The sequence below is a fragment of the Molossus molossus genome, unplaced genomic scaffold (genome assembly GCF_014108415.1).
Source record: "Molossus molossus isolate mMolMol1 unplaced genomic scaffold, mMolMol1.p scaffold_m16_p_2, whole genome shotgun sequence".
In the NCBI taxonomy this organism is placed as follows: Eukaryota; Metazoa; Chordata; class Mammalia; order Chiroptera; family Molossidae; genus Molossus; species Molossus molossus.
The window spans coordinates 104853964-104924408 of record NW_023425355.1 but is presented as its reverse complement, the minus strand read 5'-3'; the positions used below and the strand labels follow the sequence as shown (position 1 = coordinate 104924408).

General features: G+C 45.6%; 3 protein-coding genes across 13 annotated transcripts; 2 read left to right on the top strand and 1 right to left on the bottom strand.

Annotated features, from left to right (window-relative positions):
* The first annotated feature begins 10614 nt into the window (after positions 1–10614).
* Positions 10615–14460, top strand: LOC118635444 (putative protein SSX10). The gene is made up of 4 exons (XM_036270125.1): positions 10615–10650; positions 11096–11210; positions 14013–14084; positions 14450–14460. Exons 1-4 carry the CDS (start codon positions 10615–10617, stop codon positions 14458–14460), a joined length of 234 nt encoding a protein of 77 aa, XP_036126018.1.
* A 22654-nt stretch (positions 14461–37114) lies between these two features.
* On the bottom strand, positions 37115–47833 carry SLC38A5 (solute carrier family 38 member 5). 7 transcript variants are annotated; one of them, XM_036271593.1, is made up of 16 exons: positions 47622–47833; positions 45078–45131; positions 44923–45017; positions 44333–44448; positions 44169–44242; positions 43347–43439; positions 43129–43207; positions 41162–41244; positions 40795–40853; positions 40554–40691; positions 40269–40348; positions 39524–39624; positions 39162–39277; positions 38218–38362; positions 38031–38134; positions 37115–37563 (listed from the first exon to the last, which is right to left on the bottom strand). In XM_036271593.1, the coding sequence occupies exons 2-16, from the start codon at positions 45103–45105 to the stop codon at positions 37462–37464; spliced, it is 1413 nt and encodes a 470-aa protein (XP_036127486.1). In that variant the 5' UTR covers positions 45106–45131; positions 47622–47833; the 3' UTR covers positions 37115–37461. The 7 variants fall into 7 exon arrangements, with proteins under 7 accessions (XP_036127486.1, XP_036127483.1, XP_036127484.1 ...); XM_036271590.1 differs by having other exon boundaries at positions 44923–44992; XM_036271591.1 differs by lacking the exon at positions 47622–47833 and adding an exon at positions 46657–46723 and having other exon boundaries at positions 44923–44992.
* A 6929-nt stretch (positions 47834–54762) lies between these two features.
* On the top strand, positions 54763–62783 carry FTSJ1 (FtsJ RNA 2'-O-methyltransferase 1). Of its 5 annotated transcripts, none has more exons than XM_036271651.1 (13): positions 54763–55239; positions 56691–56835; positions 57111–57180; positions 57278–57368; positions 57709–57787; positions 59245–59297; positions 59383–59436; positions 59523–59625; positions 59729–59812; positions 60509–60606; positions 60701–60898; positions 61111–61152; positions 62299–62783. In XM_036271651.1, the coding sequence occupies exons 2-12, from the start codon at positions 56715–56717 to the stop codon at positions 61141–61143; spliced, it is 984 nt and encodes a 327-aa protein (XP_036127544.1). In that variant the 5' UTR covers positions 54763–55239; positions 56691–56714; the 3' UTR covers positions 61144–61152; positions 62299–62783. The 5 variants fall into 5 exon arrangements, with proteins under 5 accessions (XP_036127544.1, XP_036127543.1, XP_036127546.1 ...); XM_036271650.1 differs by having other exon boundaries at positions 60503–60606; XM_036271653.1 differs by lacking the exons at positions 54763–55239; positions 57111–57180 and having other exon boundaries at positions 56745–56835; positions 60503–60606.
* Positions 62784–70445: the final 7662 nt, after the last annotated feature.

Sequence of the window (70445 nt, the reverse complement as noted above, 5' to 3'; positions counted from 1 at the left end):
TCAAGAACATGGACAAGGATGTGAACTGCCCATCAGGTGTACAGCACATGACTACGAGTTTACAACGGTGAAAAGTTCAGCGTTATTTTTCCCCAAATGTGCCAATAATTCTGTTAGATGTTAGAGTCCCTTGGTGAGCAACACCTATACCTAATACAAGTTTCTGTCTATGTTTTCATGCACTTCGGTCAGGGAACAAGCATTGTCAGCTATCTCTGCACAGAAGAGCACTACCCTCCCCTGACCAGATGTAACCACAAAGGGAATTCCGAGGGGTTGATTCTGGATGTTTTTTTTCTATTTGTGTACACACACACACTAGGAGTGTGACGATGGGCATCTCCCACCAGCTCTCTGCACTAACAGAGTGTCGTGGGCATGTTCCTTTTATTCTCTTTCTTGTTCAGCCGCTGTTCTGTGTTGCAAACCCCCATTATTCATTTGCCCTGCGTTTATCACTGCCAGTTAATAAACACTGAAAGTTGTTTCCTAGTTGTTTGTTCCTCTCCTTCTTCTGCACATACCCTGTGCACCGGTTTGAGTGGTTCATTTACACACATACTTAGAAGTGAAACTGCTACATCAAAGGTTTCGTTCAGCCCTGGCCGGTTTGGCTCAGTGGTTAGAGTGTCACCCTGCGGACCAGAGAGTCCCAGTTTTGGTTTCTGCTAAGGTCACGTACCTCATTTGCGGTTTGTCTCCAGTCCTGCTTGCGGTTGTGTGGGTGGCAGCCACTCGATGTGTCCCTTTCACATCGATATTTCACTCTCTGTCTTCCTCCTTCTGTACATTTTGCTCTATCTGAAGATAAATGGAAAAATGTCCTTGGATGAGGACTTTAAAAAAAAAAGGTTTCATTCACTCAACAAACACCTAATGGGCCTGTGCTGGGTACTGAACGCTGCCCTGGTGCTGAGAAGACCTGAGGGAAAAAACAACAACAACAAATATCTTTGCCTTCGTGGTGTTGGCATTCTACTGGGGGATATATCTAAATTTTACTTCGTGGACTCTATAGACAACAATGCAGAGACTGGTTTCTGCTTTAGTTGGACACTTTGCCTTTAATCTCTGTCAGATCTTGAGGGTCAGGGGCTGGCATAGTGCAATGTGGAGTATGTGCCAGGAGACGAAGGTGCTCTGGATTCTTCTATAGATCTCAGAGTAGAAGATGTAGAATCACTTTCCAAGACTGGCAATCCCCAGAGAAGGAATTTTCAGGGATGGAGAGACAGTGTCCTGGTGATAGTGCGGGCGGGCGAGGGCACTGATGCACTGGATGTGTGGAAGAGGGGCTGGCATAGAGGCACGGGAGACCCAGGGCCCATTGTGGACTATCAAGCCACCAAAGGGAGAGGGGTCGTGAAGGAAAGTGTCAAGGGGCAACTCCTGCAAGGGTGGAGTTCACCCAGAAATAGGGGCACACTCTGTCTGGCACATTAGTGAAACGGAAATGAAGGATCTGTTCTATCTGTGCCTCAGCAGAAACAAATTCACTTTTACCCCAATATACTTCTGCGTTCCTCAAATTTAGTATTCTAATAATAGTCATCGTGTGCATCATCCTCCGTGCAAATCTAGCAGAGTATGCCCAAAACTGACCCTGAGAGTTTAAAATTTTCTTCCTCTCTTGGAAGATGGGACCCACTGACTGGATACCCAGCAAGGGAGACAGGTGCAGGAAAGGACAACTTGAAAACACTTTGCAGTCATGACAGGGAACGTTTTTCTTTAGGCTCCGTGGGTAGATCAGCTTCCCTACTCCCACTCCTCTGTGACAGATAGGATTTTCAGATGCAGAGCTACAGAAGTTTTTCCCAGCTCCAGAAATCAACCTGTAACTGGCAGTGAGCACACCCGTAATTACCCCTCTAAGCTCACTAAGCCTGGGGCCCCGTGTGGATGCCTGTGCCCTTCTAATGAGGGTCCTAAATGACTATTTAAATATTCCTGTCTGTTTTGTTTGCCTTTTAGACTGGATCAGTACCTAATCACCATTCCTAGTGGAGAATTGGGAAATGCAGGAATGTGTGAGAAACAACAATAAATGCATCACAAGAGGAGACTTCTAAGCATTATTCAGCAAGACCCACAATAAACACATATTTTTATTTATTCATTTTTATTCCTCACCCTAGGATATTTTTCCATTTATCATCACACAGAGTGGAAGGGAGAGAGAGAGAGAAAGACAGAGAGAAACATCTATGTGATAGAGCTCCATCAACTGGTTGCTTTTCACAAGACCTGACAAGGGCCAAGGATGAACTGCAACAGAGGTACGTGCCCTTGATCAGAATAGCACCTGCGGCTCACTGGTGCACAAGCTGACTCTCTATCCACTGCACCAAATCGGCCAGGGCTAAACAACATATTTTATTTTTATTTATTTTTATTTTTTTAATTAATTAATTTGTTTTTGTTACCGATGTTTCTCCTTTTCCCCCCACTGATTTCGCCCTCTCCCCCCTCCCCATCCTGTCCCCACCTTTGTTGTCCATGTCCATTGTTCATACATACATGCATATAAGTTCTGTGGTTTATCTCTCTCCCGCACCCCCTCTTCTGGGGATTGTCTGTCTGTACCCCACTTCCACGTCTCTGGGACCACCTCGTTCCTCAGACTGTTATGTTCATTCTATGCCACAAATAAGTGAGATCATGTGATATTTGTCGTTCTCTGCTTGGCTTGTTTCACGTAGGATAATACTTTAAAGGTCCCTCCATGTAGTCTCAAAGGATAAGAGATCTTTCTTTCTTACAGCTGCATAGTACTCCATTGTGTATATATATCACAGCTTTTTTATCCATTCGTCTACTGATGAACATTTGGGCTATTTCCAGATCTTAGCTATTGTAAATAGTGCTGCTATGAACATGAGGGTACACATAATCTTTCTGATTGGTGTTTCAGGATTCTTAGGGTATATTCCTAGAAGTGGGATCACTGGGTCAAATGGAAGTTCAATTTTTAATTTATTGAAGTAACACCATATAAGCAAAACATTTTAGAGTAACTTTAATTGAAATGCTTTCGGAAATCATGCTGATACACACGATACATGTGATACACACTGATATGTTCTATTCTGTTGAATGATGTGTTCTGTTCTTCCACTGTAATTCATTAGAGACATGAAGTTCTGCTCAGGTTAAATAAAACATTTTCTTGGCCTGTTCATTAATCAAAACCTGCAGCTTGGAAAGCCCTTCTTCATGGTCTCAGTGTGTGTCCCGCAGGTGAACCCCTGCTCTGAGTCCTGTAGAGAAGGTTCAAGGAATCCTCAGGATGCATTCCGGGGCCTGGGTCTCCTGGAAGGTAATGATTTTCTGTAAACTCAGGGGCATGCACGCTGGACAACCCGGTGTACAGGTATCACAGAAAACTACTGTTCCCGCTGGAGGGAGCTCCCAGTCTGGCTGGCCATTGTGGGTGCCTGCAAGGGCACCTTGTCATTTCAAATGTCTGTATTTGGAGCAGGCTCTGGGGGCAGGGTAGGCTGCACATGAATTATTTGGCAACACACTTATCCTGCCAGAGTGATCTGCAGCAGGGCGCCTGGAGGCAGTGCAGCAGAACTACAGGTGAGTCTGAGCAGCTGGCCAGAGCTCCCTCCAGCACTATCCAGTTGAGGGGGTCATAACCAATGGTCCTTCCAAGTTTTTTTGGTCCCAGAGGGCTCCATCAAAAACCCAGAGAGCTCTTGAGGTTTCACAAACTTCTCTATGCCATCTCTCACTTGCTTGTTTTACAGAAGCCATTCAAGTGGCACAAAGTTATCTTTCAGCGGAACTGCCCTAAATCGAGGGATATATTTACTTTCTTTGTGAGAGGCAACAAGGTCAGCATCCTGCTATACCTCCTTTACCTCCTTGCTGGACCACCAGGAACACAATCCCATTTTTAATAATGTTATATCATCAGAAACATTACAACATTAATCTGAAAGTAACAGAGCCAGGATACAAAGCAGGAAGGTTTTCAGCTTCCCAAAATGGAACAGGTGTGGAGAAGACTGAGAAAACTAAATTGCAAACATGTGACACCCTTCAAGAGCAAGGAAGCATGACCTTGAGGGCAGAGCTGTAGACCCACAGAACAGAGATCATGGAGACGCAGACTATTCCCAGTCCTTGAAAGGAAATAAAATTTGCCCACCTAGATTTTAGCAATGTATGTAAGCAATGACCCTTCCTTCTATGTTATCTTATTTAAAACGAGAATGTATATAACTGCTGTCCCATGAATGTCCCTCCAACATATTGTGGGGTCAAATAACTTGTTTTCCTGTGACCCAGTGCCAAGAGGAATTGTGCCCAGGGTGGACACAATTATCTGAGTCCCACCATTATCTGTTTTATATGATGGGAGTAGGTACTATTCGGCTGATGATATTTCGATGAGATTCTGGAATTGAGATGATACTGCAAAGGATTCAGAAATTTGGGGAAATTGAGGTTGAACTGCATACATTTTACATGTGGCTTGGAGGTCAACCTCTGTGGAGCAGAGGGGAGATAGTGCGGAGGTTAATCAAGGCCTCCCAAATGATAGCTCCATCCCAAATTTGGAAACTTATCACTGTTAATTTAAAATGACCACAAAAAAAGGAATGATAGAAGTGGGCAAACGAGGTAGAACGGGGACTCCTGAAATAATGTTAGCATTAAATTTGTATAATGAAATAAAATAAAACAACAAAAATACACCTTTTAGATATGATTAGGTTAAGGATCTTGAGATAGGAAGATCACACTGGATTAACTAGGTGGCCCCTACATCTATTACAAATGTACTTAACCGAAGGAGTGAGAAAGAGATTTCCCAAGACAGAGGGATACAAGGCAATGGGACCATGGAGGCAGAGGTTGCAATGATGCAACCACAAGGCAAGGAATCCTGGCAGACGCCAGAGATGAAAAAGGCAAAGATCAGTTTGTCTCCTGGAGCCACTGGAAAGTGTAGCCCTCATCATACCGTGATGTCAGCCTAACAAAACTAATTTCAGTCTTCTTGCTTCCAGAACTGGGAGAGGATAAATTTCTGTTATTTTGTGCTTCAAAATTTCTTTAAGTATATTACAGCAGCCACAATAGATTATGGGTAATTACAGGGGATTATGAAGATTATATTCAAGGTCCTTTGTTTTAAGGTGCATGCATTCATACCTTCAACCAACTAATGAATATTGGAGGTGATATAGAACAGTTGTTGACAGCACAGACTTTGGACTTGTTCGACTAGGGGATGAATTCCAGTTCTGCTACCTGCTGGTGGTGTGACCTTGATCAGGTTGGTAAACTCTCTGAGCCTCAGTCTCCACACCTAAAAAACAAGGATGATACCAATATTTAACTCAATTGGTGATTGGGTTGCAGCCAAAGTCTCCAACTCCCTCCTCCCTTGATATATGCCAAGGTCTCCAATTCCTTCCTTCCTTGATATATGAAAAGAATTTTGAGAAACAGGATGTTCCAGAACACTACCCCAGGTGTCCAGGTTGAATCTCCCTGGGAGTGGAGACCCCCCTTGGTCTCCTTACGGTTATACCTATGCAAGTGGCCAAATCACATTGTCCTCTTCCTCTAAGGGCTTTCAGCCCCTCACCCATACATCACCTATATAACTCTGCCTGTTAGAGATACCATCGCTGACCCTGCCTTAGGAGTCAGCACGGCAGGTGACTCCCCAATAAAGTTCTCTTGCCTGAACCCTCGTATGTTCCTCCTTCTGCTGACCTTCCAGTTGGTAGCTGTGAAAATTAAATGGCATAATGCCTATAAAACGTTGTTTGCTGTGAACAAGGGTCATAACTGTGTCCCTGTCCTCAGGGAGCTCTCTGTCATTCTGAGGGTAATATAGACAGATGAGGGTTGTACATGAAAAAATGTCCACGAGTAATGAGGAGGTTGGAGGCGCTGAGAATCAGAATGTTCCAGAAAACTAGAGATTTCCCAGAAAGGTGCCTGCTGAGCCTGCTAAGAAACACAGCAAACGCTATTCATATACATACTCAATTTAATAGTAGTGTTATATATATAAAATGTTTCTGGTTTCTGAGTCTTTTAGAAAAATAACACATATAAAATGCTGATTTTTAAAACACACAGTATAAACTTTTCGCTTACTATAGGAGTCCTAGGAGGATGTAGGAAAGGTTCCCTTTTTGAGGAAGTTGGAGATTGATGTGGGTTCTGCAGACAGTCAGGGATCTCCAGGGAGTCTCCCCTATTGGTCAAGATGGGGCAGTGGTTGGCTTTTTCCTAAGCATGAAAGCCAGAAAGGTGAATGGACAGAACCCCGGTTTGCTGAAAGCTGGAAAAGTGAATGAACAGGTCCCAAAGGAAACAACTCTCACGATAATTGGATAGAGAGGGGGAAAGGCCTACCTTCCCTGTCCTTGTAAGAGGCACTGGGTTCAGCAGGAAAGAGAACTGGTCTGTGAGAGGGGAGCCCAGCATTCTCCCAGGACTCACAGCACCTGAATAAAATCTCTTTCTGTTTGTAACACAACCTGTCTTTGACTTTTACTTTCATTGCGGCAGGCAGCCGAACCCTCTTGTTCAGTTACAATGGGAAGCAGTTGAGAAGGTAGCCGGCCTCCTACCCGCCATTTATTACAACTAAACAACAGCCCTAGCTGGGGTGCTCAGTAGGTTGGAGCAGTGTCCCGTACACCAAAGAGTTTGCAGGTTCACATCCCGGTCAGCAAGCAGACCTGGGTTGCGGCGTGATTCCTGCTCTGGGCTCGTTAGGAAGGACACCGATCGAGGACTCCCCGTCACATTGAAGTTTCTCTCTCTCCCTCCCTCTCTCTCTAAAGTTCAATAAGCATAACCTCGGGTGAGGATTAAAAAGAAACCCTAACAACAGACATTTACATTTTTTAATTAATAAAACAAAATAAGGAACACAAAGCCCGAAACAGCATGCGCAGAGCAGAGGGATGGAGGGCGCAGGCGGAATGCGAGGGAACCTCTGCGCATGCGTGCTGGTGACCCCGCGGACCCGAAGTGGCCAATCGCGGCAGCGGAAGGCGGCCTGGCTCCAAGGGGGAAATCCCAGTCTCCACCATTTTGAAACTGCGGTCCAGGCTCTGGAGCCCGGACTGATCGGCCCCTCTCCGCCTGGGTTCCCACTCTGGTGTCCTGACCTCCAATAGCCTGAGCAGATCCCTGACTCCAGGTTAGTCGGGGGCCTCGGGGCACTGAATCGCGCGATTTTTCCTCGGCGGCGATCGAGCCCTCACAGCCGCTTCACTTCTGAGGTGGCTTCTCTCTGAGGCTCAGAGCTGGACAGATCAGGGGGGTCCCGGAGAAACGCGGGGAGCTCTGCACATTGCTCAGGCGGTCGGGTCTTTGCCGTGCCCCCAGTAATCCGCAAGACCCTGGGACTGAGGGACAATTGAAAGTCTTTCGGGAGATCCTTTTGGGGCAGTTGAAACTAAGACTGTCGTCGTCTGTGAGACCCCCTAATTGCTCGTAGGGAACCCAAACCTCCTGGGCCAGAGAAACCCCCAAATTAGTCGATCGCTCCCAGATTTCCTCAACCAGAAACAATGGCCTCAGTCTAAGGGACTCCCTTTTTTTATCTCCTCTGGGATAAAGCATCAATATTCCCGTTTTTTAAATAATTTCATAATCCTTTCAGTTACAGTCTTTTTCTTTTTTTAATCCTCACCCGAGGATAATTTTTCCCTTTATCTTAAGATAGAGTGGGAGGGGGAGAGTGAGAGAGAGAATCATTGACATGAGAGACACATCCACCGGACACCTCACCCAGGACCCCATCCAGGGCCGGGACTAGCTGCAACCAAGGTATGTGCCCTTGGCCGAATGAAACCCAGGACTCTTTGGTCCCGGGGCTGACGCTCTAACCACTGAGTCAAACCAGGCAGGGCTCAATTACAGTCTTTATTTACTATTATTTTGTATTAGTTTCAAGTGCACAGGATAGTGATTCATCAGATACTTTACAAAGTGTTTCTCCCAGGATTGTCTATACCCAACTGGCACCCTACATAGTTATTGACTACACTCCCTATGCTGTACTTTACATCCCCGTGACTGTATTGTAACTACCAATTTGTACTTCTTTTTTTTTTCATTTGTTTTACTTTATTGTTTTTGTTTTTGTTTTTTTATCCTCACCCGAGGACATTTTTCCATTTTTTGTTGAGATAGAGTGGGAGGAAAAGAGAGAGAGAAACATTGATGTGAAAGGGACACATCGAGTGGTTGCCACCCACTCGACCCAGCCAGGGCCGGGAACAAACTGCAGCCGAGGTACGTGCCCTTAGCAGGAACCAAACCTGGGTCTCTCTGGACCGCAGGCCCATGCCCTAACCGCTGAGCCAAACCGGCCAGGGCTCCTTTATTGCTTTTAGAGAGAGGAAGGGAGAGGGAGAGAGAGAGATGGAAACATTGATGAGAGAGAACATTGATTGGCCGGCCACCTCCTGCATACCCCTGACCGGGAATTTGGCCCGCAACCTGGGCATGTGCCCTGACCTGGAATTGAACCGGAGACCTCTTGGTGCATGGGTCGACGCTCAGCCACTGAGCCACACCAGCTGGGCCCAATTTGTACTTCTTAATCCCTTCAGCATTTTCACCCAGTTCCCCAATCCCTCAATCCCCCCACCTCTGGCAACCATCAGTTTGTGCTCTGTGTCTATTGGTATGTTTCTATTTTATTTGTTCATTTATATTGTTCTTCAGATTTCACATATCAGTGAAATTGCATGGTACTTGTCTTTCTCTGACTTATTTCACTTAGCATGATACCTTCTAAGTCCATCTATGCTGTCTCAAATGGTAAAATTAATTTTATGCTATGGCCAAGTAATATTCCATAGCATATAGGTACCACTGCTTTTTTATCCACTCATCTGTTGATGGGTACTTGGCTTAAGGCAACCATATTCATGGCCTAGGAAACCCAGAAATATCTCTCTTTGAGACTTTCCTAATGCCCTCATTTTGGGGAGCAGAGGATTGATGCATTGAAGCCCCCTGCATATCTCAGCCTGGGTAATGACTGGTCCCATAGTCTTGGAGATTCCAGATCTCTTTACACTAAAAATATCCAAAAGACCTAGAATTAGCCTCCAAATCCACACAAATTAGCAATCTTCATTTATTATCAACAACAACAACAAAAAAAAACCCACATCCCTCTGTCTTGATATGCAAACCATGTGATTTATGGAACTTATCCACCCTCCACCTTTTTGATTCAAAACACCCCCTCAATGACAGCACCCTCATTTTACTACTTCCCTGACAAAGATCTTTATACCATTCCTTCATGATAAGCCAAACTCCAGGCAAACTACTAACAACAGTAACCAAACCCCCTCAAAGGCTCAAAGCTCCTTTGACCATGCCTACAGAAAACCAGTCTCCCTAATCAATACCTCTTTCAGAGACCTCCAGCCCCTTTCCTCTTCTGACTACCCCCATGTCCTCTCTCAGGGACAAATAAGCTAAGGATGGAGAAAAGCAGAATATTTCTTTGATTATTAGCACTATTATAGATGTCCCTCATTTCCATTCCCTTATGGCCCCGCCATCAAGCTCCTATGCCCCCATGCCTTTACCGCATTGTTTTTATGTCCATGTGCTATGCATATATGTTTTTTGACTAATCTCTTTCAGTCCCCCCATCTCCATCCTCTCTGATTTCTGTCAGTGTGATTTTTAAAATTTATTTTATTGTTGAGAGTAATACAGATAATCCCCATTTTCCCCAATTTGCCCCCTTCCACCTATCTCGCACCCTCTCAGGCCTTCATCTGTCTATTGTCTGGGTCTATGGGCTATACTTATATGTATATAAGTTCTTTGGTTACCCTCTTCCCACCCTCCTTCTCACCATCCTTCTGACATCTGTCAGTCTGTTCCATGTCTGTGGATCTATTTTTTTTTTTGTCACTTTATTTGGTCCTTAGATTCCACATATAAGTGACATCAGGTGATATTTATCTTTCCCTGACTGGCTTATTTCACTTAGCATAATAATCTCCAGGTCCATTCATGCTGTTACAAAGGGTAAGAGTTCCTTTTTATTTACAGCTGCATAGTATTACATTGCATAAATGTACCACAGCTTTTTTATCTACTCATCTACCGATGGACACTTGGGCTGTTTCCACATCTTGGCTATTGTAAATAACGCTGCTATGAACATAGGGGTGCATATATTATTTTTGATTGTTGTTTGGAGATTCTTAGGCTATATTCCCAGAAGTAGGATCGCTGGGTGAAATGGAAGATTCATATTTTGTTTTTTCAGGAAAATCCATACTGCTTTCCACAGTGGCTGCACCAGTGTGCATTCCCACCAGCTGTGCACTAGGGTTCCATCACTTCACATCCTCTCCAACACTTGTTCTTTGTTGATTTATTGATGGTAAATCAGCAGGTGTCAGGTGATACCTCATTGTAGCAAAAGCAGAATCTTAATTGAGGTGACACTGAGTTTTACCTTGTCTCAGGGCTTCTTCCGCACAGGACCTTTAACTTTGCAACCTGAGAGACACAGTTTGTGTCCGTTCACGATCACACCACTCCAAGAGCCGTTACAGAGGCAGCTCCTTGGAAAACAACCCCATGGAGGAGTTCCAGAGTTCAGGGGAGAAGTACAAGGTGAGGAGATTGGGAGAGGGAGTGAGAAGTGACCAGGGCACAGGGTAAGTTGACTACATTTCTGGTCAGAGGTAGTGAGGACAGACAGCACAGTATCAGTGGAGAGATCCACAACCTTGGGAGCTTCTGACCCTCACTCAGAAGTCTCCTAGCATCCCTGGAGACAACAAGGTCTGTGACCTTGCACTGCATTTGGTGACTCTCAGTCCATTCTGGAAGGTGAGAGAAGAGCCCACCACCAGCATGAAGCATCTGCTGCGTGCCAGGGGAGAGGCTAAGGAATGTCATGCTTGTTCTCTCAGTTAGCTGTGACACCACCCAAGAAGAATTGTTAGGTCCAGTTTACAGGTTCAACACTGAGGTTCAACAGGGGAGAAAGAGGACAAGTCAAAAATCAAATGTTTTTACCTCAAACGCTCCAGGATTTATTCTTCCTTTTTTCTAGGCATTCAAGGATATTTGCAAAAATGCCTCAGTGGAAGACTGGGCAGCACTGAAAAACTCAGAGAAAAAAACCTATGTGTGTATGAAGAGAAAGTATGACACCATGATTCGTCTAGGTAACAGGAGGTTCTGGGTCCAGACAGGCCTGGGAACACAAGGCCATCCCACTTTCGCTGTACATGCTCTGGCTGTGTCTTAGGCTGCAGCAAGTGTCCCATTTTCCTTTTGTGCGGGGAGAAATCCTGGGACAGCTTCCGAACCTTCTGCTCTAGAGTATTCTGAACAGGGCTGAGGTGCAGCATTGCCCACAGGATGCTCACACCTGGATCCTGCACGGTTTACTCCTTCTGGCCTTAGTTCAGATATCCCCAGATGGTGACCTTTACTGTCCCTGCGGCATCCAAGCATCCACCCTCCTTTCAGGTTGTCTCTTAAGGAACAAATATTTGGCTTCTCCAAGGTTACATCCCCATCCTTTCAGGTTTCATGCGTCCTAAGAATTGGAACACAAAATCTCCTGATGATGATTCAGATGAAGATCAAAACACCGAAAATCAGGGTGAGTGAGAGGAAGGGCTCAGAAAGTTCTCCTAAAGCTCTACTCTTTTGGAGTCCATCTGCTCAGGAAAGATTCTCAGGCATTTCTTTCCTAAACGGATCACTGCTGTGTAAAGAAAGTTGCATGCAGAAGCTTAAGTGCACTCAGTAGCCATTCATATAGAATCCTAAAACATATAAAATAACAATATATGTTTTGCAGATAATTAATCAATGGTAAATGTTTCAAAATCTGAATGAAAATTAAGCTCAATAAATTCAGGAGTGGAAAAGAGGAGAAGGAGGGACGGCAGAGATCAGTGAGGGCTGCAAGGATGGAGTCAGCTGTGACTTGTGCAGAGTGTTTTGTTATATTTTGAGTAAACGATCTCAGAGCGATCTGAAGCAGAAGTCCAATAATATTCAGATCTGACTAGATCCAGAGGGAGATGTGCACATATTTCTCCGAATGTCCTCCATAATTTTCTGGAGGTTGAAACATTTCTTTATTTAATGGCTTTATTGTTCTTGTTGAACACCTTCACAAACCAGATAAAAACTTAAAAATAAGTTTGATTAGAGTCCAAATCCTCTGAAAACATTCAGAGTCACTTTTAGAATAACACATAGGTAGCTTAAGGTAAACATCTTAAGACAGAAATAGATTCTGTTATTTTGTAATGACATTCACGTATTTTCCTGAGCTTTACCAAACAGAATGGTCTTCTCATTGCTAACTAAACTTGATTCTATATATTGACTTTGGGAGAAGGTTTGAGAGCACAATGCCACACTCGCACTGAGCTTTCCTAGTTGACAGTGAGCAGGGGCTACATGGGGTAAAAGAAGCCACAGATTCAAGAAATCTCTGTGCGCGGGAGCAGTGTGTTTACTCACTATAAAGGAGACAGATGTGTTCACTTGCTATCCTCTTCTGACAGTATAATTACAAGAAGATAGGGTCAGAGTACTCAACTGTCTCCAACAGACCTATGACCCTAGCTCCACAGGCCATATTCCACAAGCTCCCAAAGTCAGTGTCAGGGTGCTGAAAATCCAATGCAAAGATTTTGACATTCGAGGAATGGCTTTATCCTGGACACCTTCCAGAACTGCTGTACTAAACCATCCCTGCCTCATCACACACTTTAACTTCACTGAGGTATAAACAACAGACTATAAAATTCACCCATTTTAAGTCAACAATGATTTCTAGTTGCCACACATGTTTAAGTGGACACAGTTCAAGTTCCCAACAAACTAATTTAATACTTTGGGGATAAAGGTAAGAAATATGTCATGGAATAGGATGAAGCAATAATGAAGTTTAGTTCAAGTTTCTAAACCACCAGAAAGAAAGATGAATTAATCCTATGAATAAACATACAAGCAATAGTAAAGATAATTCAGAAGCCAGTCCCAATATAACCCCTTGATGGTGAGTGGATTCATAAGGTCTGCTGCAGAATTCCCTGATACTTCGGGAGTCTCTCTAGAGTTTGAGAAATTTTACCAACAATGGACTATTCTGCTTGATCACCTTCTTTTTAGATGAAAATCTTCAGGAGGCTTCCAATAAGCAACTGAGAAAACACCCGAAGGTGAGTATCTCCCAAATGTGAAGGATCACAGAGCCTGTATCTCTCCATGGAAATGAATATGGTAAGAGTGGTCATGACACAGCATGCTCTGACAGGAGCCAAGTTGATGTGGGAACCACCTCCCTAATTTCACGAAACATAATGGGGCCAGGTTAGGACAGTATGTCACTCTGGCACAGCTTTCTTGGCTGTCTACCTGAATTTCTGTGTACCGCTTATTTCATTCCCCTTCCCTGTATTCACCTCCCCACACCATTTTCCAGCTGTGCTTTCTCCCTCTATACTTTTACATTAACTCTTCCACAGGTGCCTACTCTCATGTATGCCTTCACCTGTATTTGATAGAAGCCCTTCATTGCTTTCACAGACCTCATGGATCCTTAGAACGCTATTGTTCCACAAATCTTCTATGTACCACATTCCCACTTACATGGACACTTCTGCTGTTTGCCAGAGTCCGTCTGGAAATAGGGTGAAGATGAGTGTTCTAGTCCTCTAACCACCCTCATTTAAGCCATTCCTTTTCCTTCTAACCTCCCAGGTTCATCATAATTGAAGTACTGGTCATGTTATGATCTCCCAGAGTTCTGAAGAACATTAGTTATGGCACTGAACGTGAGCTAAGATACTACACTAAGTCTAAAGCACTAGAGAAAAGCCAACAATACTGTTTGTGTGTGTGTGTGTGTGTGTGTGAACTTTATATTCAAAAGGTGATGGCCAAGAATATCGCAAAGGGAGAAAATGATTTGAAGTTACTACCAGTAACCCGTGACTCAGAGCTGGCTCAGAAACAGCTGTGCCCCTCAGGAAATGCGAGAGCCTCTGGTCAGCAGATCCAGAAGTCATCAGGTAAGGGGAAACCATCTGGGAACAACTCCTCTGGCTCCCCTGGAGTGGGGGTTGGATCCTGGATAGGCCTGGGTCCAGGAAGGACTTAGGAAGTAGATCATCTCCAACTCAGACCTGATATTGTGACTTCCATAGTCATAGAATGAATGTCATCCGCACAAACACCCTGTTGTTTGGGGTAACTCATCCAAATTTTCTGACCTCTAGAGTCCTAGTCAATAAAATGGAAATAAATAATCGCAGTTGTTACAATGTTTGAAGACATTAAGTGAAATCTAGGTGGACAACATGAAAAGTGCTCATGTAATTCCATCTGTGATTATCTGGGAACATTATCTTACTCAGGGTGTATATCTGACCCTTAGCTGAGATCTGACACACAAATATGCCCTTAACAATATATGCGAAAAGAAAGAAGGTCTAAATGAATGTCTGTTAAGTAAGGAGGTTGGAAATCTAACCCTGACAGTGGGAGGGTCCAGACCTAAAACTCGAACTAGCATTTGGTGAGTATATGTGCAGGTGTAACATCTCAGCCTCTTTGAGCCAGAAGATGTGAACATCAATGCATATAGAAGGCTCATGGGCACTTTGAGGGAGGAGGCATCTTCTTATCTGACAAAACTGGTCCCAACACCCCCTAATCCACCGAAACCCATTAACAAACGCTTCCCTATAACAGCACCTGTCATGGGGGAGACTAATGTCTGCACCAACACTCTAGGAAAATGAGTGACTTCTGTAGTATGAAGATGTCAGTGACCTTGAGGAAGACAGTCTCTGTAAGCAACCTTCATTCCAGTGCTGCCTCCATGCAAAACACACTTTCATTTTAGTACTGGTATCTCAAATGGTCGCTCATTCCCCCAATCATTTCTGTCGCTGAGACCTTTGGAGTGCAGCATTGCAACTAAGTAATGAAGTGTCCCTTGCTCTTTCGACTCCCTGCTCTATGTAGCGTGGGATTGTCCCAACCCAGAATGCCCTGGATTCCCAGGCCTTGGTCTGCTCCCAAACTATAGGCCATATGTTCCTCTAGCCTAGGAACTCACAGAACAGGTGAGAGTCCCTGTAATATAAGCAGGAGATGAGCTTTGAGGAGCAGTGGCAGGAGCACGTACATCATGAGGTAGGGCACACTCGGGAGTGCTCATGGTCCTGCAGGTCAGGATGAGGGGATAGGTATCAATGGATCAGGAATGGCAGCTCACTGACACTTATTTTCCTTCTCTTTCTTGCCTCCACCTTAGGAATGTGACAAGTGCTCGTGATAATAAGCAGAACCTGGCAACCCTTCAGGAGCATAGACAAAGATGTGAACTCCTGGCCATCAAGTGCACAGCACTTGAATGACAGAATTCACAACAGTGAAAAGTTCAGCATTATGTTTCCTAATATGTGCCAAATATTCTGTTAGATGCTAGAGTTTCCTTGATGAGCAACACCTATACCTAATACAAGTTTCTGTCTATGTTTTCATGCACTTACCTCAGGGAACAAGCATTGTCAGTTATCTCAGCACAGAAGAGTACTACCCTCCCCCTGCCCAGATGTGACCACAAAGGGGGATTCTGGGAGTTAAATTCTAGATGTTTTTCCCTCTGTTTGTACACACACACTAGAAGTGTGATGATGAACATCTCCCACCTGCTCTCTACACTAACAGAGTGTAGTGGGCATGTCCTTTTTATTCTGTTTCTTGTTCATCCACTGTTCCGTGTTGCAAGCCCCCATTATTCATTTACCCTACATCAGTCACTGCCAGTTAATAAACACTTACAGGTTGTTTCCCTGGTGTTTGTCTCTGTCCTTCTGCAAACACCTTGTGCATATATGTGAGTGGTTCATTTGCACACATACTTAGAAGTGGAATTCCTGTGTCAAAGGTTTCATTCATTCAAGAAACACCTAATAGTCCTGTACTGGGTACTGAACACTGTCCCTGGTGCTGAAGAGACATCAGGGAACAAGACAGAGATGTCCTTGCCTATGTGAACTTGACATTCTACTGGGGGATATTTCCGGTTTTTACCTGATGGACTCTATATACAACAATCCTGAAACAGGTTTCTGCGTTGGCTGGACACCTTGCCTTTACTCTGTCAGATCTTCAGGGTCAGGGAGTGGATTAGTCCATTGTGGAGTGTATGGGAGGAGACACAGGTGCTCTGGGTTGTACCCCAGATCTCAGGGTAGAAGATGTGGGATCACTTTTCCAAACTCCAGTTGGGGCGGTTGCAGAGATGGAGAGGCAAGGTCCTGGTTATAGTATAGGCAGAGGAGGACACAGATGCACAGAGTGTGTGGAAGAGGGGCTGGCATAGAGGCAAGGGAGACCCGGGCCCAGTGTGGACTATCACAGCCACCGAAGAGAGGGGGTGCCAGGAATGAGAGTGTGAGGAGTCAACTCCTCCAGGCACTGAGGTCACCCAGAACTAGAAGCACACTGCGTGGCACAGCACTGAGAGGGGAGTGCTGTCCAGGTCAGTGAGGATGCTCTTCTACCTGTGCCTCAGCAGAAACAAATTGTCTTTTACTCTAATGTAGTTCTGCAACTGGGAGTGGGGAGGATGGGATCAATGGGAGAGGAAGGGGGAACATCTGTAATACAACAATAAAGATAAAAAAATAAAAACTGAGGAATGTAATTTCACCCAAATAAGCTCTTCTACCACTTCTCAAAAAAATTAATATTCTGCTTATAGTCATGGCATACATCATTTTTCATGTATATACAGAAGAGTATCCCCTAAATCAATCATGAAAGATTTCATGTTTCTTCTCCTGGGGAAGATGGTATCTACTGACTGGATACCCAGCAAAGGAGACAGGTGCAGGAAAGGACAACTTGAAAACACTTTGCAGTCACAACAGGAAATATTCGCTCCATGGGTAGATCATCTTCCCTACTCCCACTCCTCCATGAACACATAAAGATTTTCAGATGCAGGGTGACTATGGTTTTGCACAGCTCCAGAAATCAGCCTGTACATGGCCTCGAGCACACCCCCAATTAGCCTTCTTTCCCCAAGCCTGGGGCCCAGTGTGGATGCAGGTGCCCTTCTGGTGAGGGTCCTAAATGATGTTTAAACCTTCCTGTCTGTTTTGTTTGTCTTTTGATCATTTTTTGACTGGATCTATAGCTAATCCTTATTTCTAGTAGAGAATTGGGAAATGCAGTGATGTGTGAGAAACAACAGTAAATGCATCACAAGAGGAGACTTCTGAGCTTTATTCACCAAGGCCCACAATAACAACACATTTTGCAATGACTCTAGAACAAATGCTTCACGAAACTGTGCTCCTTGTACATGTGATACATTCTGAGATGTTCTATTTTGTTGTATGCTGTGCTGTGTTACTCCACTGTAATTCATTACAGACATGAAGTTCTGCTCAGGTTAAATACACCATTTTATTGGCCTATTCATAAATCAAAACCTGCAGCTAGGAAAGCCCTTCTTCACAGTCCCACTGTGTGTCCACCAGGTGACCCCTGGCCTGAGTTCTGTAGAGAAGGTTCAAGGAAGCCTCATGATTTTTATTTTTAATAAAAAAAGTTTTTTATCTTTATTGTTGAATGTATTACAGATGTTCCTCATTTTCCCCCCATTGACCCTCTCCTCCCCACTCCCGCCCCCCTCCTGCCTTTTCCCACACTGTTGTCTGTGTCCATTGGATATGCATATAAGTTCTTTGGTTTATTTCTTCCCAACCCCCCAACCCTCTTCTCTTTGAGGTTTGTCAGTCTAGCAACCAATTTGTACTTCTTAATCCTTTCACCTTTTTCACTCATTCCCCAACCCCCTCCCATCTGGCAACCAACGAAATGTTCTCTGTATCTATGAGAATGTTTCTGTTCTGCCTGTTCATTCTGTTTGTAGATTCTACTGTCGACAGATATGTATTTGTTGCCATTTTGTTTGTTCATATGTTTTATCTTTTTCTTCAAGAAGACCCTTCAACATTTCATATAATAATGGTTTGGTGGTGATGAACTCCTTTAGCTTTTCCTTGTCAGGGAAACTCTTTATGTGGCCATCAATTCTAAATGACAGCTTTGCAGGATAGAGTAATCTTGGTTGTAGGTTCTTGCTCTTCATCACTCTGAATATTTCTTGCCACTCCCTTCTGGCCTGCAAAGTTTCTTTTGAGAAATCAGCTGAAAGTCTTATGGGAACTCCCTTGTACGTAACTAACTGCTTTTCTCTTGCTTCTTTTAAGATTCTCTCTTTGTCTTGAACCTTTTGCATTTTGATGATGATGTGTTTGGTGTGGGCCTCTTGGGGTTTATCTTGTTTGGGACTCTCTGTGCTTCCTGGACTTGTATATCTGTTTCCTTCATCAAGTTAGGGAAGTTTTCTGCCATTATTGTTTCAAATAGGTTTTCGATTTCTTGTTCTCTCTCTTCTCCTTCTGGCACGCCCAAGATGTGAATGTTGGCACACTTGAAGTTGTCCCAGAGGCTCCTTACACTATCCTCATTTTTTTGGCTTCTTTTTTCTTTTTGCTGTTCTGATTGGGTGTTTTTTGCTTCCTCATATTCCAAATTGATGGTTTGCTTCTTGGCTTTACCTACTCTACTATTGAATCTGTGGAAATTATTTTTTATTTCAGTTAGTGCCTCCTTCATTTCTGACTGCATCCTTCATTTCTGACTGGTTCTTTTTTATTCTCTTGAAGCCCTCACTAAGTTCACTGAGGTTCTCACTAAGTTCATTGAGCATCCCTATAATCAGTGTTTTGAACTCAGCATCTGTTAGGTTGCTTATCTCCATTTCGCTTAGTTCTTTTCCTGGAGATTTTTCTGTTCTTTCATTTTGGACCTGTTTCTTTGTCTCCTCATTATGGCTGCCTCCTTGTGTTTGTTTCTATGTTTTACTTAACCAGAGATATGGGGCTAGCTGAGACCAGATGCTGCTTGTTTGAAAGAATTTAGGAAAACCCGAAGCAGGATCCAAGACAGGCCAATCCTATGGTAAAGCAACTGGCAACAGCTTGGGTGGGCCTGAAAGTTGGGTAGGGCGGGGCCTCAGGGAATCACCAGGGCAGGGCAACCAGTATGAGCCAGGTTGCTGGAGTCCCAGATATGGCAGCTGTCTGCCGCCCCAGGGAAGGGCTCACCAAAGGAACAAAGGCATCTGAGAGCATGTTTGTCCTGGAGAAAGCCCCCTCTCCAGCCCTTGCTCCAATGCCAAACAGCTCAGTTCTTCCCTGTATGTCTCTGGGCCCCTCGAGCTGCCTCCCCTTTAAGCTTAGAGGGAGAGAGTCTGATAAATCCGTGTGCGGGCCCTTGAAGAGGAGCTGCCTGAGGCTCCATCCACCTCAGCCTCCCTGAACCTCAGTTCCCGCTGGTTTTTCCAGCCAGAAGTTATGGGTACTTCTCTTCCTGGCACTGGAACTCTGAGCAGGGCACCTGGTGTGGGATGGGGACCCCTCAGTCCTCAGAGAGGACCTTCCCAGCCGAGGTATCCTCCTGATTTTTATGCGCCATACGTGGGTGTGGGACCAGCCCGTCAGCCTCCACCCCTCCTGCCAGTCTTGATGTGGCTGCTTCTTTAATTCTGTAGTTGTAGGACTTCCATTCAGGTTGATTTCCGGTGGTTTTGAATGATGGTTGTTCTGTAGTTGTAACTTTGATGTGGTTGTGGGAGGACGCGATACCGCATTTACCTATGCCGCCATCTTGACTGGAGGCCAAGCCTCATGATTTTTATCTGAGGCAGAAGTTCTTGTAAATGGTGACCTGGAGACTTCTTACTCCCCTGGCCAAAACTGACCAGAGGCGTGGTATATGGGGAGGTATCCCAGGTGTCTGGGAAAAACACTCCTTTTTTTCTCCTTTATTCTAACACTACTACAACACTCAGAACATTCTGGTTTTTTTCTCACACCAAGCTATTATCTACAGCACCAACTGTGTGTCCCACAATTCAATTCAATCCTGACATTAACCGATTAGCTCAGGTGCCACAGGTTAAGGACTCAGTCCTACAAGACTGCTCCTCCCACCCCAGATGCCAGTTGCATGTCTCAAGTTGTCATCTGTACTTTTGAACAACTGGCTATAAATCTAAGGTTCCCATGACCCCTCCTTGAGTTCAGTCATTTGCTAGAACAGCTCACAGAATTCAAGAAAATGCTTGCTTATGGTCAGTGGGTCATGATATAGTAAAGAATGTGATAAAGGGTGCAGATGAACAGCCAGATGAAGAGATACATAAGGGATATTCTGGAAAGGTCCAAGCACAGGAGCTTCTGTCCCCGTGGAGTTGGATTTTATCACTCTCAACCCATGGATGTGTTCACCAGCCCAGAAGCAGTCCGAACCCCAAACTTATTGGGATTTCATCTAGGCTTCATCATGTAGGCATGATCCATCATTAACTCCACTTCCAGCCCCTCTCCCTTCTCTGGAAAATGGAGGGTGAAGCTGAAAGTTCTAAGTTTCTAATCATGGCTTGGTCTTTTTTGTAAACAGTTCTCATCCAGGAGCCATCCACAAGCCACCCAGAGCTGCCTCATTAGAACAAATGATGCTCCTAGTGCTCTTGTCACTTAGGAAATTACAAGTGTTTTAGGTGCTCTGTGCCAGAAACTGGGGAAAGAGGCCAGCATATGTATTTTTTATTATTTCACACCAGGGTTTATTATCCTGGTGGTGAAGGATATGGGCTCGAAGCCAACTGGGTTATGCTGAAATGACAATCACAATTTATTTCTCACTCATGCTTCTTGTCCATCTCAGTTGAATGGGGACTCTTCTCCACATTATCAACACCCTCATGCCAGGACCCAGGGACACAGAGCAGCCACACAGGTGGCCTGGAAGAAAGAAAGGAGAATGTTGTTAAGTATTAACCAGGTCATCATACGGCCACATTTGACCACAATGTCAAGACTGTGCAGTCTTCTGGGAGAAGAGAGAGTTAGGTTATTTGTGAACATTCTAAAATCAGCCACAAGGGCAATAAAAAATAAAATAAAATCATCCACAAGGAAGATATGGCATCATACATGAGAATGTGGTGTGGGGGAACTGCCAATCCATTGGTTCTCAATGGAAGAAAGGGGTATGGATTTTACCCACCAGGCAAAATTCAACAATATCTGGAGATATTTTTGGTTGTCATGCCTTGAGGTGGGGGAGGTTACTGGCATCTGGTGGGTAGAGGTAAAGGATGCTGCTAAACATCTTACAATGCACAAGACAACACCCACCTCAAAGAATTATTTGACCCACAATGTCAGTGGTGCCAAAGTTGAAAACACTGGCTAAAGGAACAGTACTTAAATGGAGAGATTTTAAGCATCAGACAGAAGATCTTTCAGTGAGGATAGGCAAGAAGAAGGATGATACAGTTTCTAAGTCAGTCCATTTATCACAAGGCACTTATGAAGCCTTGACTGTGTGCAGAGCTCTTTAGTAAAGGCAGACAGAGTGAGAGACTGGGTTCCTATAGTCATCTTAAAGGAGAAAGTTGACGGTGCATGGGCCCTTTTGTCCCCACTGCCCTGAGGCCCACCTCAGCGATATGTAAAGGGTTCCTGTGTGTATGTCTGTTTCTCTGCTTTCTCTCCTGCCCCAGCATGACCCTATATCAGGGAGCACAGCTTCACAATTGACTAGTTATCCGGAAAGAAACTCCTCTCACTTTGTCTTTCCTAGGCCCTTTGCACATCCAGTTACATTTTATTTTATTGACTTTATTGGGGTGACATTGGTTAATAAAAGTACATAGTTTCAGGTATACAATTCTATAATATATTATCTGTATATTGTATTGTGTGTTCACCATCCCAAGTCAAGTCTCCTTCCATCACCATTTATCCCCCTTTACCCTCTTCTACCTCCCCTCTCCCCCTTTCCCTCTGGCAATCACCATACTGTTTCTGTGTCTATAAGTTTGCTTTTTTATATTGGAGTCCTAACTCCATACCTGAGAATGTGACTGCATTTGGAGACAGAGTCTTTTTTGTATTTATTGGGGAGACATTGGTTAATAAAATTATATAGGTTTCAGGTGTACAATCCTATAATACATCATCTGTATATTGTATTGTATGTTCACCCCCCCCCCCCAAGTCAAGTCTCCTTCCATCACCCTTTACTCCCCTATATTCTCTTCTACCTCCTCCCAGCCCCTTCCCCTCTGATAAGCACCATGCTGTGGTCTGTGTCTGTGAGGGCTTTTTTTCCACCCAACCCTCCCAAGCCCCCCCCCATCAGCTGTCAGTCTGTTCCTTATCTATTAGTCTGTTTCTATTTTGTTTGTTAGTTTATTTTGTTAATTAGATTCCACATATAAGTAAAATCATATGGTACTTGTCTTTCTCTGAATGTCTTATTTCACTTAGCGTAATACTCCCCAGATCTATCAGTGCTGTTGCAAAAGGAAAGATTTTCTTCTTTTTTATAGCCGAGTAAATGTCCCAAAGCTTTTTTATCCACTCATCAGGTACATTTTTTAATCTGCTGGTCAAGCTTCATGATTTTAAAACAACTCTATTGGGATTCTAACTAGAATTACATTGGATTTATAGATCAATTTGGGGGATGACATTTTTACACTGTCAAGTCTTTCTATCCAAGAACCTGGGCTATGTCTCCATTTTTAAGGGGATTTTTTTGTGTGTGTTTTTTCTAAAGTTTAATTATTTATTGCATCTGCAGTTTGTACATTTTTGTTAGATTTAGTTTCTGTTGTTATTGTTTCTAGTTCTCACAAAAACCTATGAGGGTGGTGGGGAACTGAGGCTCAGAGAAGTGCCCAGCCCCTATTACCTCATTCACACCTGAATGAACTGTTAAAGAAGACAGATCTTATGATTCTCCATTAGAGACAGAGTGCTTGAGGGGCACTGCTAGGGGTGTATGGCATTCACACTGAAAGTCAGCCAACCAACCACATATGAGAACCATGGTCATCATAACTTTTCGACTTTTGAAGGAACACTACACTTTAGAAATCAGGAAGGTACTGGATGGGGGATAGAGAAAGAAAGGAGACTGAGAGACAATGAGAAAACTACACTGGCTCCATAATATCATCTGGATTTAATCCAGTTCAGTTCATTCTGTTGGCTCTATTCAGATTTATTATTCCTTGACTTCCGGTCAAGATGGCGGCGTAGGTAAACGCGGTATCGTGTCCTCCCACAACCACACCAAAGTTACAACTAAACTACAGAACAACCATCATTCAAAGCCACCTGAAATCAAGCTGAATGGAAGTCCTTCAACTACAAAATTAAAGAAGAAGCCACATCGAAACTGGTAGGAGGCACATGGGCTGGTCCCACACCCATGTGTGGTGGATAAAAATCAGGATTCCTTGGCTGGGAATCTCCTCCCTGAGGACTGAGGGGTCCCTGTCTCACACCAGGCATCCCGCTCAGGGTTCCAGTACCAGGAAGAGAAGTCCCCATAACTTCTGGCTGGAAAAACCAGCGGGAACTGAGGCTCAGGGAGACTGAGGCGGCTGGAGCCCCAGGCAGCTTCTTTTTTTTTATTTTATCCTCACTGGAGGACATTTTTCCATTTTTTTATTCAGAGTGGGAGGGAGAGAGAGGAAGAGAGAGAGAGAAACATCGATGTAAAAGGGACATATCGAGTGGCTGCCACCCGCATGACCAACCAGGGCCAGGGACAAACTGCCGAGGTACATGCCCCCAGCAGGAACCAAACCCAGGTCCTCTGGCCCACAGGCCAACGCTCTAACTGCTGAGCCAAAGGGCCCGTGCACAGACTTACCCGCATTTGGTACCTCTAAGCTCAGAGGGGAAGCAGCTTGAGGGGCGCCAGAGACATACAATAAAGAACTGAGCTGTTTGACATTGGAGTGAGTGCTGAAGAGGGGGCTTTCTCCTGAACAGATGTGCTGTCAGAGGCCTTTGTTCCTTTGGTGAGCCCTTCCCTGGGGCGGCAGACAGCTGCCATATCTGGGACTCCAGCAACCTGGCTCACACTGTTTGCCCCGCCCTGGTGATTGCCTGAGGCCCCGCCCTACCCAACTTTCAGGCCCACCCAAACTGTTGCCAGTTGCTTTACCATAGGATTGGCCTGTCTTGGATCCTGCTTCGGGTTTTCCTAAATTCTTTCAAACAAGCAGCATCTGGTCTCAGCTAGCCCCATATCTCTGGTTAAGTAAAACATAGAAACAAACACAGGGAGGCAGCCATAATGAGGAGACAAAGAAACAGGTCCAAAATGAAAGAATAGAACAAAACTCCAGGAAAAGAACTAAGCGAAATGGAGATAAGCAACCTAACAGATGCTGAGTTCAAAACACTGATTATAGGGATGCTCAATGAACTTAGTGAGAACCTCAGTGAACTTAGTGAGGGCCTCAAGAGCTTAAAAAAAGAACCAGTCAGAAATGAAGGATGCAGTCAGAAATGAAGGAGGCACTAACTGAAATAAAAAATAATTTCCACAGATTCAATAGTAGAGTAGGTAAAGCCAAGAAGCAAACCATCAATTTGGAATATGAGGAAGCAAAAAACACCCAATCAGAACAGCAAAAAGAAAAAAGAAGCCAAAAAAATGAGGATAGTGTAAGGAGCCTCTGGGACAACTTCAAGTGTGCCAACATTCGCATCTTGGGCGTGCCAGAAGGAGAAGAGAGAGAACAAGAAATCGAAAACCTATTTGAAACAATAATGGCAGAAAACTTCCCTAACTTGATGAAGGAAACAGATATACAAGTCCAGGAAGCACAGAGAGTCCCAAACAAGATGAACCCCAAGAGGCCCACACCGAGATACATCATCATCAAAGTGCAAAAGGTTACAGACAAAGAAAGAATCTAAAAAGCAGCAAGAGAAAAGAAGTTCGTTGCCTAAAAGTGAGCTCCCATGAGACTGTCAGCTGATTTCTCAAAAGAAACTTTGCAGGCCAGAAGGGAGTGGCAAGAAATATTCAGAGTGATGAAAAGCAAGAACCTACAACCAAGATTACTCTATCCTGCAAAGCTGTCATTTAGAATTGATGGCCACATAAAGAGTTTCCCAGACAAGGAAAAGCTAAAGGAGTTCATCACCACCAAACCATTATTACATGAAATGTTGAAGGGTCTTCTTGAAGAAAAAGATAAAACATATGAACAAACAAAATGGTAACAAATACATATCTGTCGACAGTGGAATCTACAAACAGAATGAACAGGCAGAACAGAAACATTCTCATAGATACAGAGACCATTTCGTTGGTTGCCAGATGGGTGGGGGTTGGGGAATGAGTGAAAAAGGTGAAAGGATTAAGAAGTACAAATTGGTTGCTAGACTGACAAACCTCAAAGGGAAGGGGGTTGGGGGGTGGGAAGAAATAAACCAAAGAACTTATATGCATATATACATAACCAATGGACACAGACAACAGTGTGGGGAAAGGCAGGAGGAGGGCAGGAGTGGGGAGGGGTCAATGCGGGGAAAATGAAGAATATCTGTAATACATTCAACAATAAAGATAAGTTTTAAAAAAATAAAATAAAAAGATTTATTATTCCTTAGGGAAACACATGTGCTTGTGGGAGCACAGTTCTTGAATTAGTGAAATAGGCCAAAATTTTTTATGTGTTTTACAGTTTTATCTGAATATTATATTCATAAAATGCATGAATCACTCTAGGGGACCAGGTCCAGACACTCTATAAGCGGGTAGGACATGCTGACCATCCCTCCCCTTTTTTTATCCTCACCGGAGAACATTTTTCCATTTTTTGTTCAGATAGAGTGGGAGGGAGAGAGAGAGAGAAACATCAACATGAAAGGCACACATCGAGTGGCTGCCACCCACATGACCAACCAGGGCTGGGGACAAACTGCAACCAAAGTATGCACCCTTAGTGGGAACTGAACCCCGATCTCTCTGGACCGCAGGCCGACGCGCTAACCGATGCTCTAACCGCTGAGCCAAATCGGCCAGGGTTGACCATCCATCCTCTTTTTATTGGGTTGATTAACCAGGGAACAGATAGGCTAAAGTAGTCCCCTCTCTACAAATGTGTTTCTCTCCTTCACTATTACTGTGGCTGGCTGAAGGTACCTTAGACCGTGATATGCTCCTTTCTTAGCTTTACCCACACCTATCCTAGGGGCCCTTCCCAGGTACTAGGTAGGAAATTCAGTCATTAAAGGTTATTAGAGTGCCATCTGCTGGTGTAAGAAGAGTGCTGTAGGGCCAACTACCCCTTTATTTCTGAGGGTAGTTCTTGCTCTTTCTATCCATTTATCCTGTTGTGAGTTTATCTGGATATGCTCTTACTTTCTTGGTTGATTCCTCCTGCTTGTTTCAGCTTCTGGCTCCCTTAACCCCTGTAAATCTCATCTGAACTGCTTTCTTTTGTTTTTTTTAGGAATTATTCACAATTTCTGGTCCTAGATGTCACCCTTACTTGCTTCCCAGTATAGATGGTCCCAACTAATGATGGTTCAACATACTTTTTTTTTTTACCCTCACCCGAGGACATTTTTTTCAATTTTTTGTTCGGATGGGGGGGGGGGGGACATTGACGTGAAAGGGACACATAGAGTGGCTGCCACCCACATGACCCAACCAGAGCCGGGGACAAACTGCAACCGAGGTACGTGCCCTTAGCAGGAACCGAACCCGGGTCTCTCTGGACTGCAGGCCGACGCTCTAACCACTGAGCCAAACTGGCCAGGGCTCAACTTACTTATTTTTCTTGTTACGTTAAGATAGTGCAAAAGCAAGACACATTTACTAGAAACTGTAGTTCAAATTTTGAATTTTGATCTTTTCCCAGGCTAGTAATATTTGATACAATGCTCTCTCATGATGCTGGACAGTGACTGTGCCACAGCTTCTTCAGCCACCCATCGTGAGGGTCAACAATGAATACTCTACAGTGTACTGTGTTTTCAGTGCTGTTTTGGATATTGTGTTTTGTGTTTTTGCATAAATTACATGAGGTCGTCAAAACTTTATTATAAATAGGTTTTATGTTAGATGATTTTCCCCCAACTGGATGCTATTTAAGTGTTCTGAGCAGGTTTGAGGTAGGCTAGACTAAGCTATAATGTTCAGTATTAAATGCATTTTCGACTTACAGTATTTACAACTTATGATGGGCTTATTGGGGCATAGCACTATCATAACTCAAAGAACATCTGTACTTTATGAATTTTTTCTGTCATTTCAGTGGATTACTGGGGAGCTAGACAAGTTTGCGCTAGCAGCCATCTTCAAATAGTCTTAGGGTGTTTTATAGAAGTTCTAGTATAAAAAGTTGTTTTAGTTTGATTATACTATGTTTAGAAAATGTCCCTTATATTTTTTTACATTTGGGGGGCAGTTCTCAAGATTATATTTGTGGCCTATTACATGATCATGGGCATTATACAGAAGGTTGAGTAGATTGATTGTTCAATTTCTTTAAAGAATAATTCTTGGAGTTTCATTGTAGAGGTTAAAGTGGCTGCTTCCAGCCAATTGATGAGGTCCTAGAGAAGAATCTACAAATGAACTTTTAAATTAAGTTACCTAAGGCCCATCCCTGTTCTTTTTTCTTTTTCATTTTGAGTTTGGAGGTTTTGTTTTGTTTTGTTTTTGTTTGTTTTTTTGTTTTTTTTTTTATCATCACCCGAGGATATTTTTCCATTTTTTGTACAGATAGAGTGGGAGGGAGAGAGAGGAAGGGAGAGAGAGAGAGAGAAACATCGACGTGAAGAGACACATCGAGTGGCTGCTACCCGCACGACCAACCAGGGCCGGGGACAAACTGCAACCGAAGTACGTGCCCTTAGCGGGAACCGAACCCGGGTCTCTCCGGACCGCAGGCCGACGCTCTAACCGCTGAGCCAAACCGGCCAGGGCTGGAGTTTTTTTTTTAAGACCATTACAAAGAACAGTTCTTGCCTTTGGTGATTTGAGCTGCAGCTTTGTCTCCTTGGACTTATCTATCAATTGATTCCACTTTTCTGTCTCCCACGAGTGTCTCAGTATTTCTAGTAACCCACCAGCACCTTTTCCTATTTTCCTGCACTGTTAAAAAATTATCCTTTAAGATACTTTTCCTCCCAAATCAATGGGATTTTGGGTGGGATGGGAGGTGGACATAGAGGCTATATCTGCCATCTTGCTCCAATCTTCTATTTTTAGATATGTATTTTCTCTAAATGGTTAGTGTTGGTATGTAAGAAACCTATCAATTATTATATATAATATTTTGCAACATGGCTATGTGCACGTTCCTTAGTTTTGGGGGTTTGGGGCAATAGGTTGTTTTTTGGTTTTTGGATTTTTGTGAGGGCATTTGTTTGTTTTTTGTTTCTGTTTTTTAGTTTTTTGCTTATAACAACAAACATTTTATTTTCTCGGTGTTCTGTGGATCAGCTATTTGGGTGGGGCCAGGCAGTTTTGCTGGTCTTGTCTGGGATCACTCATACAACTGCAGTCAGCGGGCAGGTTAGTTAGGGCCTCAGCTAGATCAGTCTCTGCTTCTTGTGATCTAATCCTTCAAAAGGCCAGCCTGAGCATCTTCACATGGCAAGCTTGTGTCCTCTGAGACCTCCTGCTTCCCCAGGCTCTGTTCTATAGGGTCCCTTGCACCAATTCTGGCACAGGACTCAATCTGCTTTATTCTCCAAAAGAAAATCCATTTCACAAGGCAATGGTTATAAAAGGACAATTCATTAAATATTTCATAGTGGAGTCTGGTGGAGGTAAAGGAAGTATATATATTTACAGAGATGAGCAGTTCATTGGAAAAATCATCTGAACTTCATTTTTCTCCAAAAACATCACCCTTAAGCTATTCTACCACTGGTTCTTCTATTCCTTCCCTCTATTCCCATTGCTTATATTTTACATTTTTTATTGGGTCAATTTTACTCTGCCCAGACCTGTATCCTCCACAGTCAACACCAACCACTATCTTCAGGTGTTTGAATGTCTATTGTTTTAGGCCAGGTTCCCAATGAAACACCCCTTGGGCCACATAAAACATCTCCAAACAAACAATACAGAGAAACCATGCACAGAACAGTGCATGAGAGGGAGGAGGGGGGTGATTTGCCTGGCTCACTCCCAGTTCCTTTTCTTAATGGTCAAAATGTACCCAATAGATATTAACTCCCCCACACTTCTAGACTGCATCATCCAGCCCCTGGGGCAGCTGTTTCAGAAGCCAGATACCATACTTTGAAGTGCAGTGTTTCATACATTCCCAAAAGTGGTGGGAGGAGCCAGAAAGTCCAGGTGTACAGTTCATTGGCCTGTCTTTATAGCAGCATCCAAGTGTGAGAACTGAATATCCCCAGGCAAGTCCTAAATTCATCTGGTCATTGGAGTAGTCATCTGTGCTAGCTAATTGCCCTTATCTGGAGGAAAAATTAAACTCCTGTCTCTATGACAGGAAGCTGCTTACAGCTTGGAGTCAGGTGCCTATGCTAAACTCCCAGGTGACATTGTATTTCAAAGAGATGGGTCCAAAGCTCTTAAGAAAGTCATTCCTGGGTTATAGGCTGGCAAGAGGCTTGTTCAGCTTTTAAAAAGAGCCCTGGCCAGTTACAGCGTCTGGACCGCAAACCAAAGAGTCCCGGAATGCCGCGGGTTCAAGTCTGGTCAAGGGCACATACCTCGGTTGCTGTTTGGTCCCTGGCCCTGGTTGGGGTCATGCAGGAGACAATCCAATTGATGTATCTCTCTCACATTGATGTTTCTCTCTCTCTCCCTCCCTCCCACTTTGTCTGAAAATATAAATGGAAAAACATCCTCAGGTGAGGATTTAAACATAAATAAAAATATGTACATACAGACCTGGCAAGTTTCGCTCAGCGATTTGAGTGTCAGCCTGTGGACTAAAGGGTCTCAGGTTTGATTCCCAGTCAAGGGCACATACCTGGGTTGTGGATTCAATCCCCGGGCTGGTCAGGGTTGTGCAGAAGGCAACCAGTCAATGTGACCAGTCAGTGTGTCTCTCTCACATTGATGTTTCTCTCTTTCTCCTCCTACCTCCCTTCTGCTCTATCTGAAGGCCAATGGAAAGATATTCTCAGGTGAGGATTAACAATAACAAAATTAACAACAACAAAAAGATGTACTTACATACCACAGTGCCCAAAGAAGGATTCACAAGTCCTAGGTTTCTTAAGAAAATGTGTGAGGAAAAGTGAAGGAGGGGAAGTCTCTTTTCCTTTTGGCAACAGGGAAAATTCTATTTGATGTTTATTTACACTAACAATTTCCCCTTTGGTTTACCATGTTTAAAATTCTCTCCATTGCCATTTCTGCCTTTCTCTGAGTAGTTTGTAGCTGCCTATATATCCAGTAAGTTTCAGAGTAATCACACTAGAATGAATTTTAAAATTCAGTATAATACTCATCTTGGGGGCAAAAAAAATCTTTAAATTTAAAAAGCATTTATAATGGTAAATGATTAAAGTAGATTCTTGCTTAGCAATACATAAAAATTCTCCTTCCTGTCACCGGGTTATGCCACCACATCATTAGTTAATCTTTAAACTTCTGACTTTTTTGTATTCTCTCCAATATATCCCCTATCAGAAAACAGGCTGAACTAGTCCAAAAAAAATAATAAAGGCAGAAATTCCAGGGCTAGTTAAGCCTGCCCACAGAACTCACATGGGAAATCCAAGGACCACCCCCAAGAAACCTGTTTGTATCGGAAAAATCAAAGATGGCACCTGAAACCCCTTCCCATTCACCATTTGAAGAAATTTTCTTCATTAGCACCCTCAGAGGTGGAGATTTAACATTAAAATGAGACATACAATGTATAGCTCTATATATTCCAAACATGTTGGGGAACTGCACATGCTCCCTTGGAAATTGGAGAACTCTCCACCTGTTACCAACCACTTCTGCGCCAGGGGCTGGCCCTACTCCTGCACCTTAGGACCTTTCAAGTGACTCATCCAGGAAAAATTTCAAGGAAGAATCGAAGTGAGAACAAAGCAAGTTTTATTCAGGTAGAGTAAAAGAAAGAGACTAGGGAGCAGACACCGCTTTGAAAGAAGCAAAAAGTATGCGTACAAGTGGACGAGGGTCAATTCAAAAGTGAATTGCTCCAGTGGTGAGTTAGTTCTTGGGATTTTACGTTTTCAAGGTTGTCTCCAAGCTTCGTGGTGCCAAATTCTGACTCCGCCTTCCGGTTGGGAAGGGGCCTTGTTGTTGTGACTCCACAACCACCACAGGAGTTTCCTGCCATTAACTGTTTCCCTTTGGTCGTGCCCGGAAGTGGGGTCTCTGATGAAACGATGTGAGCTCCTACTTCCTCACTCCACTTGTTGGGGTCTTTCCTGAACTTCTTTCTATGCTGCCTCACACCCTTCCTAGGGAATCCCCACCCCTGAACCCACCTACCTCTCCCCCAGACTCTTTAATACCTTCCTAATTCCCTAGAATCAAGGAGAGGGATCATTAGGCATTCAAATAACCTCCACTCCTTGGCCAAGGAATAAAGTTTCTGACTTGCTTCGCCAAATACTGTATGGAATACTGTCTCGTCCTATTGATGTGAGCAACACCCAGCAGGACAACCACTATTAGCAGTGGGGTGTTTATTCATTGCCTAGCACAGAGGATGGGGGGAGGGCTAGGGAAGGAATGCCTAGCTACTAGCCAACCCAACTGGACTTTTTCTATGAGCTTTTCAATGCCATTATGCCTTGATGTGACCCTGCCACCTCAGACTGGCACTAAACCAGCCCTACCACTTTTCTACTCTGTGTTGTTTGCAGGACAGGTAATGAGCCTTCCAGAAAAATATGAGAGAAAAAAACACAATTAGAAAGCTCCACCTCATCTTATCTTCCATCTGTGGCCTCTGACCTTTTCTCACTCTAAGCCATCTCATCCCCCAATAGGGACCACATTGTCAAGAGTTTTGTTGCTAGAAACAGTCCTGAAATCCAAATACCTCCTCACCGGTTCTGTGGCATCTGCAGGATTGGGTTTAGAGAAGGAAGCCAACAACAATTGGTTCACCATCTTCATCTGAATCAAATATGCCTTTACATTCTAATATTAGACATTTTAAGTGATTACTAGCAATAATAACTAATATATACATATATAGCATTTATCACTTCGCGACAGGTGTTATTCTAAGTGCTTTATATATATTAAGTCATTTATTTATTTTTAATGTGTTTTTATTAAATTTTCAGAGAGAGAGGAAGGAAGAGAGAGATAGAAACATTGATGTCAGAGAGAAACACTGACCTCCTGCATGCCCCCTACTGGGGATCTAGCCTGAAACCCGGGCATGTGCCCTGACCGGGAATCAAACTGAGACCTCTCAGTCCATGGGACGATGCTCAATCCACTGAGCCACACTGGTCAGGCTATATTAACTTATTTAATCATCATAGCAATCCAATGAGTTAGATACCCTAGTTATCCCTGGTTTACTTTGAGTAGACTAAGGCACAGGAAGATTATGTGACTTAAAAAGAGGTCACACAGCTAGTAAGCCAAGAAGTCAGAATTTGAACCCATGTAGTCTAGCTTTAGAGTTTTCACTCTTAAAGGATAGTGCTCTTAACTATTCTACAATTCTACCATTAGTTAGAATTTATATCCATCTCTCTTTTTTTATCCTTTATTGGTTTTAGAGATAAAGGAAGTGACAGGGAGAGATAGAAACGTCAATGAGAGCCCTGGCCAGTTTGGCTCAGCTGTTGGAGCGTCAGCCTGCGGACCAGAGAGTGCCGGGTTCAGTACCCGCTAAGGGCACGTACCTCGGTTGCAATTTGTCCCCAGCCCTGGGTGGGGTCGTGTGGGTGGCAACCACTCCATGTGTCTCTCGTGGATGTTTTTTTCTCTCTCTCCCTCTCTCTCCCTCTCCTGCTCTATCTGAAGATAAATGCAAAAAAAAAAGAGAAACATCGATGAGAAAGTACACCGATTGGCCACCTCCTGCATGCCCCATACTGGGGTTCGAGCCCACGACCTGGGCATGTGTTCTGAGTGGAAATTGAACCGGCGACCTCTTGGTGCATGGGTCGACACTCAACCACTGAGCTACACCGGCCGGACTATATTCATCTCTTAAAAACAAGAACTCTTGCCCTGGCCAGTTTGTCTCAGCGGTTAGAGCATCGGCCTGCGGTTCAGAGAGACCCAGGTTCCGTTCCTGCTAAGGGCATGTACCTCAGTTGCAGTTTGTCCCCGACCCTGGTTGGGTTGTGCAGTGGTAGCCACTTGATGTGGCCCTTTCACGTTGATGTTTCTCTCTCTTTCTCTCCCTCCTACTCTATCTAAACAAAAAATGGAAAAATGTCCTCAGCTGAGGATAAAAAAAAAAAAAAAACAAGAACTCTTTTCTTTCCTGTCTCTCCCCTCATCTCCCATGTTTATATTACCTGGAATTTTAGTTTTATTGTAATTTTTTAAATTTATGATCAAAACTTAGACTTTTCAAAAATTTTACTACTTTTTCCCCCTCACCATTTCTTACTGGAACCTGCTCCTTCCTCCTAAATCTATTTTTTTTTTTCTTGCTGGATCACATATTCTAATAATCCTTTCAGAAAGGGTATGTGTGTGATAAATTTTCTGAAATATTTTGTTTTCATATGGATTATGTTGGCTGGATATAGAAATCTAGGTTCAAAGTTATTTCTCATCATCTCTTTGAAGAACTTCTCCATTGTATTACATCTTCTCTAGGATCTTGCAGGATTTTCTCCTTATCCTTTAGGATTTTATCTTAAACTTAGAAATTTTATTTCAAGGCTCCGTGTGTGTGTGTGTGTGTGTGTGTGTGTGTGCCTGTGTGAGTTAATCATGCTCAAGAACTTAGTGGCTCTTTTCAATTTGAAGATTCAAGTCTTTTTTCAACTATTTTTTTTAACTTATCTTTATTGTTGTATGTATTATAGATCCCCCCCCCCGCTTTTTCCCCAATTGACCCCTTCCTCCCAATCCCAACCCCCTCCTGCCTTCCTCACACTATTGTTTGTGTCCACTGGTTATGCATATATGCATAGAAGTTCTTTGGTTCATCTCATCCTGTCCTCCCTCCCCCCTTCCCTTTGAGGTTCATAAGTCTAACAACCAATTCGTACTTCTTAATTCCTTCATCTTCATCACCCATCCCCCCAGGCCCCTCTCATTTGGCAAGCAACAGAAAGCTCTCTGTATCTATGAGTCTGTTTCTGTTCTGCTTGCTCATTTTGTTTGTAGATTCAATTGTTGATAGATATGTATTTATTGCTATTTTATTGTTCATATTTTTGTTCTCCTTCAAGAAGACCTTTCAACATTTCATATAATAATGGTTTGGTAGTGATGAACTCCTTTAGCTTTTTCTTGTCTGGGAAACTCTTCATATGTCCATCGACTCTAAATGATAGCTTTGCAGGATAGAGCAATCTTGGTTGCAGGTTGTTGCTTTTCATCACTTTGAATATCTCTTGCCCCTCCTTTCTGGCCTGCAAACTTTCTTTTGAGAAATCAGCTAATGGTCTTATGGGAGCTCCTTTGTAGGTAACTAATTCTTTCCTCTTGCTGCTTTGAAGATTTTCTCTTTGTCTTTAACTTTTTGCACTTTGATGATGTGTCTTGGTGTAGACCTCTTTGGGTTCATTTTGTTTGGGACTCTCTGTGCTTCCTGGACTTGTATGTCTGTCTTCTTCACCAAGTTAGGGAAGTTTTCTGTCATTTTTTTTTTTTTCAAATACGTTTTCAATTTCTTGCTCTCTCTCTTCTCCTTCTGGCACCCCAATGATGTGAATGTTGATACACTTGAAGTTGTCCCAGAGGCTCCTTATGCTGTTCTCATTTTCTTGAATTCTTATCTTTTTGCTGTTCTGATTGGGTGTTTTTTGCTTCCTAATATTCCAATTCAATGGTTTGCTTCTTGGCTTCACCTACTCTACTATTGAATCAGTATAAATTATTCTTTACTTCAGTTAGTGCATCCTTAATTTCTGACTGGTCCTTTTTTATGTTGTTGATGTTCTCACTCAGTTCCTTGAAGGTCTGCTTAAGTTCCTTGAAGGTCTCATTAAGTTCCTTGAAGGTCTCGTTAAGTTCCTTGAGCATCCTTATAACCAGTGTTTTGATCTCTACATCTGATTGATTGCTTATCTCCATTTTGTTTAGTTCTTTTCCTAGAATTTTGTTCTGCTCTTTCACTTGGGACATGTTTCTTTGTCTCCTCATTTTGGCTGCTTCCCTGTGTTTATTTCTATGTATTAGGTAGAGTTGCTATGTCTCCTAGGCTTCCTAGGGTGGCCTATTGTTGTAGGTGTCCTGTAGTGTCCAGTGGCACAACCTCCCTGATCACCCCAGCTGGGCTCTCAAGGTGCACCCCCTAGTGTGGACTGTACACCCTTCTGTTGTAATTGAGTCTTGGTTGATGTTGGTCCATAATTGGAAGGGATTTATTCAGGCTGATCAGCTGCAAGGAATGGCTGTGCCCACTGGCCACTGGCCTCTGACTACCTTGCAGGATCAGCTATGTAGGGGCCCAAAACACAGAGCAAGACTTACTTCAACAGGGCTCTGGTACCCACTGAGTACACCCCTTGAGTGTGTCACGTGTGGAGGTGGTTAGGTGGTGGTGGTTCGATGTGGTCTGAAGGTGTCCACTGGATGTGCTGGCTCTGGGGTAAGGTCAGCCTCTGCCTGTGTTCTACCTGGGGCCACCCAGAATAAACCACAAAGTGATCTGCAGGTGGCCGCTTCTTGTGCTGGACTTGGAGGTGCCCAGGAAAAGCCAAGTTGTGAACCAAGGCTGGCTGCTTCTAGGGCCAGACCTGGGGCCACGTAACAAGAGGTATGGGGCTCATTGAGGCCAGATGCTGCTTGTTTGAAATATTTTAGGAAAATCTGAAGCAGGATCCAAGACAGGCCAATCCTATGGTAAAGACACTGGAAACAGCTTGGGGGGTCCAAAGGTGGGGTGGGGCAGGGCTTCAGGGAATCACCAGGGTGGGGCAAACACTGTGAGCCAGGTTCCTGGAGTCCCAGATATGGCGGCCATCTGTTGTCCCAGAGAAAGACTCACTAAAGGAACAATGATGTCCCACAGCAAGTCTGTCCAGGAGAAAGCTGCCTCTCCAGATCTCTCCCCAATACCGAACAATTCAGTTCTTCCCCATATGTTTCTGGTGCCTTTCAAGTTGCCTCCCCAACATTGGAGCCCAGAGGGAGTGGGTCCGAGTAAGTCCGTGTGTGGGCCCTTTAAGAAGAACTGCCTGGGATTCCAGAAGACTCAGTCTCCCTCAGCCTCTGTTCCTGCTGGTTTTTACAGCCAGAAGTGATGGGGATTCTCTTCCTGGTACTGGAACTCTGAGCTGGATGTCTGATGTGGGACGGGGACCCCTCACTCCTCAGGGAGGACCTTCTCAGCTGATGCAACCTCCTGATTTTTATCCGCTACACATGGGTGTGGGACCAGCAGGTCCACCCCTCTGCCCCTCCATCCCTCCTACCAGTCTCCATGTGGCCTCTTCTTTAAGTTTGTAGTTGTAGGACTTTCATTCAGCTTGATATCAGGTGGTTCTGAATGATGGTTGTTCTGTAGTTTAGTTGTAATTTTGATGTGGTTGTGGAAGGAGGCTAGGACTGCGTTTACCTACACCGCCATCTTGACTGAAAGTCCCTCTTCATATACTTTTCAAGTGTCACAAATTATTATTTTGATCTCTTTTCCATCAATTAGGAGTGTGCAAACCATTCTTAATTCAGGGGCCAAAAATAGGCAGTGGGCTGAATTTGGCCTGTGGGCCATAGTTCACTGATTCTTGTGCTATAACATCAATTCCAGGGATAATTGTATCCTTGATTCACTGCTGTATCCTCAGCATCTAGAACAGTGCCTGGCACCTAGTAGGCTCTCAATAAATGTTTCTGAAGTGAGCAAGTAAATGAAACAATAAGTTTGGTAGCAAGTTACTGAAGTGGGGAAGTGAGCAAACATATGGGAGTCAACTCAGTACTACTCTCGGGGCCTCAGTTTACCCCTGTCTGAACCTAAGCAGGCTCCACCAAGAAGTCTTAGAAAAAAATCAGAAGGCTGAGGCCAGAGCTGCAACTCAGAATCTTTATTCTTATTCTCCCCCTTTAACTTGAGGGTAATCTTGACAAACAGATTCTGCCAGGAGGAGGCAGAAAGAATTGGGCTGGGCAGGGGCTCCCCAAGGACCTGGCATCCTCCTCCTCCTGTCGGGTTGGTGTTAGGACCATGATCCAAGCTCAGCATCCCTGGGGAGGACAGTGGACCACTCTGCAGCCTCTGTGGCCCCCTACCTCCAATAGCCATGTTAATGGGAACCAGCCATCTTCATACACCAGGCAGGAGGGACCTGGGAGAGTGGCCCCATCTGTCTCTACACACACACAGGCGCATGTACCCAGGAGTCTGGCTGGAGAAAGGCATGGTCAGTGTCCAGACACATGGCTCTGGCCTGTGGCCCAGTTGAAAAATATGAAGCCTAGACTGATCGCCATGAAGAGGACCCCCAAGACACCAAAGCACAGAGCCTATGGACAAGAGGGAGAGAAGATGAGACTGGATAGGTCACCACAGTGGAGCTCCTCCTGAGAATGTTCTTCAGGCCCTCCATTTCTGACCCTCCTTTGTGCTCTCTCGTTCCTTAAACCAGCCCGTTCCTGTGAATCTTCCATCTTCCTAGAACCCTATACAGAGTACTCTCCTCCATCTTCTTTGAAAGTTCTGACTTTTAATAAAGCACCTTCCATCTAGAGAATGGTCCCTCTATGCCAGCCCTTCATTGAGTGCCCCCTCTGTCTTCTCAGACCCTGCTGGTGCTCTGTTTACTCAGCCCCTTCCTAAGACAATCTCCTTCATTCTTTTAGACTATCTCTCTCTAGATGCATCCTCTTCTCCCAAGCCTCTCTTGAAAATGTTCCTTCTATCTCTAGCCATCTTGGAGTGCTCTCTCTTCAGAACACCCCCTTTTCCCCCAGCCCTCCCCTGAAAAGTTCACCTGGATCTTGGGCCAGGAAGAGAGGGGCTCCACTTCAGAGGGTACAATGCAGAGGTAGAAGACACTGGGAAGGATGAAGATGAGGCTGGGGGCTGAGGTGGACCCTGGAGGACAAGCAGGAGAAATAGGAGTCAATGTAAGTTTAAGGTACAAGGCCCACATTAGATGGAGACTAACTGGTACTAACCGATAACCCCAAAGATATCCCGGATGGTCGGCACGTAGATGACAAGGACATTGACAAAGACAAGCAGGATCAGGGCTATGGCCACATGCCGTGGCCAGCTGAAGGCTTTGCTTGGGAAGAGCAGCTGCTGCAGGGCCCGGCGGATCTGTAGGCACAGTAGGGTGGGACACAGTCAGGGCCCAAATGCTGCCTCCCCCTCCTTGTGGTCATCTGTCTTTGCCTCCACCCTCTGCCTGAGATCCCTGATTTCCCCTTCATCTGACTGTCTCCACCCTATCTGACCATCCATCTGTTCCTCCAATTTCTGAATGAGCATCCACCTCACTCTGATAAGCCATGCTTTTTCCTTCTGATTGTCCATCTATGTCTCTACCCACTGTCTGAAATCTTTGCCTCCTCCTCTATCTTACTATCTCTGCCTCCTCTTGTCTGACCACCTACTTGTCCTTCCATCCTGTTTAAGATCCTTGCCTCTTTTCATCTGACTAACTCTATCTCCTTACTCTGTCTAGTAATTTTACTTCCCCATCTGAGAGCCTTGTCCCTCCTACACCTTACTACTTCTGCCTCCACCCTTTTTCTGTCCATCCCTGTTTCTTTATTCTGACTGTTGATCTATGACTCTACCCTCTGTCTGACTATTCTTGCTTTCCTCTCCTGTCTAGCTAGACATCTGTGCCTCCTTCCTCCAACTCCTACCTCTGTCCTCCTGACTCTCTCTGTCCTGCCTTCTATGCCCCCTTCTTTATGACCATCTATTCTTGCCTTCCCTGTCCATCTGACTATTCTGCCTTCTCTGTCTGTCCATCACTGCCTCCTCCATCCATCCATTCATCCACACCTATCCCCAACATCCATCCAAACATCTATGCCTATGCCCTCTACCCATCCATCCATGTCCCTCTGCTCCATGGGCCCCTTTTGCCCCCCTCCCCCCCCCGTACAGGGAACAGCACAACTGGCACAGTGAGAGTCACCGCGAGCAGCACTGCCAGGCGCACACAGAGGATAAGCAGGTCCTTCTGGCTGTACATTTGTAGCATCTCTGCCTCCACGCTGCCTGGGACATGGGACATGGAACATGGGATGCTGGATATGGCAAGAGAACCAGGACCAGTGTTCACACACACACACACACACACACACACACACACACTCTAACAAAATCTACATGTATGATACATACCATTCCTTTGGAAACTGATGGGTCTGAAGGCATGGAGAGAGAGTGCTCAGGCTCCTGCCCCAACAGTCTTCCTCATCCCCACCCCAGCTCCCACCCAACCCTGGCTCCAACTCCACTCACTGTAGAAGGTGAGGTATCCAAAGGTGGCCGTAAGCCCATACATGCAGAACATGGCACCGATGGACACATTGGCCACAGCCTGCATTCTGCGCTTGGAGGGCCTAAGGTATAGAGGTCATGGAATTGTAATGCCCATACCCCTGGACTTGGTCCAGGCCCCTCAAAACTAGCCTTCACCCTCCAGAGTCTCTTCTCCCAGAACTGACACTCATCTGGTACACACTGGGATTCCCATCTCTCCCTCCCCTGTGTGACTAGCCAAGCCTCCCCTCTCTGTCTATCCATATCTCACCCATATGACCATCGTTGCCCATCTCCTCTGTCTGAAAATCTCTGCCTCTACCTTCCATTTGGCTGTCACTGCTCCTCCCTTTCATCTGACCATCCACACCTAATTACCCACACTTCCCCCATCATGTCATCCTTGACACCCCCCCTTTGTCCAGTCATAACCCCATCCATCTGACCATTCCTGTCATGCATGCCACCCCCTTCATCTGATCATCTCTGCTGCCCCACTCTATCCATTCACACCTGTATTGGATGTTAAAAGAGTAAAATACTTAAGTCCTAATCAGTAAACAGTCACTTCCCTGTATCTCCCAAGGCCTCCTGGCCACCTCGAACCCCTCTCTTGGCACAATCTACAATCAACAATCAAGTTACAGTCCCAGAAATGCTGTAAGAATTATCAAACATTATGACTATCACCCCACCTGTTGACTCACCACACATGCCCACTTGCCTGCAGAGCTCTGTGTAGATGGGCAGCACTTCAGGGTGGCAGACAAAGGCAAAAGCCATAATGGGCACTGTGTAGAACATCTGGGGGAATGGCCCAAGTACATGAGGTTAGAGCCTACAGGGTTCCATCCTCTCCTCTCCATCCCCCTGGCCCTACCGTGGCTCTCCATATCAGACACTTGGAAGCCCCAATGTCCAATACATGGCTCCACTCCAAGAAAAGCATACTGTGTAACAGGACCAGAGGCCTGAATGTGGTGGAAGCCCTATCGGCCTGTACACCCACCTGTGAGTCCACTGTGAACATCTGGGCTTCACAGCTTCTGTTCAGCCCCTGGATGGGAAGATCTAGGGGGCTCTTACTCTCTGCTGCTGTCTCATTGAAGCTCACAGCACAGCCAAGCTGGAACTTCTTATAGATGACCTGAGGGTGGGAGGGTGGGAGGGTAAGGAAATGAGGTTATAGGGAAGGCTGTGTCCCAATGTCCCAAACTCTCCACTTTTTCAAGTCCTTCCCTCAGACTCACTGAAATGAGGAAAAACAGCATGCAGGTCAGGGAAAGACCACTGGTATACCCCAGGTAGCCTGCAAGGGGCAATAACACATGAGACTCAGAAATCCAGGGACACCCCTACAGCAAATATTAAATCTCCAGTCTGGCCTTCAAGACACCCTCAAGCCAATTATGCTACACTATTGCATAAACTTGTAATTCTTCCTGGACCAGCCTCCCCTCCAGAGCAAATGCCTACTGAGTAAACTCCTATTCATCTGTTAAAGCCCACATCAAAATCTCCCCTAGCGTTCAACAGCCCTTGAAATTCAGGATTCTCTCAATCTGGCTCCCCATCTCTAATGCCACTATCCAATGACCAATGCAGGAAGCCTCTTACCCAAGTGTCTCATGAGGGCCAGTGGCAGGATGATTAACACACTGACAATGATGATGAGGAGGTTTCCGTTCAAGAACCAGCTCCTAGGGAGACAGGCACATATAGTGACTAGCTGCCTGCCAAAAAGAATTGTCAGGCAGATATCCATAGAAGCCAGCTGGACAGACATTTCTGCCCGTAATCAAGAGAGATGAGCCAACACCCCAGTTTGTGAGAAGTCATTCAGGTGGTTAAAGTGATGGCACAACAAGATGGACAGAAACAGCCAGACTTATTACCAGACTATCAGTCAGACACTGTCAGAGGGATACATCTGAGAACACATGCACAGCTAGACAAAACTGTGCTGTCAGACTCACAAGTGAACATGCAACCAGATGGACAAACAACACCCCAAGTCAGTCACACTCACATAGTCCAACACAAGGTGCCAGACACAGAGTGAGCCACGACCCTGGTGTCTGACAGGTAGAACACTCTGATGATCAGGCAACGATGCAGTCAGACAAAAAGTCAGAAATGCACATGTGTGGTTGTTCAAACAGCTTACAGTCTGTTGAACACCTGAAAGTAGTTAGGCCAATTTGGCCACATGGTCGACAGAAATAGAGACCGTGTGAATCAGCCAGCTGGAACCAAGCTCAGAGAAACAGTGAGATCTGTACAGATATTGCAGGGAGGTGCTCAGGCAAAACAGTCAGTTAACATTTGTTTGAAAAAATGTTATTGAGTGCCTACTATCCATCTTATACACACAGTTACACAGAAATAAACCAACGAAACATCATTGGCTATATACACAGTGGGAGCTAATTATAATAATTACACTCAGCTAGGCACATAGACTGCCAGCTACCTGGATGGTTTCAGAATCAAACCAAAAATCTAACAAGATACACAAAGTCATATACAAACTGGACAGATGCAGCCAGAAGATGAATCCAAAATCAAAAATGCAGTCATCTGGATGCATACTCAAAACAACAATTAAACACGCATGGTTGGAACAATACAAAGGACATGTATGGTCGTAGTTGAGGATCACACACACACACACAGCCAGAGAGAATTTGCTAGAACAATGGTCACTAGCCCTGGCCGGTTTGGCTCAGTGGTTAGAGCATCGGCCTGCGGTCCAGAGAGACCCGGGTTCGGTTCCCGCTAAAGGCGTGTACCTCGGTTGCAGTTTGTCCCCAGCCCTGGTTGGGTTGTGGGGTGGCAACCACTTGATGTGTCCCTTTCACGTCGATGTTTCTCTCTCTCTCTCCCTCCCACTCTATCTGAACAAAAAATTGAAAAATGTCCTCGGGTGAGGATAACAAAAAAAAGAACAATGGTCACTAAATTAAACAGGGATGGAGTCTACTGGCACATACAGTTGGAGCAAATCACATATATGTAGTTGGCACCACAGTACACAGCACACACATACACCCACATCATTGGAGTCAGTGACCACACACTTATAGTGAGACAGATTCAGCCAGCCTGATGGGCCCAGAATTAAACAGAATCTGCTGGACAGGGAAAGTCAGAGTAAACAAATGTCAAACACACATGGTTGGAGTCATAGTACACAGGACACAGCTGTAGTTGGCCATAATACAGCTGGCCAGAGAACCTGCCAGTACAACAGTCACAGAAGCAAAACCCACAGACAGAGTTTAGATCTACTGGAGAGTAGTCGCATGATCAGTACACTGAACATACAGATTCAGCCACCAGACGGAATCAGCCAGAACACCAGTCACAGAAATCAACACATGGTCTGCTAGTATCCTATAGTCAGAGCAACAGTCACATATACTGCTGACATCACAATACACAGGAATCATAGTCTGACCAAAGTGGCCTGCCCAACCGTCTCAAAGTAGAACATTTGGGACACAAAGCTGAAGACAGCAGCCAGACCTGACAGGTAGAGTCAGTGGCCTGTGAACTAGAGCCAAGGAGTGTTACTCACTCACCCCTCAGGGTCCATGTACAGGAGGGTGCCAATAACCAGGGGGAGTTCGGATTTGATGATGAACAGGTAACTGGACATGGCTGGTGCGGGTGAGTGGAGGTGTAAGCAAAAGGATTACCCTCGTCACCCTACCCCATTTTCCACAGCCCAGCCTAGGGAATCCCACCTCATCCCACCCTCTTCCCCCAAGCTGATCCCCACACCTCCCAGAGTCCTCACCCCCAACATTGTGCAGACAGATGACTGCAGCCACCACTATCTTCCCCACAGGCCCCAGCGCCCTCTGTCCCAGCTGCTCATAGGCTCGGATGCCTGTGGAGATGGGGAACAGGAAGGAACAGGTTGTGGTCCAGGAAGCCAGGCCAGGGGTGAGATGAGGGGAAGAGGGTCTGGGAGCTAGAGAGTTGGGGCTTGGAGTAATTGAGTCTGATTGATGGGGGTGAGGGGTGAGAGTTAAGCAGTTAGGATTGGGCTTAGAGGTGGAATCTGGGAGGTGGGACCTGTGGCCAGGAACTGTGGCCAAGGAGAAGGCTGGAGGTGGGCTGGAGGTGGGTAGTGGGGGTCTTGGGAGCAAATCACATATACATGGTCTGAGACCACATACACATTGTCTGAGACCATGGCAGGAGTGAAGTCTGAGATCTGGGGCAGTGGAAGCTTGGAAGCTGGGGCCTAAGGACTGGAGGTCTCAAGGTTGTGGGATCTGGCTTTCATGGTTGTGGGGGCTAGAGACTGAAGGGAGGGGTTAGAGATGAAGTATAGTGGTCTGGGGATAGGGAGGGTCTAAACAATGGAATTTATGGCCAGACTGAGGGGTGAGGGGTGAGGATTGGGAACTGGGGATCTGGGAGCCCAGATGAGGTCTGAGGACTAGGGTACAGTCTGAGGTCTGGAGTCCAGGGAATTAAGTGTGGGGTCTGGGGTCCTGGGTCTAGGATCTGGAGTCAGGGTGGTATGTCCAGAGTCTGGGGTTTGGGTTGAAGTCTGGGGTCTCAGGTCAGGGGAATGAGTCAGGGGTCTGGATTTAGCTCTGGGGCTCACCTACAACACCAGCACAGGTCAGCAGGAGATGGATGGAGTATGAGGACAGAAGAGCAATGCACAGCAGCAGGGCTCTGTGGCAGATGGCACAACTCAGACTTGGCCCTTAGGCCTCCCACCTTCCCCCAAACACCCCTGTCCCCTACAGGCTGCCTAGGACTCACAGGAAGAAGAGGACACCTGTGTGGGCCATGGCGTAGGCCAGCCCCAGGATGCCGCTGCCCATGATGGCGTTGCTGAGGTTGAACACTGACATTCCAAACGACGTCTTCCCCTCGAACTGTGGGTAAGGGACAAGGCCCAGGAACACATGGGGAGGGGGTCAGGTAAGGAGACCAGTTCCGGGGCCCAGGAAAGACTAGGGAGGAAGTGACTGGGCCAGGAAGAAGCCCAGGAAGGGCCAGAGGAGAAACCAAGAAGTTAGGAAGAAAAAGGAGTTGGAGACAGGAAGAAGCTGGGAAAGGAAGAGCCAGGAAGGGAAAAACTAGGAGAAATTTTAGAGGGGAGCATCTATAAGTGGAGAGAAACAGGAGATGGTGGAGCAGCTACCAACGTAAGAGATGGGAGGGGAGTAGCTGGAGATAAGGAACAGCTGGGGGAGGGGAGTAGCTGTTGCTGAGGAGCAGCGGGGGCAGTAAAAACTAGGCCATGGAACAGTTGGGGAGGAGGAGGAGGAATAGCGTGAAGAGAGAAGAGTAGGGGAGGAGATGAACTGGCAAGGTGCAGCTGGGACAGATCCTATAGGGTCACTCACATCCATGAACTGGGCTTGCTTCCTTCCAGGAGCAGGACTATGGCTGGGCAGGAAGCCCTCGCGTTCCTGCCTGTAGTTGGAGAGGGCAGAGAAATCTGGGCTGATGAGAGGGTAATCCTGACCCCCTGACCTTGACCCATTGGGCCCTGACTCACTTTGCAGCACCCGAAGGTAGGGCTCCATTCATCTTTGGATCCTGCAGTTCCATCCTGTGGGCAGAGAAATGGGGTGGGGGCCAGAGATGAAGCAGGGAGGACTACAAAATGGGAGAGCTAGGTGAAGGCATAGGGGTTCAGACAGAGACAGACAGAGAAACAGAAACAGAGATGAGGCAAGTGGAACAGGAACAGAGGAATGATAGACAAGGAATAAATGAAGAGAATCGAAGGTAAGAGCGAGAGGCTGAGGTGGGTACCTGAAATATCAGGGGGATCATTTTGTATGATTGTCTAACCACTATGCTGTACACCTGAAACTAACATAAAATAATATTGAATGTAAACTATAATTGTAAAATAAATTTTTTTAAAAAAGTGAGGCTGAGAGAGGAAGAGATGAGAGAAAGAAAAGGATATCAGAGAGGGAAAGATATCAACAGTTACTCAGACATGGAGAGATAAATAGAGGGGGGAGACAGAAGGAAAGAGAGAAACCAACCCCACAGCAGATGGCCATTTGGAGTTGCGATAGCCTCTCCTCCCAGACCTCAGACTTACTCTGTCTTCCTGCTGTCTCTTTCCTTCCCAGGTCTCCAGTACACCCCACCCCCACCCCCAATTCCCTTCACTCTCACCATGTGGCCAGGTCTCTGCTCCTTACAGGGACACATGTTGGCTGACTGCCCCACCTCTCATAATACCTCCTACACCCCTCCTTCCCGCCTGGGCCCCAAGCCTGGGCCCCAAGCCGAGCCCAGAGCTGATGCAACCTGTTCACTGGGCAGGGGGTGGGGACTGGCTTCGAGACCCCAGCCCCTGACGCTGCAAACTCTCTGCCATAACTCTGAATATCCTCACTAGAGGCCAGAGACAATTCCCCAACTGAGTCCCCTCTAGGGACAGAAGTGACCCAGGCACCCACCCTTATTCCCCCTTTTAGGGACCAGAGGTATTTTCTAGGTCCCCTGTCAAGTCTTAAACACTCTCCTTCTGGCAGAAGTAACTGTAGAGACGCTTCTAGACTTGAGATACTTCCTGGGCTTGGGGTGTCTAAGGAATCTGACTTGATCCCTAATTTCCCCTCCTGAGGAGTAGCTGTCTCTGGGACCCTCATCAGAAACCCCCTCCAGGACCTGATGTGTTTCTGGGGGTGGGGGGTGTCTCTGTGACCCCCAGGCCAACATACAGTCCCTGTATTCTGCATGGAATGTCTCTGAAGAATCCTTCAGCCCTGAGCTCACTTCCTGCACATGCAGTAGCCCACAAACCCCCATTTTAGACCCCCATCGTTGCTAAAACTGCCTCCAGGAGATCCCCATCCCAAGCCCTGAGTCCCCCTCCTGGGGCAGGGAGGGCTCTCATGGAGCCCCATCCTCAGCCATGAGCACCCTCTGAGGACTCCTACCCACTCCTGAATTCACTTCCTGGGAGCAACGTACCGAAGGACTCCCCTTCCCATTCAATTCCCCACTAGTGCTAGAAAGGTCCCCAGGGAACCCCTGAGTCCCCTCCCAGGATCCCTACTTGTGCCTTGGGGTCTCCAAAGCCCCCGCCCCAGCCAGCGTTCCCTCCTCACCTCCCTGCTCTTCTCAGCTGCAGAAGCGGCAGAACTAGGACTAGGGCTGGGGTACCCCACCGCCTCCTGCTCACTGGACCCTGCCCGCCCTGCTCGGTGGCCAATCAGCACCGAGGCGCCTGCTCAGTAGCTAATCAGCACAGCCCGCGCCTCATCTGGCCCGCGGATTTTTTTTTTTCTGGGAAGAAGTTTTCATTTTAATTCAGTTTCCCTCCTTCTGGCTCTGGGAGGGGGAAGTAGTAGGGAAAGGTGGGCACCCTCTTCATCTGGACCCACCTGGAGGGAGACTGAGGTGTGTGTGCATGTGTGTGTGTGTGTGTGTGTGTGTGTGTGTGTGCGCGCGCGCGCTTGCTCGTCTTGATTGTGGGGGGGGGGGGTGGACCGAAAAATTGAGGGAGTAGGTCCACACCCGGAGAGAGGGCTAGGCAGGCAGAGAGAACTGACTCGGGGGTCAGCCACACAGTGGGATGGAGAGAAATTATGCAGAGAGAGAGACAGAGATAGTAGGAGAAACAGTCACAAATAGACAGGCAGGCACAAGGACAAACTACAAAGAGGACAAAGATAGATAGGGTGTGGAGGAGTGGTACACAGGCAGAGGGGCATTCAGGGGGAGAAAGAGACTACAGCCAGATTCAGAAACAAACAAGGGGTCAGCCCATGCAAGCACCTGGAGGAAGGCAACAGGCAGTCAGGTCCAGTAATAAACAGGAGACACAACTGACAGATAGGTGACCACAACCAGACACATCCCCAAACAGAGGTTGGGAACAGACACATCAGCCCAGAGAGACAAGGGGACACAGGGAGTGATGGAGGCAGAGAGACACCTGGAGGGACAATGACAACAGGCAGAGAAAGTCTGATTCAGGCAGAGAGGCAAACAGGGTAGATAGACAGACCTGGGGACAGCAGTGGGAAAAGTGCAGGGATAGACAGACACAGCCAGGCCACTATAAGCTGACCTCAGACACATAACCTAGCCAAGAGAGGACCCTAGATCTTGAAGGTCCCCAGAGAAAGGTGGGGAAGACATTTGTGGTTGGATGGGGAGTGTGGACACACACTGTCTGCAAACTAGGCACGCCCTGAAGTCCTGGACCCAGCCCAGGCATTGGGTGGGGCCTGTCCACACCCTAACTGAGGAGCTCCACTGTCTGTCTGCCTGTCCAATATGGGGGTTTGTCTGTTCACTCCCATTCAGGCATGTGACAGGATGTCTGTCTGAAGTAAGGCATATGTCTCCTGCAGGGAGTCAGGTGGGGTGGACTTCGGGTTCTGGCCCAACTCTACTGGGCTGCTTGAGGCCCAGGTGGACAAGAGGCCTCTGCCCACCCCCCACAGGGAGCACAGAATTACCAGAAAGGCCAGGGGCTGGCTGGGGTTCAGAACTAGCCTAGATGCTTCTACCCCACTTGCAGTTGAAGGAGGGCAAGGGATGGGGCATTTACTTCCCACCAGCAGGAGAGAGACTCCCCCAAACTCAGGGATGACAGCTCCATCCAGGGACTCGGAGATGGAGGCAGATTTGTCATCCCCCACAGAAATACAAACTTGCATGCAGACCCGCAGGCACACACACAGGATATATGCTGATAAATATGTATACACACAGACTGCACACCGAAAGCCCAGGCCATGGAAGTCACACTCACAACCCCACAGAGTGACCTAGTCTTACAGACATCATCTTCAGACCACATCCAGAAAGCATGGAGTGTCACAGGGACAGGCTCACACCAAGCCACTATAGATTCATGGACATCATCACTCACAGACTCACAGCCACATACAAAGTGCACAGACAAATCTGGTTTCACACAGCCAAGAACATCATACACAGGCCCAGTGTCTCCCACACACACTTCCAGTTTTAGAGGGCCCTGGAGGCCAAAGTCCAGATTCAGGCTCTATAATGATACCTCTGTGCATGTGAACTCAGGTGTGAACTTGTGACCACATCTAGCTCTGGTCACAGAGAGAGGTACTCAAAGCAGACATGATTGTATAGACAGAGAAGCTGCAGCCACGGATAGGCACATAACTACCTTCAAGCAGATAGCTGTACACAGCCGTGTATACATACAACTATTGACAAATGAAGTCAGAAGAAACACGTGGGAAATGCATGGACAGGCACACAACCAGGAAAACCAGAATATAGAGTGCTGTTCCCACTGTTACAAAAAAGGAAATCCAGAAAATACACCTAAAGCTGCATAAAGAAGAAACATATACAGTGGCACCAGAAGAAACACCCATGGGGCCCTGGCTGAATAGTTCAGTTGGTTAGAACATCATCCTGATACACCAAGGTTGCGGGTTCCATCCTTGGTCAGGGCACATACAATAATCAACCAATGAATGCATAAATAAAGTGGAACAACAAATTGATATTTCTCTCTCTCACACACAAATCAATAAATTTTTTAAAAAGAACAACAAAAAATAAACACCCATAGAGCACACATAACCACAGCCAACCACTCACCAAGAAGAGACAGAAGTACAGTGGCAGAAAAGAAAGACACACAAAGGAGACACACACACACACACATACACACAGGAGAGACACACTAACCACCTACAAGCATTACAAAGGAAACACATAAACATTCAAGGAATACATACACACATGCACAGCCCCATATAGATGGATTGCTTGAGCAAACAGTACCAACACACAGAGGTGCCAAGAAAGAAACACGAATTGGACAGTCAGCCATAGACACAAGATACAACCTTGGTAAGTTACATAGGAAGGCACGTGGAGCTCACATATGTACGTTTCTGCCTGAGAACATATATAGGCAGATGAGATGCTTTTGGGGTACTCACACACACACACACACACACACACACACACTCCCCTGTCTATCCTGGCCTACTCTGATGTCTCCTCTGATACTCGCCCCTCCCCAGAGCCATTACACAGCTGTGCTACAGGCAGGCCAGGGAAAGAAACACCTGTCAGCAGAGACCTTGGCCCAGATGGCGAAGGGGGCGGAGAGCTAGGCAGCTGTCTAGATTTCAAGAAAAGTCTGAAGTGTCCTGTCCAAAGAACTAGTGTACCTTGGACACACACACACACACAAAAAAAAAAAAAACACATACCGCCCTGGCCAGTTTGCTCAGTGGTTAGAGCAGCAGTTCTCAACCTGGGGGTCGAATGACCCTTCCACAGGGGTCGCCTAAGACCATCGGAAAACACATATTTCCGATGGCGATCCATAACAGTAGCAAAATTACAGTTATGAAGTAACAACAAAAATAATTTTATGGTTGGGGGTCACCACAACATGAGGAACTGTATTAAACAATCGCAGCATTAGGAAGGTTGAGAAGCGCTGGGTTAGAGTGTCAGCCTGCGGACCAGAGAGTCCCGGGTTCGGTTCCCAATAAGGGCACGTTCCTCGGATGCAGTTTGTCCCCAGCCCTGGTTGGGGTCGTGTGAGTGGCAACCACTAGATGTGTCTCTCTCACATCAATATTTCCCTCTCTCTCTTCTCCCCTCTCTCCCTCCCTCTCATCCTGAAGATAAAATGCAAAAAAAAAAAAAAAAAAAAAAAACCATACCCCCATTGGCCACCTCCCCACAGCAGCTTCCTGCTCTGATCACTCTCCTCCCCTCCCCTCCCTTCCTGGCCCTGCAACACTGCCAGCACAGGACCACCAGGCACACAGCAGGTGCTCAATAAATGCCACATATTAAGTGTCATATTATCCTTATTATTTTGTTATTTCTGCCAAGTGAACTCTTCTAGGAGAGCAACTAACCTTCATCCAGCTCTATAGCAGGTGCTCAATATATGCTAGTAGGAGGAAAAACAAAAGGCAAGTGAAATCTGGCTGCAGAGGGAAGCCTGATTTGGAAGGAACAGATGTCTTTAAACTTGACCTAGGTATTAAGGCTGTATCAGGAATAAGGATGCTTTATTAGTTCATCACTGTAGGGCCCTTTCTCAGGGTCATTTAAGGGTTTTTGTTGGTTCAGGAAAACAGACCCTTGGGCGACATTTGGAATTCCCATTAAGTCTCTTAAAAGTCAATTTGGGTTCTTATCAGTTCTTCCATGCAGACCCCTGCTTTTCATTAAAACAGGTCACTACTCAGCAGCCTTCAGGCGAGGGAGTGACAGAGCGAGGGAGTGACAGAGCAGCTTCCCCAGCTCTGCCACTTTCTAGCTGTGTGGCCAGGAGCAAGTTCTGAAACCTGACAGTTTCAGCTTCCCCCAGGGCATGATAATGCCTAGGGCCATTGGTAAGGTTGAATGAATACAGTTTAATCACTTAGAACAATGCTTGACACACAGTAATTACTCAATAACATATTTGTGAAAGGAATTAGTGAATTCTACTCTGCTGTGAAAGCAGCCCCTCGCTGGCTGCATTTAGGATTCTAATCTCCCCTTTCAAGCAGGCCTCCCAATGAGTAATTCTTTGGTCCCTCAAAGCAGCCCTAGGGCAGCAAGGCTTTGGAGTCAGTGTCTAGTCCCCTACACCTAGACCACCCATGTTCTTTCCCTGGCAGCTTTCCTTCCTTGACCTCTTCAGGAGACCATGGAGAGGACACCTTTACACTCAGTGGGGTTTCGGATGGGAGCTGCAGGCTGACACCCTAGGAAGAGCCTGGGGAGTTCAGAACCTGGTTCCTGTCCTCCAATACCCTGGCCCTGCTGGAGGAAAGTTTCTTTGTAAAAAAAAAAAAAAAAAAAAAAAAATTAAACATCCTCTTTGTGAGAGGCAAGAAAACAGGACGAGAGAAGCATCCCACAGGGTGAACATAGGTTCCCAGTGCCTGGCGCCCCCTCCTCTCAGTGGAGCAGTGGCTGGTGGCTGGAACACCTGCTTTCTCACACTTGCTCAATTCTGCGGGCAGCAGTGTTCCCACCCCACCCCCAAGGCCCTTTTGAGCTCCCCTGACAAGCTCTTCCTTCTTCCCTGGCTCTCAGGGCCTCCAAGAGGTGTCTTTCCATGTCTCTGTGTATGCCTGTCATCTGTCTACACCTCCCAGAGCCCCACATAAATGCAGAACACACCACTGAGGAAAGAACGAAGGAAAAAAGTAACAAAAGGGTGGATTCAGCAAATATCTACCTAACACCCACTGTGTGCCAGGCCCTATTCTACGTGCTCAGGAGGTAGCAGTGAACACGAAAGAACAGAAATCCCAGTCTAGTGAAGCTCATATTTCTAAGGAATGATAAATCAATCGTTCATTTCTTTGAATACTCACCAAGCTTGTTCCCACTTCAGGATCTTTGCACTTGGTATTCCAACTGCCTGGAATGCTCTTCCTCCAAATACTGGCAGGGTGTGCTTTCCTTCAGGTCTCAGCTCAAATGTCGCCTCCTCAGAGACTTCCCTGACACATAACTGAAATAGCAACTCAATCCCTCTCTTACTCTTCGTCCTTTTCACCCTACCTTATTATTCTTTATAGCTTTTACACCATCTGATATAACATTATGTATTTACATATTTAATTGTACATTTATATTTAGTACAGTTACTTTAGTAAGTAAATGTATATAGATACTAGCATATTTATATACAGCATATGCACTTATATATTATAAGATAATACATATATTTTATATATACACTATACAAAATGCATATATATTATATATTTTCTTATATTTACATATAGTAGAAAGTTTATATGTATTATATTTGATTAATAATATGTAATTTATATACTAGTAAATATATATAACTATATTTCTATATAATCACATACATACCAAATAGTATATATGTTTATATACCTAATAGATAGATTTGAGGACAGGTGGTCTTCAAATAATGCCTTTTGTTCAATGTTGTTTTGCTATACCATTGATGAGAAAATATCAATTCCTAGCCAGGGCCATTATGTAGAGTTCAAATGTTCTCCCCATGTCTGCATGGGTGTTCTCCAGGGACTCCAGTGTCCTCCCACATCCCAAAGATATCCACACTAGGTGAATTGGCATGTCTAAACTGTCCCAATCTGAATGAGTGTGGGTGTGTATGTGTGTCCTGTAACAGAAGGGCATTCTGTCCAGAGTTGGGTCCAACCTTCCACCCTGAGCTGTCAAGATAGGCTCTGGCCACCCATGATCCTGAACTGGGATAAACAGGTTAGAAAATAAGCTTACTTGTTTTTATTACTCTTTCTTAAGTGTATGCATAGCTCACATTTATTTCGATGTTTAATATTAGAAGTGTTTTGAGTATTTATTTTAAAAGTTTGCTGTAGGAATTTAATTCTTGTTCTATCAATTAGCCTATGGTAAAATTGGTTTCCTTCATTATACATCATTTTGTTTAAAGTCCCAGTTTCCAAAACACATCTACAATGTTAACGGTGGACTTACTAGATATCCTCCCCTTGTCTCCATTTCCTCATCTATAAATTGGGGATAATTACAGTAACTACCTCATGTAGTTGTTGTAAGGATTAAAATAAGTTCAAGGAAAGAATTCAACAGTGCGCTGGAGCCTACTTATATAGGTTTGCAGATTGCTTGTTCAGTTTTCAGGAATTTTTTGAACTGGTTGTTGAACACAGATTCTATTAAAAATAAAATAAGCCCAGCTGGTGTGGCCCAGTGAACTGAACCATCATCCTGTGCGATGTTTCTATCTCTCCCTCTCCCTTCCACTCTCTCTAAAAGAAATCAATAAAAACATTTTTAAAATAATTTAAAAACAAAATAAAATGGCCTTGACTGGTTTGGCTCAGTGGTTAGAGTGTCGGCGTGCGGACCAGAGAGTCCTGGGTTTGGTTCCCGCTAAGGGCGTGTACCTTGGTTGCAGTTTGTCCGTGGCCCCGTTGGGGTTGTGTATGTGGCAACCAGTTGATGTGTCTCTCTCACATGGATGTTTTTTTCTCTCTCTCCCTCCAGCTCTATCTGAATATGAATGCAAAAATGTCCTCAGGTGAGGATTAAAAAATAAATAAATAAAATAAAAGGATATAAACTTATAATTAAATAAATTAGATTTCTAAAAGGTTATACATACTCAAAACGCATCACTTCCTTATTTTACTACATTTTACTATTCTCTGTGCCCTTGAGGTCATTTACTCCTATTTTAACTGTATGGTATAAATATTACATAATGGTGTACTACTGCATCTCTCCTGTGTTCAATGACTACATATTGGTAACTTGAAATCTAGTAAGATGATCCTGTGTAAATGTTTGAAATCAGGGCTTCCTCCCCCGCTCCCCTCAAAGAGTTTGTTGTTAAACATTTACCAGTACACCGTTGAGAGCACTTACAATAGTGCCTGGCACATGGTGAACTGTATAATAAATGTCTCCATTATATTTGGTTTTGCACTGGGTGGGGATGTATAGGGTGTTTTTTGTGGGTCAGAATTAAAAATGTTTGAGGAATAGGGAATTGCACAAAGCCAGTTGGTGGTCATGCCCCAGGCCTGTAACTTCTTTAGTGAAAGATTTTAAGCCAGCCCTGTCCATCGTTCTTGTGCATCTAGGTTAACATATCTTTGAAATATCAGAAAGAAGTAATACCCTTCAAAAGGGGTATTAACCCTCAAGAGAGCACATAATGTTAACTATTCTGTAATACAATCCCTGCCTTGCTTTCTTCCATGTACGTTTTCTCCTTAATTTTAAATGGATAAAAGAAGCTGCAAAACTATTATCCTCAAGAGCATTTAGATCTTGTTCCCCAGCAAATGTCGCCGGTTTGGCTGAAATAAACTCTCATAAAATCCCTATAGGTTTGGACATTTCTTACGTGGACACGTATTTATTCCTCCCAATAACTGTGAAATATGTAGTACTTAGTATCCCCATTTCACAGATGGCGAAACTGAGGTTCTACAATGGTACAGTTCAGGCAGCAATGTCACACTGGGGAAGTGAAATTCAAAATTGCAGCCGAGCGTGCTAAGGCACTTTAACCCACATTCCTTCCTCTCCTGTTCACCACCCCAGCCCTAATTTCACCTCGCAGTACTCCTAAAATGATTGGGTGCTGTTGTGTTCGTTGCATTTTGGGAAATGTAGTCCACAAACTCAATGAACACCGCCACCCAGGAAGGGAGGGGCGGGGAGTAAATCCATCTTAGCCTTGGGACCAAAGAACAGGGCCAGTTTTTGTCCCTTGTGATATTTCAGCTACGCATGCGCGAGTTCAGCAGCTTTGGTCATGCCCGTTGCATGCTGGGAACCGCAATTCTCCCGACCAGCTACGTCGACACAAGGTGACGGGACACGCGCCGTAAGTTCGGGTCAGGTCTGGACCCCGCGCGAGGCTCCGTATTCCGCGGTGACAGGCGCGCCCCGCTGCAGCAGCCCGTAGGCGTGCGCGAAAGGCATTTGGATCAACTAAGAACAGGACCTGAAGCCCTAAGATTTCTCACCGGTTTGTCTCGGGCTACTGGCGGACCAGGCTCCTTCGTCCCGCATCTCCCCACTCCGAAAGCTACGGTAGGCCCTGGGGCACGGAGGACGTGGGTCCAGGCCGAGACGGTTGAGGCACGACCGCGCTGTCCCGCCAGCGAGGGAAGGAGGACAGCGACGTAGTCTGGCCGGCTAACACCCAGGAGGCTGCAGACAAGGTTTGTGTGTGGAAGGGGACTACTATTGGAGGGTAGCTGGGAGAGGCAGGGGTCCAGGTGTCAGCGGAGCGGCCTTGAGGGGGATCTGAAGGCGCCAGTAGGAATATGGTCTTTGAGTTAATGTAGAAGAGGGAACAGGGGTGTGGCCAGAGGGCTGTTAATGGGGTGGGGGGAGGCGAGAGTGTACGGAGGTCTGGTGGGGCTATTATGGGAGAAATACTAGAGGCTAATAATGGTCGACATGTTCGTGGGGGCCAGTAGGGGTGTGTTCATTGATTAATGAGGTGGTAGAGTAAGCAACTAGAAGATAATGGGAGACATATGGGGGTGAGATCCCTGAGGGATTGATGGAGGTACAATCTCAACAGGTTAATGAAGACTGGTGGGGCATAGTAATCAAAAGGATAATGGTGAGACTACGGAGGGAATAACAGAGGTGGGTGGGGGTCATGATCAAGGAACTAATGGAAGCAGTGATCAAAGAAGAAAGAATGAGAGGTGGAAGAGGTGTTGTAGTCAAAAGCTTTTAACGGATGATCATGGAATGATCATTGAGAAATTAATGGTAACAGTGAGCAAAGGTAGGGTAATAGTAAGGTGTTGGGAGGTGATCATCAAGTGATTATTGGGGGGTAAGGTGGGAAGTGAGGGGAGAATGGAAACTGATCATCCAGGATTAACATGAGTGTGGTAACAAAGGAATTACAGGGCACTAATGGTGTGATCTATGAGGAATCAGTTGGCGGGCTGAGTTCATGGGGGCTGATAAATCATTAATTGATAGCTTAATGGGAGCTAATAGGCCATGATCCTCCAGGCATTAATGGGGGTTGATAACAATGTAGTAATAAAGGAATTACTGGGAACCTAATTATTTCAGGGATTAATAGGGAATGGGGCAGGGAGAGAGAGGTTAAGGGGATGGGGAGTACAGTGAGGTAGTATTAAGATAATGGGGATGAAAGCAAGGAATTAATGGAGGTGCTAATGGGGCTATATAAATCTAGGGGCAATGAGGACAGCTGGGGAGCCAGTGAGATGTCGATGGGGATAAGGTGAGCAGAAAAGGGTTGATAGAGTTGTAGGGTTTAATATGTGGAGTGTAGGTGACAGCAGTGGAGGTTGGCAGGGTCATTAATAAATAAATAAATAAATGGGTCATCTATGAGATAAGTGCTGGGTTTGGGGAACCTGTGGGGTGTGTGATGGGTTCTGTGGGGGTTCTTGTGGGGTGAGTGGTGGAGCCTGAGAGTTCAGTTCTGGAGTTCAAGCTCTGTGAGGTCAATGGGGTCAGTGACTGGGCTTCAGTCTTCCAATCTGCTGAGTGAGCTGTCATGTGGGTCAGGTGAGCCCAGCATGGCTTGTGTGGTTTGTTCACTACCCTACAGAGGTAGGTGGTGGCCCACTCACCCAGTTAATTGATCAGGGTGGCATCAACTTACTGTTGGCAGGTCCCTGGGCAAACAGTTTGTGAGATGGGAAGGACGTCAAAGGACAAGCGGGATGTTTACTACCGCCTGGCCAAGGAGAATGGCTGGCGTGCCCGCAGTGCCTTCAAGCTGCTACAACTCAATGAGGAATTCCAACTCTTCCAAGGTGCTTACCTGGTGGGCGAGTCACTGGGGGACAGGGCAGGCACAGGGAACAGACAAGTGAGCTAGGTCTTTAGAGTGATCTGTGGTCGGTGGGCTAACTTCGAGAGTCTGTGGGGCAGGGGCCAGGCAGGAAGATGTGCAGATACTCAAGAGGATTTGGGCCCCTTGGCAGCAGATAGATGTGGGTGCTCCCCAGGGAAGAGAAATGAATTTTGCAGGGTCTCTGGGTTGGAGAGGTAGGTGCAACTGACACTACACCTTCCTGTGTGTGCTCAGGTGTGACACGGGCAGTTGACCTGTGTGCAGCCCCAGGCAGCTGGAGCCAGGTGCTGAGCCAGAAGATTGGGTGAGTGTAGAGTCCCAGATTGCAGGGGGGCGGGCAGGCTAGGTGTGGGGTGGGCCGGGAGTGAAAACTGGGCTGACATGGGCTGTGTTGTCCACAGGGGCCAGGGTTCCGGCCATGTGGTGGCTGTGGACCTTCAGGCTATGGCTCCACTACCAGGTGTGTTACAGATCCAGGGGGACATCACCCAGGTAAGAGCATGGCTGGGGGTGTTGAGGTGTTTCCAGGGTGAAGATCCCCCCACCTAGGGGCTATAGAAAGTGGAAGAGACAGAGAACCAGACTGAGAAAGACAGACAGAGGTAGAGTAACTGAGATAGTATAATAGAGAAACAGAGCCAGCAGGTTGTCATCCCAGAGATGGCAAAAAATTATGGGACTGGGTCTCCAGAGATGGAGTATGGTCTTAGACAGGCAAAGCCTGAGCATTTGGCTGACCCAGGGCCTATGGGCCAGGGCCATGGGCAGGTGGGGTTAGATGTCCACAGCGTGGGGAAACCTTGGGGCCACTCATCCACCCTCTCTTCCATAGCTGTCTACTGCCAAGGAGATCATCCGGCACTTTGAGGGCTGCCCTGCGGACCTAGTGGTGTGTGACGGGGCTCCTGATGGTAAACATGGGTCGGAAGGCCAGGTTGGGAGTCCCATGTGTGTCCTTTCTGTATCTCCCATTTTGTTGGCTTATTTCACCACTTCAACTCCCTGCCTCTCCTCCTCTATCAGCTGTTTCCCACATCTGGCAACTTCTCTCTACCCTGCTGCCTACTCTCTGCCTCTGTCTTCTACCTCCTCACACTCTACCACTTCAGTTTTGTCTTTTGTCCACCCTTCCCTCTTCTCATATCTCATCTCTCTTCTCTCTGCAGCTCTCCAGTCTATCTTACTGCCCATTCATTTTTGTCAGTCATTCATTCAGCACACATTTACAGAGCACTTACTGGGTGTCGGGCACTGTTCTACATGTTAGGAAAACATTTGTGAAAAAATTCCACTAATCTCTGACTTCATAGAACTGATGTTCTAGTGGGAACAGATGGAAAAGAAACATGATTGAGCTCTGTAGCATATCAAAAAGTGATAGGTACCATGGGGAAATCAATAAAAAGGGGAGAGAGGTGGGGAGTACCTGTTGGAATGTTAAATAAAATGGATGGGGAAGCCCTCACTGAATTTAGCGCAAAGACCTAAAGGTGAGAAAGTGGGCCAGGGGCATGCCTGGAGGAAGAACAATCCAGGCAAAGGGACCAGCCTGTGCAAAGGCCCTGAGGTGGGAGGGTACTTAGCATGTGGGAACACCAGTGTGGAGATCAGTGTGGTTGAATCAGAGTGAGTGAGGGGGATAGTGATAGAAAGTGAGGTCAGCGAGGTGACAGAGGACAGATCCTTGTGTGGATCCTTATGGGCCACAGTGAGGACTTTGGCTTTTTCACTGAAATGAGAACTTAAAGAAAACCATGAGAGAGCTATGAGTAGTGGAGGGCCATGTCTAATTCTGGGTTGTGACAGAATCCCTCTGGCTGTTGTGAGCAGCATGAGGGGTGAGGATGGAAGCCAGGGGCCTGAGTAGGAGGAGGCCACTGCAGTAGTCCAGATAACTGATGACAGTAGTGATGAGAAGAGGGTCAGTTCAGGAGATCTTTTGAAAGTAGAGCCGAGGAGAGAATGGACCTTGTCAAAAGTAACTAAGGTTTTTGGTCTGAACAACTGGAAAGATCAAATGAGATGGGGAAGATGGTGGGAGGAGTAGGTTTGAGCAGGAAGGTCAGGAGTTAGTTTTGGACGGTTCAAGTCTGAGATGTCAAGTCTGATCTGAGTCTGGAGCTAAGAATCTGGACTAGAGGTAGAAATGATGATAAAAAGGATTGCAGATAAGATTACTTTTTGAGAATTAAAATGAGCTCCGAAGGGATAGAAGCTCAGAATGTGCATCTAGTTGACAGATATTAATTTGCATGCAGAACCTTAGCAATAAGAGAGCCCGGGAAATGTTTTTAGCCTTCTAACCTCTCTGGGACAAGAAGATAGCTAGAACTGGATGGCCCCCCTAATGCCGTTCCTCTTGCCGCAGTAACTGGCCTCCATGATGTTGATGAGTATATGCAGGCCCAGCTTCTCCTAGCCGTGAGTAACCCTGGCTGCCCCTGCCTCAGTTTGGCCCCTTCTTGGCTATCTCCACCTCAACCTTAACTATCTGTCCTGCCCACAGGCTCTGAACATTGCTACACATGTCTTGAAACCAGGGGGCTGCTTTGTAGCCAAGGTAAGCCTTGGGAAATCTGGTGAGGGACAGAGATGGGTCCCTGAGGGTTGCCCTCATGCCTCCATCTCTGCCTCCCTACCCTGCAGATCTTCCGAGGCCGGGACGTGACGCTGATCTACAGCCAGTTGCGTGTCTTCTTCTCTAGTGTGCTCTGTGCCAAGCCTAGGAGCAGCCGGAACTCCAGCATTGGTCAGTGGTGTGGAGGAGCTGGGCAGGCGATGCAAATTTCAGGGACCTATCCTGCCCCAGGGCGGAGGTGACAGTCACCCCTCACTCTACCTTTCACCCACAGAGGCCTTCGCTGTCTGTCAGGGTTATGACCCCCCTGAGGGCTTCCTGCCGGACCTGACCAAACCCCTGCTGGACCACTCTTACGGTGAGAGCCAGAGCCCTGGGCCCTGTCCCTGGGGAGACTCTGCCCCTTGTGGAATTTATGTCTCAGGGGAGCTCTCAGCCCCACCCCCTGGTAGACTCTGTTCCTTATGGGAATTCTGTAGAGGATCTTCAGCCCCACCCTCTGATGGAAACCCTCCTCCACATATGGATATTATATTCCAGGAGGATCTTCAGCCCAGTCCCCTAGTGGTAACTCTTGGCCCTGGTGAAATTCTGTCCCAGGAGGGTCCTGATTTCTGCCCCAGCAAAGATACCCACCTAAGGAGATTATAGCCTAGGAAGATTCAGTCACACCCCCAGGTGGAAACCCTACCCATGTGGGAATTTTGCTCTATGAGGTTCTTTCGCCTGGTTTTTAGTGGGAAAAGGCACAGAGCCTGCCCGTGCAGGGAGCATAACTGAGTGACAAGGTCCAGGCTATATATGATAAAAAGGCAGGGGGACATAATAGAGTAGTGCAAAAACAAAGCAGTGGGAGGCAATGTTTTAGAAGGGGTGATTATGGAGGGTCTCCCTAAGAAGGTGATCTGAACCAAATGAAGGCTCTTCAGTGGAGGAGCATGAAAGTAGCTGGTGCATATGTGGGAAGGCCTCGGTACCCTTGCTACAGAGTCATGACTGGTCCCAGGCATCCCAGCCCTGTCCTGTCTTATTTCTCCCTGTTTGTCAGATCCAGATTTCAACCAATTGGATGGTCCCACCCGAATCATTGTGCCATTTGTGACCTGTGGGGACCTGAGTGCCTATGATTCAGACCGCAGTTACCCACTGGACGTGAGTACCCAGCCAATAATAAGCAGGAGGTGGGGGTGGGGCACTCTCCTGGGTTCCCAGGTTCTCACCATCTTCCCGCCATGTGTCCCTGCAGCTGGAGGATGGCTCAGAGTACAAGTATACTCCACCCACACAGCCCCCCATCTCACCACCATACCAAGAGGCCTGCACATTGAAGAAGAAGGGGCGGCTGGCCAAGGAGATCCGCCCCCAGGACTGCCCCATTAGCACAGTGGACACATTGTCCCAGCCCCTGGCTGCCCTACAGCGCCACACCCTGATGGCCTCTGAGGTCTGGAAATATGTTGATCAGGGCCCCCTGCTGTGCTCTTTCTCTGCGCCCACAGTGACCCCTCCCAGTACTCCTCTTTCTGCCTCCAAATCATGGGGTTTCTGAGGTCAAAATTCTCTTCCAATAGCTATAAAAATCAATGGGTAAAACTAAGTATAATGAATGGAAAAGCTTAACCAAGTGTCTGAGTCCCTTTTCTTTTTCTTGAGTAGGTGGAAGACAGTGAATTGAATTGTCCACCTTAACACATTAAGGTAAGTCTGCCTGTGTATTTAAGAGTTTGAGTAAAGGACACTTTAAGAAAAAGATCAGTAAAATTTCACCTTTGACATTTTTACATCAACTGATAAGATTTCAGTCAGCAAACCTTTATTAAGCATCTGATGTTGTATGTCAGGAACTGCTGTAAGCATTTTATATATTACATATAGAGGCATTCAGTAAACATTATTAAGCCCACACTGTGTGCTAGACATTGTTCTAAGTTTGGAGGTAGAGTAGAGAAAACAGGCAAACATCATGGCCCTTGTAGAACTTCTAGATTGGGGAAAAAGTAATAAACAATAACACAGTCTGAATGCAGGAGTTCCCCTCCACACACACACATGTATATACACACACTTGCATTTCACTATGTATTTATATAACTTGCATTATAATATATGTGTGTATGTATATAGATATGTATTTTATATCTACTATGTAAAACTAATATTGAATATGAAAAAATTTAAATAAAGCAGGGTAAAGAGAATCAGGAGTTCTGGGGGGGGCAGTGTGCACTTTTAAAACGTGTTGTCATGGAAGGCCTCACTGAAGTAATGTTTGAGCAGAGACCTGAAGGAAATAAGGGAGGGAATCCATGTATTTATCTAGGGGAGAGCATTCCAGGGAGAGGAAATAGCAAATGCAAAGGCCCTGAGGTGGTACTGTGCCTGGTGTGTGAGGGAGCAATGAGGGGCCGATTGACCTGGGCTAAACCTGTCAGTGTTGGAGGGTTTCTTATCCTCAGGACCTTATGTTAGGGGACATCCCTTTCTGACAATGGTTTATAAATGAGTACTAGAATTTTCTAGCTGGCACTGTTTGTAGTACCCCCAAACTAGAAATAGCCCAAACATCCATCAACTATAGAATGGATCATTAAATCATGGTATATTCACAGTGGAGAAGAATTGGCAATGAGAATGAACATCCTACAATTATGTGAAATAATACCCTATTATTACTCATTAAATGGAACATATCTATGTTTTATGTATTTTTCTGTATGTCACTGTTTACAATAAAAGTAGGGAAGAAACTTTACAAAAATGTTAGTAGCCAAATGAACATGATTAAGTAGAAGAAAGTGGGGAAGTACATTTTTGTTTAAAACTTTTTCTTTGACCTTTTAATAGCTGGAAGTCTAAGACAATTCAGAAGCTGCTTGCTGTCAGGAGACCAGAACTTGCTCTAATGAACTTGTTTTTCAAATGTCTCATCAATGGGTTCTGAACACAAGCCCAGAGTGGGAACCTACAACAACCACCATGAACACAGCCAGGAAAGAAACATTACAGAAAGTTTGTCTGAACTGCAGAACGGGTTCTTGAGTGAGATCTTGCCTCTTCTCTAAATCTTTCCAGGGATATCCATGAACTTGACAGAGGAAAATATTACATCTTTATTTTCACTAATATAACTGAAATTTAGGTTTATTCCTAAATATGAATTCTAGCAGTAAATCATCATGAAAGCAGTGCCTGTGGCTTTCCCGCCAAATCAAAGCAAATCAGCTCATTTTTATGGTAGGGTTACTGCAGGCATGAAATATTGTTCACATTCGTCACTACTTGGAATTAGGGAAGATCTTATCATCTGATCTACTAATAAAAACCATATATCACAGCATCCCAATGTTGTTTCGTTTTAATACAGATGATCATAGAGTGTATACTGTGAAATGATCGCCACAGTAAGTTTAGTTAACATTTATCACCTCACATAGTTAAATTTTTTTTCCTCTGATGGGAATTTTTAATATCTACTCTTGGCAACTTTCAAATACACAAAACCATATTATTAATTATAGTCACCATGCTGTACAATATATCCCCATGGTCTCTGTTTCTGAGTTCATTTTTTTAAGATTCTATATATAAGTGAAATCATACGGTATTTGTCTTTGTCTGACTTATCTCCCTAACCCTAACCCTCGAGGTCCATCCATATTGTCACAAATGGCAGGATTTTATTTTATTTTTTTATATGTTTTTATTGATTTTTTTAGAAAGAGAGAGAGAGAAACATTGATGTGAGAGATATATCCATCGGCTGCCTCCTGCACAGCCCCTACTGGGGATGGAGCCCACAACCCAGGCATGTGCCCTGACCAGGAATTGAATCAGGGCCTCTCAGTCCATGGGACAACGCTCAGTCCACTGAGCCATGCAGGATTTTATTTTTTATGGTTGTACATTCTAGCAATCAGTTCTTAGGAGTGGAGTTGGCATACATGCAGCTTTACTGTTTCATTGTATGTACACACCACATTTTCTGTATTCATCCATCTGTCGACAAACACTTAGGTTGTTTCCATATCTTGTCTGTTTTGAATAATGCTGCTGTGAACATAGGGGTGCAGATATCTCTTTGAGATAGTGACTTCATCTCCTTTGGATAAATGCCCAGAAGTGGGATTGCTGGATCATATGGTAGTTCTATTTACCTTTTTGAGGAACCTCTGTACTGATCAATTGGTTTCGTAGTAATCCTTTGTATCTGAGTGTCTTTTTGCATGTGCATGTTTTTAAAAATATTCTGTTAAGAGGTCCACAGATTTAACCAGATGCCAAAGGTTCCACAGAACAAATTTTATGTTAAAATTCCTCTTAAAGAAATGTCAGATAGCCTGTCTTGACTGCAGTCTTGAATTTCTACAGTTTAGCAAACAGGAGTTGACAAACTCACCAGCTACCCGGGCAGAACCGGTTTCTGCAACTCACTCCCATATCTTTAGAAACTCACATTCTCTGTCCACACCCCAGTCCAGTGACCTCAGGACTCCCTACATCACAGTCTGTGACCCTAAGTGTTTCTGTACGTGACTGTATGACCCTAGAAGTGTCCATACCAAGTCTGTAACCCTTGGGTTGGAGGTGGAGGCTGCACAGCACAGCACAGAGGCCCCAGGAGTGTACACACTCCAGTTTCTGTCACCCCAGGAGTTTCCAGGAACATAAACAAAAGTCTTTGGGACCCCGCAAGTGTACTCATCTCAGGCTGTGTGTCCCTAGTTGTTCTGCCCCCATCTGTGTGACATCAAAAGTATACACATGTAAGTCACTGTGATAGGAGCAATGTCTAATCCCCAATCTATGTGACACAGTGGTGTCTACACCCCTGAGAGTGGCCCACAAGGGGTCAGCCTATCCTAGGCTGTCTCTAACCTCAGGAGCACCCCTCTCCATCTGTCCCACCCTGATTGTGGATGCCCTAATCTCGTGACTCCAGGAGTGTCCACACCCCTCTTTGTGACTTCAGAATTTTCCACATCAAAGTCAGTTTGTCCACTGAGGTACATATTACCTCAGACTGTATGTCCTCAGTGGAGTACTTTAGTCTGAGTGACTCCTGGAGTGTTTCCACTGCTGTCTGTGATGACAGGAATGTTTATTTTCCAGTGTGTGTGGCCCCAGGTTTTTCATGACCCAGTCTGTGTCATCACAAATGTGTACATGTCCCAGTCAGTTTGACCACAGGTTTGTCAATTCTTTAAACTGCATAGAAATAATGGGTGTCCATTCCCCAGTCTTTGTGACCTGAGGGGTTACCATACCCTAGTCATTATCACCCTACAGGGGTGTCTACAATACAGTCTGTCACCACAGGAGTTGGGGTGTCTGTGTGACACCTGAAGAATTCAGAACGCAGTCTGGTGACCTCATGAGTGTCCATATCCCAGTTTGTGACCACAGAGTTGTGAAAACTTCAGTCTGTTTGACCCCAGGGATGCTCACTGCCAAATGTGTCAGTCTGTGGTACTACCCACACCCCAATCTGGTTGACCTCACCAATGGCCATGTGTCGGCCTTTGCCACCACAGGAGTGCCCATCCCCTCCGTGTGACCCTAAGAGTCTCCAGACCCTAATGCATATCCTCAGGGAAGCATACCCAAAAGTCTGTGTTACTACAGAATTAATACCCCAGTCTGTCACTGTGGGCTTCCTACCTCCCAGTCAGTGTTCTTTAGGAATGAGCATATCTCAGACCATGAAACACCAGGTGTAGCCACACCCCAGTCTATGTAACCCCAGGAGGGCCCACAGCCAACTTGTGTTTCCAGAAGTATCTACACAATAGTCTGTCTGTATAACCACAGGATAATCAACTTTCTGTGTGACTACAAGAAAGGCCACCACCCAGTCTGTGTGTCCCCAGAGTTGAACACCCTTGGCTGTATAACTTCCAGGATTTTTATACCACAGACTATGATCAAAGAAGCCTCCATGCCCCAGGCTCTGTGACCACCAGGGTGTCACTCCCCAGTCTGCAACTCCAGAATTTTCCACCTGATGTGGGACCAAGGAGTGGCCACATTCAGTCTCTGTGGCCCCAGAATTGTTCACTGCATTGTCTGTGTGACCATGAGAATGTCCATTTCCTAGTCTGTGTGACCCTAGGAGTAGCTGAACTCCATTTTGTGTGATGCCAGGAGTGTCCACATCCCAAACAATGTGAGCAAAGCGATCTACACTCCAGTACTTGTGACCACAAATGTCTCTCCCCCATGTCCCTATGGCCCCAGATGGGTCCAGCAAATTTTACCCTGGTTGTATCCACATAACAGTTAGACCATGAAAACATCCACAGCCCAGCCCGTGTAACCTCAGGAGTGTCTGCCCCATGTTCGCAGAGTCAGAAGTGGCAACAGCTTAGAGTGTGTGATTGCAGGAGTTTCCTCCCCAGAATCTCAGTGGTGCCCGAGTGCGTGCATCTCAAACTGGCTGATCACAGAGGTGTCCACACTACAGTCTGGGTGACACGCAGGTGTCCACAGATCAGCCTGTGACGTTCTAGGAGTGGTTTTGGCCTAGTCCAGTCACCTCAAGAGTATCTACTCCCCAACCTCTGTGGCCCCAGGAGTATCCACATCTAAGTTTTTGCAACAGAATCCATGTCTACTCCCAAATGCATGTGACCCCAGTGGTATTCAAACCCCACACTCTCTGACACAGTGTGTGTATACCCCAGTCTCTGTGGCCCCAAGAGAGTGTACCCTGTCAGTGTGACCACAGCAGTATGAAAGTCCCATATCTGTGACTATTGGAGGGTTCACACTCCAGTCCAGGTGGCCCAGGGGAGGACACTCCCCCATCTGTGTGACCAAAGGAGTCTCTACACCACAGTGTCTGTGACCACAGGGGTGTCGATCCCCCATTCAGTGTGACTGGAGGAGTCCCCACACCAAATTCTGCATGACTACATGAGTTTCCACCCCCTATCTGCATGTCCTGAGAGGTGTCTCTGCTCCAGTTGGTGTGACACCAACAGAGTTCACACCACAAACAGTATGACTATAGGGTTGTCCATAGTCGAGCCTGTGATAATCCAGGAGCATCCATGCCACAGTCATTTGACCACAGTAGTGTCTACTTCCCATTTTACATATCCTCAGTCATGTCCTTGCCCCAGTCTGTGGTACTCCAGGAGTGTGCAGACCCCAGACTTTGTGGCTGAGGGTGTCCAAAGTTGAGCCTGTATGAACCCAGGAGATAACAGATCATAGTCTGTGTGACCCCAGGAGTGTCCACACACCAATCTACAGTACCCTAAGAGAACACATCCTAGTCTGTGACACTTCATGAGTGGCTGCATCCCATTGTGTATGACTCAGCCATGTCCACATTCCAATCTGTGTGACCCCTAGAGCCTCCATACCCTGGTGTGTGACCCCAGGAGTGTCAAAACCTAGCCTCTGTGACCCCAGGAGGGTAATACCCCAATCAGTGTGACCCCAGGATTGCTTATGCTAAAATATGACCTCATGGGTATCTACACTCTCATTTGTTTGATCCCAGAAGTGTCCATATCACAGATAGTGTGACCCTGGGAGGATCCATACACCAGTCAGTGTGACACCAAAAGGGGTTATGTCTGGAGGAAGAATGATCTAGATAGAGGGAATAGTCTGTGCAAAGGCCCTGAGGCAGGATTGTGGCTGGCACATTTGAGGAACAGCGAGGAGACTAGTGTGGTGGGAGCAGAGTGAGTGAGAATGCCAGTGGCAGGAGGTTAGATGAGAGAGGTGATGGGGGCTTGGTCCTGTAGGGCTTTGTGGGCCAAGGGGAGAACTTTGACTTTTTTTTTCTGAGAGAAATGGAGCCATGGCAGGGATCTGAGCAGAGGAGAGCTGTGAGCTGGGTCATAACAGGACCCTCTGAATGCTGTGAGGACAGACTGAAGTCCTTAAATCAGATCATAGATCAGGCTGAGCCATGGAGGGAAGGGGTCCCAGAGGCCAGCACCATAACCACTTGACAGGCCTCCCCAAGGAGCTATGCATGCTCTCTGGGGCATATGAAAGCCCTTCTCCTATCCCCCAGAAACACAGCATATGTGGGGAGAAGCTATGGGGGATGAGTGAAAATGACCTCATTGTGGGACCTCAGGCCAACCCTCCCTTTCCCTGGGCCCCGAGCTCCCCCTTTGGCAGATGAGTTTAATAATTCTTGCCCTGCCAATCTCTCCAGCATCTCTATCTGCCTATCCTTTCCAAACACGTCAACCTCCTTGACGTTCCTGTAATATACCAATCATTATCCTACCTCAGGGCCTTTGCACCTACTGTTCCTCCTCTGCTTGGACACTCTTCCCAAGATATGTACATAGTTCACATTACATGGCTGCCCCTATCATTTTCTTCTCTTCTCTGCTTAAGGATCATCTCCTCAGGAAACTTTTCCTATCTAAAATAGCACCCAAAAAATTAAAATAGCACCCCACCCTTCTCTACCCCTGCATCCTGCTTTGTTTTTCTTCATAGCACTCAACACTTTCTAATAGCATATCATAGTCCCCCCACCCCATCTGCAGTTTCACTTTTCATGGTTTCAGTTAACCACAGTCGACTACAGTATGAAAATATTAAATAAAAAATTCCAGAAATAATCAATTCATAAGTTTTAAATTTCATGCTATTCTAAGCTCTGTCCCACCCAGGATATGACACATTCCTTTGTCCATCGCATCCACGCTGTATACCCACCCCAGCCATTAGTCACTTAGTAGTCAGCTCAGTTACCAGATCGACTGTTCTGTATCGCAGTGCTTGTGGTCAAGTAGCCCTTATTTTACTTAATAATGACCCCAAAGTGCACAAGTAGCGATGCTGGAAATTCAGATATGCCAAAAAGAAGGTATAAAGAGCTTCCTTTAAGTGAAAAGTTGAAAGTTCTTAATGTGGAAAGAAAAAATATATACCGAGGTTGCTAAGATCAAGGGTCAGAACTAATCTTCTATCCATGAAATTATGAAGGAATAAGACATTTATTCTAGTTTTGCTGAGAGAAAAGAGAAACCCAATTCACATAACTCTTATTATGGCATATTGTTATAATTGTTCTATTTTATTACTAGTTGTTGTTGTTAATCTCTTACTGTGCCTAATTTATAAATTAAATTTTATCATAGGTATGTATGTACAGGAATAAACAGTATATACAGGACTCATATCCACAGCTTCAGGCAACCACTAGGGGTCTTGGAATGTATCCCCCATGGATAAGGGGGGACTACTGTATTGTATATCTATTTGTTGAGTCAGCCAGGGCTCTGGGTCGGGGGAGGGAGGCACAAAGTACACACAGGTGGAATTTTGAAGAGACCTTAATAAAGGAACCCATTTAAAGAGTGCAGGGAGGCTCAGCCAGTGTGGCTCAGTGGGTTGAGCATCATCCCATGGACTGAGAGGTCCCAGTCCAATTCTGTCAGGGCACATGCCTGGGTTGTAGGTGCGATCCCCAGTGGTGCGTGGGAGGCAGCCGATCTGATGTTTCTATCTCTCTCTCCCTTCCTCTCTCTCTGAAAAATCAATAAAAACATTTTTCAAAAAGAGTGCAGGGTGGACAAAAAAAGGGTGATAGTCTAGACCAGCGATTTACAATCAGTGTGCCTTAAGAATGTTTAAAACATGCAATACCTGACTATTTAATCAGGGGCACCGACCTGTTTTCCCTTAGATTGTCAAATAAAAAAGTGGCAAGAACCAACACAACAATAGCTGTCCAGTGTGAATGAATATTTTCATAATGCATTATGTGGCAAAGAACCAATATCCAGAATACATAGAGAATTCCCACAATACAAAAATAAGAAAACCAACAACCCAATTAAAAATGGGCAAAAGATTTGAACAGACACTGCATCAGAGAGGAAATATAAATGGTAAATAAACATGTAAAAAAATTCCCAACATCCTTAGTCATTAGGGAAATGCATATTAAAACCACAATGGGAGCCCTGAGCAGTTTGGCTCAGTGGTTAGAATGTTGGCTCTCAGACCCAAGGCTCTCAGGTTCGATTCCCAGTCAAGGTATGTTGTACCTGGGTTGCAGGTTCAATCCCTGGCCCTGGTCAGGGTCATGAGGGAGGCAACCAATCGATGTATCTCTCTCACGTCGATGTTTCTCTCTCTCTCTCTCTCTCTCTCTCTCTCTCTCTCTCTCTCTCTCCCCCTCCCTCCCTCCCTTCCACTCTATGTAAAAAAAAATATATATATCCTTGGGTGAAGATTTAAAAAAAAAACCACAATGGGTTCTTATTAGAATGGTAAAACTTAAAAAGACAAAAGACTGACCATGCTAAGTGCTGGTGAAGATGAAACTCTCCTACGGTGCTGGTGGGAATGTTAAATGGAGTCACTTTGGAAAATAGTTTGGCAGTTTCTCATAAAGTGAAACATACTCTTACCATGTAAGGCAGCAATTCTAGGTATTTATACTAGAGAAATGAAAAGTCATATTTACATAAAATCCTATACACAAATATCCATGGCAGCTTTATTTGCAATCGCCCCAAACTGGAAACAACTCGAATATCCTTCCACTGGCAAATAAATAAATAAACTGACACATCCTTACTTACTACTCAGCAATGAAAAATAAACTACTGGTGCATACCACATAGATGACTCTCAAATTCTCAATGCTAAGCGAAAGCCTGAATAACAAGGCTACATACTGCCTGATTCCATTATATAGCATTCTGGAAAAGGCCAACATATGGAACTAGCACACAGATCAACAGTTTTCAGGGGTTAGGGGTGGAGGGAGGGGCTGACTTCAAAGTGGCCACATGGAGAACTGTTTTGAGCCCTGGCCAGCTGGCTCAGTTGATTGGAGCATTTTCCTGTACATCAAAAGTTTGCAGGTTCAATTCCCGGTCAGAGCACACACTTAGGTTGTGAGATTGATCCACTGATCAAATTGATGTTTCTCTCTCTATATAAACATATCCTCAGGCAAAGAAAAAAACTATTTTGAAGGGAGAGAACTACTCTGTGCC

Bases quoted from the DNA above. Each gene is read 5' to 3' on its own strand.
- LOC118635444 (XM_036270125.1), top strand. From the start codon at position 10,615: ATGGAGGAGTTCCAGAGTTCAGGGGAGAAGTACAAG. The intron at 10,651-11,095 runs GTGAGGAGATTG...CCTTTTTTCTAG, and splicing joins GTTCAGGGGAGAAGTACAAG to GCATTCAAGGATATTTGCAA. The intron at 11,211-14,012 runs GTAACAGGAGGT...CCCGTGACTCAG, and splicing joins TGACACCATGATTCGTCTAG to AGCTGGCTCAGAAACAGCTG.
- SLC38A5 (XM_036271588.1), bottom strand. From the start codon at position 46,284: ATGCAGAATACAGGGACTGTATGTTGGCCTGGGGGTCACAGAGACACC. The intron at 44,449-44,922 runs GTGAGTGACCCT...CCTTACCCACAG, and splicing joins AGCAAGCCCAGTTCATGGAT to TTCGAGGGGAAGACGTCGTT. The intron at 41,245-43,128 runs GTGAGTGAGTAA...CTGTCTCCCTAG, and splicing joins CTGTACATGGACCCTGAGGG to GAGCTGGTTCTTGAACGGAA.
- FTSJ1 (XM_036271650.1), top strand. From the start codon at position 56,715: ATGGGAAGGACGTCAAAGGACAAGCGGGATGTTTACTACCGCCTGGCC. The intron at 59,298-59,382 runs GTGAGTAACCCT...TCCTGCCCACAG, and splicing joins AGGCCCAGCTTCTCCTAGCC to GCTCTGAACATTGCTACACA. The intron at 60,607-60,700 runs GTGAGTACCCAG...GTGTCCCTGCAG, and splicing joins ACCGCAGTTACCCACTGGAC to CTGGAGGATGGCTCAGAGTA.